Source organism: Wolffia australiana, chromosome 5 (genome assembly GCF_029677425.1).
Source record: "Wolffia australiana isolate 7733 chromosome 5, ASM2967742v1".
Classification (NCBI taxonomy): Eukaryota; Viridiplantae; Streptophyta; class Magnoliopsida; order Alismatales; family Araceae; genus Wolffia; species Wolffia australiana.
This window is the reverse complement of record NC_135839.1, coordinates 22,365,364-22,436,753: the sequence shown is the minus strand read 5'-3', so window position 1 is coordinate 22,436,753 and position 71,390 is coordinate 22,365,364. Positions and strand designations below refer to the sequence as shown.

General features: G+C 41.3%; 5 protein-coding genes, 1 long non-coding RNA gene and 2 pseudogenes across 7 annotated transcripts; 2 read left to right on the top strand and 6 right to left on the bottom strand.

Annotated features, from left to right (window-relative positions):
* Positions 1–11,411: 11,411 nt before the first annotated feature.
* Positions 11,412–13,588, top strand: LOC144703916 (BIIDXI-like protein At5g11420). The gene is made up of 3 exons (XM_078576210.1): positions 11,412–11,578; positions 11,960–12,457; positions 12,721–13,588. The coding sequence occupies exons 1-3, from the start codon at positions 11,506–11,508 to the stop codon at positions 13,257–13,259; spliced, it is 1,110 nt and encodes a 369-aa protein (XP_078432336.1). The 5' UTR covers positions 11,412–11,505; the 3' UTR covers positions 13,260–13,588.
* Positions 13,589–14,879: 1,291 nt separating this feature from the next.
* On the bottom strand, positions 14,880–15,423 carry LOC144703915 (plant/protein). The gene has a single exon (XM_078576209.1). The coding sequence runs from the start codon at positions 15,381–15,383 to the stop codon at positions 15,000–15,002; it is 384 nt and encodes a 127-aa protein (XP_078432335.1). The 5' UTR covers positions 15,384–15,423; the 3' UTR covers positions 14,880–14,999.
* A 12,277-nt stretch (positions 15,424–27,700) lies between these two features.
* Positions 27,701–32,696, bottom strand: LOC144703914 (RING/FYVE/PHD zinc finger superfamily protein). The gene is made up of 7 exons (XM_078576207.1): positions 32,605–32,696; positions 32,111–32,411; positions 31,216–31,301; positions 30,986–31,132; positions 30,639–30,762; positions 30,090–30,376; positions 27,701–29,543 (listed from the first exon to the last, which is right to left on the bottom strand). The coding sequence occupies exons 2-7, from the start codon at positions 32,304–32,306 to the stop codon at positions 29,451–29,453; spliced, it is 933 nt and encodes a 310-aa protein (XP_078432333.1). The 5' UTR covers positions 32,307–32,411; positions 32,605–32,696; the 3' UTR covers positions 27,701–29,450.
* On the top strand, positions 27,824–29,374 carry LOC144703913 (3-ketoacyl-CoA synthase 11 pseudogene; annotated as a pseudogene).
* An 8,299-nt stretch (positions 32,697–40,995) lies between the features above and the next one.
* On the bottom strand, positions 40,996–42,716 carry LOC144703912 (UDP-glycosyltransferase 73C6-like). Its single transcript, XM_078576206.1, has one exon. The coding sequence runs from the start codon at positions 42,572–42,574 to the stop codon at positions 41,108–41,110; it is 1,467 nt and encodes a 488-aa protein (XP_078432332.1). The 5' UTR covers positions 42,575–42,716; the 3' UTR covers positions 40,996–41,107.
* A 9,200-nt stretch (positions 42,717–51,916) lies between these two features.
* LOC144703910 (UDP-glycosyltransferase 73C25 pseudogene) lies at positions 51,917–53,989 on the bottom strand (annotated as a pseudogene).
* A 9,262-nt stretch (positions 53,990–63,251) lies between these two features.
* Positions 63,252–67,468, bottom strand: LOC144703909 (putative methyltransferase PMT17). Of its 2 annotated transcripts, XM_078576205.1 has the most exons (8): positions 67,307–67,468; positions 66,290–66,731; positions 65,572–65,815; positions 65,278–65,488; positions 64,511–64,814; positions 63,942–64,406; positions 63,637–63,876; positions 63,252–63,447 (listed from the first exon to the last, which is right to left on the bottom strand). In XM_078576205.1, the coding sequence occupies exons 2-7, from the start codon at positions 66,706–66,708 to the stop codon at positions 63,648–63,650; spliced, it is 1,872 nt and encodes a 623-aa protein (XP_078432331.1). In that variant the 5' UTR covers positions 66,709–66,731; positions 67,307–67,468; the 3' UTR covers positions 63,252–63,447; positions 63,637–63,647. The 2 variants fall into 2 exon arrangements, with proteins under 2 accessions (XP_078432331.1, XP_078432330.1); XM_078576204.1 differs by lacking the exon at positions 63,252–63,447 and having other exon boundaries at positions 63,459–63,876.
* An 809-nt stretch (positions 67,469–68,277) lies between these two features.
* Positions 68,278–69,551, bottom strand: LOC144702925 (uncharacterized). The gene is made up of 3 exons (XR_013581426.1): positions 69,407–69,551; positions 68,469–68,636; positions 68,278–68,384 (listed from the first exon to the last, which is right to left on the bottom strand). It is a non-coding gene; the product is annotated as an uncharacterized LOC144702925 (long non-coding RNA).
* Between the last annotated feature and the right edge of the window lie 1,839 nt (positions 69,552–71,390).

Sequence of the window (71,390 nt, the reverse complement as noted above, 5' to 3'; positions counted from 1 at the left end):
TCTTGAGTTCTTGCCCTTGTCCTAGCTCATGCCGTAGTCTGGTTTCCACTTTCTCTTAAGGCCTGGACTGTTCTGGGTTGCTAGAACTTCAGCACGTTCTTGGCGCGGCTGGCCCCGCTTACCAAACTTTTCCTCCGGCTTTGTCGCTCTGTTGTGGCGGAGTTCTGTCCCCTCCACCACTTGATAGGCGGAGCTGAGGTCTCTACACGATACTCTTTCTAGCTCTGTCTGGAGCCACTAGGGGAGTTCCTTAGTGAAACAATAGAGCTTGTCGACCTCGAACATGTTGGTAATCCTCCGGATTATGGATACAAACTGTCTCACATTTTCCCTCGGAGTATCTGTCTATCTTCAAATTGTCAAGCTCTCCCCTCGCCATCCATGCCATGTTGTAGGGAATGCAATTGTCCTTTATCTCCCATACACAATCTTCATAAGTGGGTGGCAGCAAATTTCCACATTCTGATTGTTGGTGCCACCATAGTTTGGCATTTGATAAGCCTAAAAGTTATGTGTAATTATGTCCTTGTTTGGGCTTTTAGACTTATGCAATAAAATTTATAATAACCCTTAATCACTAAATAATATATATATTGAGCAAGCAAGGGGTCGAACCACAAGGAGGCACTAAGCAATAATTTTTATCCAATTTCAATCAATTAATTCAATAATATATATAGAATCAGTTTTGCATTTAATAGACCTTCATTATGTTTAATTATGTTTATAATTAATTAAAATTAAGTAGAAACTTAAATTTGATTTTAATATTTTTGGTCAAGACACTTTGGATAGGATAATATTGATTATTTTATCAGATCAATTTTGGATTTCCAATCTTCAAATCAAGGTGATTTATCAAAACACTTTTTATGCATTAAAATTTAGGAATTAATAAGCATGAAAGGGATTTTTCTAATTTGACTTGAAGATGAACGATTTTTTAAGGAAATTTTAGATTTAGGTATTTTAAATGTTTTATTGAATTTATAAACAATCAATTTTGAAATCTAAAGACAGAAAATAGGAGATATAACCTAGAGACAGAAAGTAGAAGAATTTAGGGAAAAGTGAAGTTCGACTCTAATATAAAAATCTAAAATCCAGAATGGGTCCAAATCAATGTAGAACTTAAGCTTAAAAATCAGATCTTGAATCAAAATCAAATGCAATGCCAATTTTATTTCAAAGAAACTTCAAGGGCATGTACATTTTGCCCATGCCATGGCATTTTAGAATCTTTCAAGAAGAAGTTTAAAATACAAATTAGAAACTTACAACTTTCAATGATGAATCAGGATCTGTCAACTTCCAAAGCAACTCCTGTGTCCTTCCTAGCCAAATCCTTGGGGAGAGCTTCAAAAAGTAAATTTAGCTTTCTTCAACCCTCTATTTAAAAATCCAATCGTATGGATTGTATAGGGGGAAAGACAAACATACCCTCAACATTTCAGCTCAATCAGACGACTAGATCTCAAGATATTGTTATTTTACTAAGGATTAATCCTAGTCGTTGGATTAATTTTATCTCTCCTCCAAGTAGGTCAAAAATGGCATTTTCTGATTGGCTGACGCCTTTTTTTCTTGTTTTTGCCGCCCTTGGTTCACATTCTGACATGTCATTGTCTTCCACAGGGCATAATCATTGGAGAATGATGCTTCATTTATGTGGAGAATGCGCTACGTCGCCCTTTTTTTGAAAAAAACATAAAAGATGAAAAAAGATTGCACGTGTAATAAGTACAACACTATTTCTTTTCTTTTTGAATGCACATTGTGTCATGCGGCTAATCAACTGTGTACGAGGTTTCTACTTTAATAAATACATGCGGAGATCAATTATCTACGTGCATTGATTACACGAAAAGAATCAATGAAAAAATATGCTTACTTTTTTTTTCATTGTTGCACGTGCCAGGTAATCCTTCAAATTAATGATTCGCTCTTTATGGCATCGCGCATTGCGATGCCATAATGAGCCAATAATGTGCTTGTTTGACACATCCAATCATTCTCCCGAATATTCAGGCGAATGACGTAAATGCCACAAAAATTCAAAATAAAATTGTTTTAAATGCTAAATAAATTATTTAAAAAATTATTTTAATTCTAAAATTCCTTCCTTGGCTAAATACTGCTCAGAAAATTATAAACAGATATGGAAAATTTCTGAAAAATTAGTAAAACCTTTACCAACTTTAGCCAAGTATTTTAAGCCTGTAAAAAAATCTCTTCAATGCAATGAGTTTTAACACCATGTAAAAAATACTAAAAATTTGCAAACAATAATAAAACCAAAGTGTAAGTCATTTATATCCAGTTTTATATAATAACATGCAAATATGGCCAATAAAACACATAAATGTGATGTAATATTCATCAATTAAACATTATAATTTTTAAGTTATCAAAGTTGTCCACACGGAAGTAGCAGGCTTGGAGGATCTTCTTCTCCTCCGAGAACTCGTTGACTTCAAAATATCTATCACAATCGTACATGAAGTTGGCCACTTTTGCCTCATTGCGGGCTTCGCTAAATCTCAGGGTAGACATCGTTTACCTTCTCCCCTCCACCGTTGTTGGGGCGGCTCTTAGGACTCTCATCCCGTCGCTCAGATAATTGAAGCTTCAGGGACATCACCATCTCTGTAAGTTCATGAACTGTCTCTTCGAGGTAATCTTGTCTCTGGCAGGTCTCTGCCCTTAGATCTTCCACGTTTGCTTTATTTTCATCATGGTTATTGTCGACTTGGGTCTTCCAACCCAAGATGTTCTTCTCTGCGCGGTGAAGCCTCTCCCGCTAGAGCTTATCCTTTTGTAACTTGGACATCTTCATAAGGTCCATCTCTCCTCCTACTTGGTTCATGAACACATGCGGATGCAACCTAACCTGGCTCTGATACCAATTGTCACACGGTTAAATCCCAAACTATGTCAATCACTCAAATTTGGCACGTGCTGGCCTTAGCGCTTGGAGTAGAACACTGGGCAACATTTTTCTTTTGCAATAGAAATCTTTTGCTATGGGGTTAGAGGAGAGTATGGGGACGTAGCCCCATCAAGGAATAGGGTCATTGCATTAATATCATAAGACGTTACATCTTAGTCATGATCATTACAAGGGGGAAGACCAGGGTTGATACTAAAGTAACAAGACGAGGCGCCACACGCCTAGATAGGGGCCCGTGCGCTTGATGGCATTGCCGCTACATGCGAGACCCGGGCCAGGCGCCGCACGCTCAGGGGCCTGGTGATCACACATGCCAGCCCTGCCTCGATGCAATCACGCACATCACATCACCCGTGCTGGTATTTTGCTCAATCTGCTCGGACGCCGCCATGCTCGGCTCCCCAAACTGGGTGCCGCACGCTCAGGCAGGAACGGTGGGGTAGCTCGACTGGTGGCGCTGGTGCAGCGCTGGAGCGAAGAGTTGAACAACAAAGGCAAGGAGAGCCAAGAGCGGCGGCGAGCGATCCAAACGAATGTCTGAGGCTCAACGGTGCTACCGTGCTCAGCGGGGAGGCCGGAGCGGAACAGGGGGACAGGCGTTCGTCGGAGATGTTGACGGTAGAGGGGCAACCCGGTTGTGCTAGGGTGCAGGCACAGCGATAGCGGAGCCACCTGGCGGTACACAAGCAAACACGGCCGTCGGTGTTCGCGGAACCGTCCAGTAGTGCAACAACCAGCCGAAGGTGTTTGTGGACTGTCTGCGAAGACAAGTGATAGCTTCCCCCCTGTCGAGGGGTCAGTCTTGGTCAAGGGCTGTTCTTGCGGGGTGTCCTCGCGGGGTAGGTGCTTGGTGCAGACAACGAGGTTCATTTGCATCGTCGGTGCATATCTTTGGCTTTACCAAACCCACCGACAAGCATTCAAACAGTGGGTAGATTCATGGGCCATCCAGGATCCAATTGGGCATTGCACAATGTGTAGTTCTGGGTACAGTCAACGCGTCGTCACGCGCGTGGTGAGGACCATTGTTCAACGGTGAGGGGGTGCAAATCCCGGGAGGCTGAGCGGTCGGCAGGATCGTCGACCGTGGATCTCACACTTGGAGAAGTCAGCGGAGCCGATGAAAGCTGTGCGGGTACATTCCTAAAGCGACCGAGCTTGGAAGAGTAGCTGCAGATCGTTTATCGTGGAGGTCACACAAGCGATCATGTGGATCTTCAGGTTCGTCGGTCGTGGGATCTCACGCCTGGGTAAGTCAAAAAAATTGGAGTCCATTGCGGGTCTACGTGCGACGGAAGACTCGATGGTACAACTCTTTATGGTGCGTAGTGTTCGGCTTGGTGATGAAGACCACGCGATGCAACAATCCAATACTGACCGTTCTGTTGAAGACTTTCACACGAAAGGGGGCCTTAACGGGCATGATAGCATGGAGGTAGAGCACCGATCTTCCTCACCCTGCCCTTCTTCCACCTTCCTCTCCTTCTCTTCCTCTTCCTCTCTTCTTCTTCTTGGTGAGATCTGGACGTGGAGTTGATGGAAATATATGTGGTCGGCAAGCCAATTACACATTCCACATCTCTTTCCATGTTCATTAATAGAACATATTCATTATAGTACACGTGTGATGCGTATAATGAAGTCCATGAATACATGATCGTCATTAGTGAATTATGATGAAATCGTAATACGGAGATCACTAGTCTTTAAGCATGTGTTCTGAACATTCCTATTCGAAGGATATGCGATAAGGACATCGAAGTATCCGGATACAATTGCACTATCTAGCCTCACTTATATGATGAGTATGGTCGGTCCCACAGCCATTAGTGTGGCGACGCTAAGGATAGATAGTGGGTGCTCTTTAGTGGAAAGAGTTCACTGAATTGATCCGTACGAATCCCTGAATGGTATTGTACCGAACTGTCAATCAGGTTGATTCACGTCACGGTTGTGTAAGTGGTCCGTAGAACTGAGACACCACAGACGTCTTGTGGACGGACGGTTGTACTTTGGCTATGGCCAACGAGTTTCTAATCATGGGATTCTAAATGGTCTTAGTTCGGGTACATCAAGAAGTACACGAAGATGATTGAGTGGTCAAGATGGGATCATCCACCCTTGATATAAGAGGTGATAGCTCAAGGAAGATGATGCGATGAAGTCCTTGGCCAAGGCAATGAAATATCAAAGAAGAGTTCTCCGATGATTTCCGAATGCATCAGTACTAACTCGGATGATCGATTAGAGTTTGACAATTGACCATACCCTAAGTCATCCAAGGAGTGTCAAGTGGATGAGGGATTATACATACACGGTAACCGATGATGAACAGATTTCATGAGTGAGTCGATACACACTCCTTGATATCTTTTGGAACACGAGGTGTAGCTTGGCACCCTATGTGTTGGAGACTCGACGTATCGATTGGGTTAAATCGATCCGATATTAATTAATTTGTAAGGCCAATAAAGGTTATTGGGCTGCTGGAGTCATTAACTAAACTGATACATGGGCCTAGAGGGTCACACGCAAATGGTCTTTTGGACGTCGAAACATATACTTAGATTTTGGGGGTTTTTATGAAAAATACCCACTAAGTATAAATAGGGGAAGGCCCTGAACGAAATTCACCCAAGCCAGAATTGCTCAGGGGCCTTTTCCCTTCTTCTCCCTTCTCCCAACACCCCCTGTCCGTCCCCGATGTGATTGGGACGACGCAATGACGCTGACGGAGAAAGAACGGGGCTCATCAACAAGGAGGAAATCCGACGTACCGAGGACCGTGTGGATACGTCTAGAGGCTACGAACGTGAGCAGTTTGACTCAGCTCGCTCCAGGATCCAAGAAATCACGGATGCGATCTGTGGAAAGGTACTTGTTTCAATGATTTTATTGATATTGTTTGATTCGTTCAAGTTTTTCGCTGCGAATCATTTTGATATTGTTCATCCAAGTCAAGGCCTCTAGAACCCAATAGGAGTAACTTCCAACAAAGAAATCCCAGATCTGACATGAACGTGGTCCCATCATGGCCTTATATAGGACCATGATGGGCCCTTATAAGAAGTCTATAAAGGGGAGTCCAATAAGAACATCCCCCCATTTACAACATAATTAAGAAAATAATAAAATAAAATGACCTGAAAATGAAAAAGATACAAACGGATACGTAAACACGGTGATACAGGCGCGTCACGACTAGGAGCAGTCGTCGTGACGAACACAAAACAGAGATTAAACCAACAAAAACAGAGAGCGCAAAATATGAAGATATAAACGCCGACGTGCTCTACCCGGGGTATTTAAACCCGGGTATCTTCACGGATGCTTTGGCGTGGCTGTCAGGCTAGACACGGACCAGCGGTGATGCTGATGACGACAAAGATGGCTCTGCTGACAATTCGTTGGCGTCATCTGGACGTGCTACATCAGATAGTTTAATATTGTTTTATATAATAACTAACACATGAATAGAATAAGTGGATGCGATGAATGACAATGACAGTTTACATAGATATGAACAAGGTTAATGGAGGTGATGGATAAGATGGATATGGATAGGTAGGCGTGAATGGATTTATGCAAATATGCAATGATGTGAAGAAGAAGATGAAAAATTAAGCACAATACAACTCACCAAAGATCATCTACGAGAATTAAAGTAATTTGTGACAACCGGAAAGCCTCCTCATTTATATTTCACTTTCTAACTTCAATCCATGATGAGCCGCAATAAAATTTGATGGATCTTGAAATCCCTTCACTTGGACGACTAAAATATGATTAATTCCAATATTGTTTTTACATGAATCTAGGAGTATATTCATATACCCCATGTAAAAGTATATAGGAGAGATAGATAAAGCTATGCTCAAAATTTCAGCCCAAAAGTCACTATGGATCACCTTATATCATAGATTTGAAATTGAAACATGATGAGCCATCCAATTTCATATGGTGGCTAGATAACATGACATGAAAAATTTGGAAATGTTAAAAACGTCATATAAACTGTTAATAATTTCAGAAAAAGATATTATAATGCTAAGAAATATTTAAAATATGTTTTTGAAATAAGAAAAAATAATATCTTGCAATATAATGTCAAAATATCTAAACATATATTATGATTTATGAAAGTATTATTTTCTACAACTTGAATCAAAAAATTCAAAAAAATTTCAACTTAATTTTTTCATGAATTTAATATCATTAAATTCTAAAACTATGCATCCTGACTGGGGAATTATTTAATCTATGAATAAGATATACGAAAATTCCAAAATTTACCTGAATGTTATTGATGATAATACTCATGCGTAATAGTTTTAATGTAAATAAATATGGAAGGCTCATGATATTAATATAATATTAACTGCGTTATCAATTTTGTGATCAAAATAGGATCATTTTCCCTCATTATATATCTAAGGAAGATCTAAAGAGTAAATAGATTTCAAGAAGATCTGTAAAAAAAAATTCTAATAAATTCCAAATGTAATAGTCCTAATCAGGATAATCAGTCAGGGTTTGTTTATTAGTTGAGCCCTAAGTTAGTGTTTATGGATATTATTTAGTCATCAAGACAATCACACTTAATATCAAGCTAAAGTTTGCTGAAACAAATAATCACTATTATTATTATTCTAGTGTTGCGTTGGAAATGAAGTGCTTATGCTAATATCAATGACTTAGTTGGATTACGATAAGATCATAACACATTGATACCTAGTCTCAAACAAGTAACTTAATTATTTTTTATTAAAAGGATACTGTGATGGACATCAAATTATCCATAAAAACTAGCACTATCTAATTCAACTTATACGATAAGTATGAGAAATGATGAGCTGAGTTAGAGATACCAAGGACAAATGGTGGGTGCTTTCAGGGAAAGAGTTTGCATAATTGATTCACATAAACGTCACTCCGGTTGGTTCATATCACAAGTGTGTAAGTTTCTCTAAGACAGGAGACAACAAAGAAATATTATGCATGTATGGCTACATTACGACTTTGACTAATAAGTCCCTGATCATATGATTCAAATTAGTTTTAGCTCGGATTTAGCAAGAAGTGTATGCATGTGATTGGGTGGTCAAGATGGTATCGTTTGCACTCAGTATAAGAGGAAATTGACTTAAGGAAGAATAATCATTAATTTCCTGGCCATGGTAGTTTAGATCTTTAAGAATATATTCTAAAAGGATCTAGGATAGGCATTTGTACTAACTGAAATGAAAGATTAGGGTTTGATAGTTGACCATACCCTAATTCATTCAGAAGTCGTATGTGGATTCATGATTATATCTACAGTAATTGACATTGATAAATGTTCCACAAGTGAGTTTATTTACTTTATGTAATTTCTAGAGCAAGGAGGATTGCAGAAGTTCAAGCGGAGATCTATCATCATTTGATCACATGGGTATCTCTAGGCGAAAAGCACAGGTGTGTTGAAGAAATCTTCTTGGGAGAAAAGAGAGACTGGAGCCAATTCCACATGAGGTGACGAGATCATCTTAATTTTTATAGTTTAATCTTATTTTGTTTCAATTATATTTGTTGAGTATATCAATTTTTGGAGATCAATGAAGCTTTTAAAATCTAAAATTTTAATTGTTGTGCATCTGAGGGTATATAAGTATGCATTAAATGATTCAGATAGGTTCCATAGACCATCTTATAAACACTATTAAACCATCTTGAATGCATAGTCTACTGCACATGTTGGTGAAACAAACTTATTGATCTATAGTAAATAAATCAGGTCAACAAACAAACCACGTATCTTATCATAGAGACATAGATTGGTGCATGACCCTAGAGGGTCACAGGTTTATTGAACGTTAGAGGATAGATTTCAATATGAACCATTTTTTTTGAAAAAATATATTAACTATAAAAATGGCTTAAAGTCCATAAGGAGAAACGCCTATGCAAGCCTCTCCTTGGGAACCCCCTCTTATACTTATTCTCCCTTGCTTATTAGATATACTCTCCTCCTTGAGTGTCTAGAATGGTGAGAAGATTCTTCCAGACCTATGACCACAGTAATTGGGAAGAGAAGGAGATATGACCCGTCGTGAACCACATGCATATATCTACGGTTGGACACAAGTTGCCTGAGACCTAAAAAATAAATATTTGACTCAGGAAGAGGCGATCAATTCATTAATGTGTTTCATTTTTTAAAAAAAGGTTTCATTTGTATATCTCATGTTTTGAATATCCTTTTTGGACAATCAACTGTTGAAGAACCCTACATAACTATTTCAAGAAGAGTCCCAATAAAGGATAATCAAACAAGTTCAGGAGGCATTTTGCATTTAAAGTGCTATTCATATTTTTTGTGTTCATCTTCTTGGAACGGGATGACCTTAAGACAGATCTCTCCCAATGTCTAGCTCGATGAATTTGTCTCGAACAGGTTTACTTTTAAGTAGCTTTGATTTTCTCAAAGCCTTGTATTTTTTCTCAAAAATACATGGTTTGGACAACACATTTTGATATAATGAGATAATGTTGAGCAATGTGCATCTACAAAAGGGAAATTTTTTAGAGATCTAATCTCTCTTTAAATGATGATCAAGGGAAGAGAAGGGATATTATATACTAAAAGAGATAGAGATAGGGAGAAGTAAAATGATGATACAAGAAGGTGGTGGTTAATAAGAATAAATATTCAAAATATTTATATGAAAATTATAAAGATAGAAAGTATAGAATTCAGGGAGATATTTTAAGACAAGAACGAGTAGTGTGTGAAACTGGTGAAGGGATGAGATGGAGGATGAGTTGAGTTAGATATGTATGTAATGATAAATTTTATATAAAATTGATTTATACATTAGGGGGAACGTGGATGTATCATAAATGGTGTGATGAAATTGATGATAAGTGGATCAGATGGATAAACTGGATCTGGATGGATGAGATGAATGGTTCTAATTAAATGGAGCCACTAAGAACAAGATGACAATGTAAGTGTCAGGGACACGCCTTAGATCCCGATATAAGCAATTTACTATTCCAGGATGGGCTCCTCCTCTCTTTTGTCTTATAACTTCATTGGAACACCTCAAACTTCATTGAAACGAATTATAAAAATAAACTAGATACATCTCAAACTCATTTCATTTAACAAGGCCAACCAATGTAGGAGCAAATTCAAATAGTTTTACAGAGTCAGGAGCTCCATTATAAAAGGGCAAAGCTACTATCCAAATTTCATCACAATTCCCCTTTTATATCATCAAATATTGAATCTAAAATTTTTCTCAATCTGGCGATTGACTTTCTCTACTTTCTTTCTATCCTCTATCTTCGCCGGCGCCACATCGTTTTAGGTTTTTGTATCCTTTTTTTATAAAAAAAATACTTCCCCTCAATGTATTCCATTTCTTGTTGTCTTCTTTGGTCTGGGTTTCATGCTTTGACACGTCTGGTATTGATCATGATTTTGAGCGTTTATATGTCATTACATTAATTAATGTCATCACATGTCATGTTCTGTGAAATTAATTCCTCTATGAACCTGATATCAGAACATTCTGAAAGTACAAGAATTTTGAAGAAACTTTAAACATCATTGTGAAACAGATGTAATTTTCGAAGCTAGATAACATGGATATATCATCATTTTCATGGAAATAAGTAGGTTAGAACAACAGTGTCCACTTGTTTGCGTCATCACGAATTTTCAAAATCAAATCTTTTTGTCTAGAAAATATTGAAGAGATCGCTCAATCAGTCTAAATATTTCCTCATGACAACGAATGGTTATGTTTTTGTTCTAATACTTGTCGAATCTCTCTCATGCTTATCATTATGATGTCATCAGTTCAGTTGAGAATGTCAATTAACTACACCTGCAGCTGTTTTGACTAAAGCCGAAATGCACGAGGATAAAGAAATAAGAAATCAGATTGTTCACCATCCAGCGTTCAGCTTTGCCGGTGGGAACTAAGACACTATTCGCGATAACCCATTGAACATTCATCTTATGCCTAACATTTCAACTGTGATCTCCAGCTGGTATAAGTCAACATACTAGTAACCTGGCAGTCCATCACAAACACGAAAATGGACAAGTGAATCCGGAGAGGGTAAAACAAGCCATGTGATCAGGCATGGATTGTGGGCATGGCCCATCCCCTCCAGGGGACGTATTCACAGCCAAAAGTATAGCCGCCGGACCTATCGCTGCCTTGATTACGTCCACTTCTCTGCCCACACCTACTGACGACAGAGAGTGACAGGCCCACCTCATGGCGTGTCTCTGATGAACGTCCCACCTCGCGGCGCTCTTCGAATTTTCATGTATTCATGAGCTGGAATCTAAGAGGCGGGCCAAGCACATATGCTGTGTGGTGGATTTCTTCGGCAAATGACGTCATCCGGCACCGACTGTCTCGCATTGAAGAGCATATTATCTCCTACGGTGTTTCCATATAATTTCGCAGCACCGCCAACCTATTCCTTCGTCGTCATTGGTCTGCGTCGTCTCCATCTTCTTCTTTCTCCCTCGTCTGAATTGACGGGTTCTGGACATGAAGTCCGTCGTGATTGTTGCTGCCGTGCTACTCGGCTTTGTCGCCACTGTCTCTCTCGCAGTCTCCGATGGTACGTCTTTCACCATTCTCCAAACTGTTAAAGCTCTCGCGTTGTCTCTCTCTCTCTCTCTCGCACTGTGGTAGAAGCGATAACTCTGTTAGCTTGTCTAGCCTGCCGGAGAAGACGAACGCGTACGCTCTAAAACTCATCTTCGTCGCTCTCGTTATTCGGTTACCTCGTCCTCCGAAAGGGTTTTCGCTGCCGCCAATGCAGCGTCCGTCCATTAAATTGCAGTAAATGCGAGAGACCAAAAAGAATTGGCGGGATCTTGGGTTTGAAGATCGCATTATTGTAATCTTATCGGTGACATGACTGCTAGAACATAACTGTAACAGAGAGTAAATGCGCCGCACAGGGCCATAACTTGGGTCATGTTTGAATTTTTGGCAGGGCTGCTGGACAACGGCAACTTCGAGCGGGGGCCGAACAAGTCGGATCTGAGGGGCACGGAGGTGATCGGACGGCGGGCAGTGCCGGGATGGGAGATCTCGGGCTTCGTGGAGTACATCGAGGCGGGACACATGCAGGGCGATATGCTACTCGTCGTGCCGCAGGGCGCCTTCGCGGTGCGGCTCGGCAACGAGGCATCCATCAAGCAAACTATTAAGGTCACGCCGGGCGAGTTCTATTCGATCACGTTCAGCGCCGGGCGAACCTGCGGGCAACAGGAGAGGCTCAACATCTCCGTCGACGGCGACTCCGGCGTGCTGCCCATCCAGACCACGTACAGCAGCAACGGTTGGGACTCCTACGCCTGGGCATTCAAGGCCGTCGCCGCCGAGTCCTCTCTTCGTATCCACAACCCCGGAGTCGAAGACGACCCAGCTTGCGGGCCTCTCCTCGACGCCGTCGCCATCAAGGCCCTCCACCCTCCCCGAGCCAGCAATCGTAAGATCTACTCCTGAGTCCAGAATCAATAGATATCCTCCAAATATCTCCTCTTTTCCTCGTTTTCCTCGATACCCTTTAACTTTTGGCCTTAATAGTATCGATTATCGATTATCCTTAATAGAATAGGCCCAATTTTTAAACGTACGTATATTCTTTTAACGCGAATGAATGACAGATGTTTATGAGGAAAGCTGGCGTCCTTGCAAATGTAAGTAGGTAACGATAGCTTGAATCTGAACAGTGTGATGTTCTGCGCGCAGAGAACCTGTTGAAGAACGGAGACTTCGAGGAGGGGCCCTACGTCTTCCCGGACACGCCGTGGGGGGTTCTTATCCCGCCGATCACTGAGGACGACCACAGCCCGCTGCCCGGCTGGATCGTGGAGTCGCTCAAGGCCGTCAAGTACGTGGACGCCGCGCACTTCTCGGCGCCGCAGGGCCGCCGCGCCGTGGAGCTGCTGGCCGGCCGGGAGGGCGCGCTGGTACAGATCACGCGCACCGTCCCGGGCAGAAACTACCGGCTGAGCTTCGCCGTGGGCGACGCCAACAACACCTGCCGGGGCTCGATGGTGGTGGAGGCCTTCGCCGACCGATCAACGGCGAAGGTCCCTTACCAGTCCACCGGCAAGGGTGGCTTCAAGCGCGCTGTCCTCGAGTTCACCGCTACTGGCTCTCGCTCTCGTATCATGTTCTTCAGCACCTTCTACCACACAAGGAACGACGATCTGAGCTCTCTTTGCGGCCCCGTCGTCGACGACGTGCGGGTGCTCTCCATCCACCGCTCCCGCCGCCTTCTTTGATCTCCCCCGATCGATCCTCCCCAGTTCTCTCCCACCCATTACTATTACCCCCTCTTTCCACGGTTATTCTTCTATAAAAGGATATTCTCACTCGTAAAACAGAAATCCATACAAAAGGCCTAAACGTTACAGTATATTCTTCCATTGAAATTCTCAATAGGTTTTATCAAAAACCTAAACCTTACATAATTCTTCCATTGGTACTCTCCATAGGTATTATCGAAGACCTTAACCTGACATAGTATATGAATCTAAGGCCTATATCTTTACGTAATGTTCTTCCATTTGTATTTTCAATAGGTTTTATCAAAGTCCCAAACCTCTCATACTATGTGAATCAAAGGACTAACCCTTATATAACCCTTATATATTCTCAATAGGTTTTGATAAATACCTAAACCTTGCACAAAGAAAAAAGTTCATTAATGTTCTTCCATGGATATTTTCAACAGGTTTTATCAAAGACCTAAACCTTACATAATGGTCTTCAATTGGTATTCTCAATGGGTATTATCAAAGACCTTAACCTGACATAATATATAAATCAAAGACCTAATGTTCTTCCATTGGTATTCTCAATAGGTTTTATCAAAGCCCTAAACCTTACATAATATTTAAATTAAAGAACATTAATGAATATAATATTCTTCCATTGATATTCTCAATAGGTTTTACTAGAGACCTAAACCTTACACAAAGAAAAAAGTTCTTCCATATTGTTCTTCCACTTGAATTTTCAACAGGTTTTTATCAAAGACCTACACCTTGCATAATGTTATTTATTGATACTCTCAATAGGTTTTAATAAAGACCTAAACCTAACATAAAGAAAAAAGTTCTTCCATCTATCGTCCCACCATCTAACATAGCATTGCTTCGGTGTCATTTCGCTGCTCCAGCCTTAAAGAATGAGTGTCTTATAAGTTTCTACGACTTTAATTACAGCCCACTATCTACCTTTCTATGAGTTATTATTTTCTCAATAATATATGAATCAGTTGGAACACATCTTTCGAAGGAGCCAAATACATCACGCTTAGAAATTTTAAAATCAAGGAAATTTTGAAGCAATATTCAATGAGAAACTCGGGAATGTACACACGCAACTGTAAAATTTAGCGTGAAGCAATAAAATAAGATCATAAGAATAGATACATGATTTACAGTTTCCGCTCGAGCTTTAAAGTGCAACGGCGGTACAATTTAAGGAACGGATGACTGATATTCTTTAAATACATATGTTCGAAAACTGGCGCTACTTTCGGAGCGGCGATTACCTAAATTTATAACTTGAGTGGCAAGTTTATAACTTGAAAGAGGGTTAAAATGCCCATGACTTTTGAATTTTGATCACCCAAATTCTAACTGCATCGCTAGCAGGAGGCAGAAAAAATTAAAAATAATAATTAATTTCTTGTCCCAGTCAGGTTTGACCGTCGGCCCAGATCTGGCCCAGCCGACTAGGCCCAAATATCGTCCAAGGTCCAAATATCAAACCCTAAATGCGAATATGCGTTCTTCATATTCTTCGATAATCCCTTCTACAGAGGCAGATCCGCCAAGATTCTTTCATTTTCCGCCAGATTAACGCATCGCGACGTGATTCCCGAGATGAACACGTAGAACAAGCGGACGGATAAGCTCCGTTTTTCATACATTCGTAATAGAACTTCACTCGTAACATTGCAAAAATATAGTTACGCGAGCTCCACGAAATCGAGGAGAAAAGCGCGATCCAACCTAGTCTTCGGATAGGGAGGAGAAATCAGAGGCGAGGCGAGAGGCGATGGCGGAGTGGTACATGATGTCGTGGAACGCCGAGTTCTCCGCGGTCATCATCCGCAGTCTTCGCGCCTTATCGTCGGTGAAGGCCACGCGACGCGCTGCGTTCTTCCTCGTCTCCGTCGTGCCGAAGGAAGAAGCCTTCTCCGCCGCGTCTCCGGCGGCGCCGCCGTCAGATCCGTCGATGTAGTCCGCCTCGGAGGACCATCCGAAGAGCGGCGACCACCAGCTTCCGCCGGCGGCGCCGCCGCGGCTCGGTTTTCTTCCAGATCGGGAATCGCCGGGCGCGGCGAAGGTCCGCAGCGTCGCCGGCCTGAAGGAGAGAAGAGGAGCGGAAGCCATAAATCTCTCTCTGTAGAAATCTTTCTCTCTCTAGGGGTAGCGACTTTCCCCATTTTATAGTCACGACTCCCAACGTTATTGTGGAGGATAAGGCTTGGACAGCCGTGTACACGTGGCAACGGTCTAATTCAAGCGCTTTTTCCACCCCCGCGCTTTTTCCCCGTTGTCTATCTTGACCGTCCGATCCAGATCCACGCCTCGAGATCCGGATCCAACGGTCGAAACTCGGAGCCTGCTATTTCTGGGATATTTCCCTCCATCGTCGACGGGTAGAGATGGTCGTGCGGTGCGGTGCGAAAATTCGCACCGAGTGTGCGAATATTCGCACGCACAAAATGCCCTGCGCGGTGTGCAGTGCGCTTTTGTGCGGGAAAGCGCACCGCACATCGCACTAAATTCGCTCATTTATAAGGATTTTAAAAAAAGATTTTAAATGCTATTTGGAAAATAAAATAACTATATTTAATTCTTAATATAAGAGGTATAATTGCTATATTTAATTATTAATATAATTAATAATTAAAAATAATATGACGCCCAGGGCGGCCCACGGCGGCGCCGCCGCGTCGCCCAGACGGCGTCGCCGGAGAAGACGGTGCCGGCGAAGGCGGCGAACGCGGCGGGGGGTGGGGGGCCGCGACGGAGGAGGGTGGAGAGAAGGCTGGGGGCCGGGGGGGTGGGGGAGGAGGGGGTGGTGTGGGGCGGCGGCCAGGGGTGGAGGGCGGAGAGAGAGCGGAGGTCGGCCGGGGGAGGGGCGCGGCGACGAGGGAAGGCGGCGGTTTGGGGGTAGGGGGGTGCCGGCAGAGGAGGGCTGGAGAGGGGGCGGCTAGCGGGGGGGCGGGCGGCGGGAAGGGTCGTAGCCGGAGGGGGCGCGGGCGGGAGAGGCGGCGGCGCGGCGGGGCAGGGGGGGGGAGAGGGCGGCGGCGCGCGGGATGCAGTGGGGAGAGGCGGCGCGGCGGGGAGGAGGAGGAGGTGGCCAACACGGGGGCAGGGGAGGAGGTGGCCAACACGGTGGGGCAGGGGAGGAGGGGCGGCGCGGCGGGGCAGGGGGGTGGAGGGGGGCGGTGACGGCCGGAGGGGGAGGCAGGGGGGCGGCCGGAAGGGGCGCAGGCTAGAGGGGGGCGGGCGGCGGGCCGACCGGCAGACGGGGGGGAGGGGGGTAGGGGGGCAGGGGATGCGAAATTCGCACAATGTGGAATTTTCGCACCGCACAGACCCCTGTGCGGTGGGCGGTGCGGTGTGCGAAATTCCTGTGCGAAAATTCGCACAATAGCTTAGCACATGCGCCCAACCGCACGAGCGAGATCCGCTCGCACGTTTGTCGCACGTCTATCGACGGGTCGGGGTGGCACGTGGTTAATCCACGTGGCAATATTGGGTTGGTCATTACTGGGCCCGGTCGTTGGCCCGATAATACTGCGTGCTGACGGCTCTTCGCTTGCAGCGGACCGTTGGATGCGCGATGAACGGTGGGTGATTGTCGGCGATATTCCACCGCCCAAACCACGAGGCACGAGCCGAAAACTCGGTCTTCGAGTCCGCGTGCTTCCTCGCACCACCCACAGACCGGAAGATGTGGAAACCGGTCGGATGTGAGATTGCCGTGGTCAGAGCAAATCCAAGAGAGACGGAGAGAGGGACGGAGAGAGAGAGAGAGAAAGAGATAAGAGAGAAAGAGAGAGAGACAGAGAGGGAGAGAGAGATAGAGAGCAAGAAAGAGAGAGAGGCTGAGTCGGAGATAGAGAAAAAGAAAGAGAGCGCGGGAGATAGAGATAAAGAGAAACGAAGAGAGAGAGGGAGATAGATAGAAAGAGAGAGGGAGACAGAGTGGAGAGAGAGAGATAGAGGGAGGGAGAGAGAGGGAGATAGAGGTAGAGAGAAGCGAAGAGAGAGAGAGAGAGATAAAGAGAAATGAAGAGGGGAGATGGACAGAAAGAGAGAGGGAGATTGATGGAAGCAATCAAGCAAAGAGAGAGAGAGTGAGAAACAAAGACAGAGGGAGATAGAGAGAAGCAAAGAGAGAGAGAGGAGGAGATAGAGAGAGAAAGGGAGATGGAGAGAAAGGGAAAGAGATAGAGAGAAGCAAAGAGAGAGAGAGAGAGATAGAGAGAAGCAATAAGAGAGAGAGAGTGAGAAAGAGAGAAGGAGATAGAGAGAAAGAGAGCTAAATAAAGAAAACAACAAGATAGAGAAGGGAAGAGAGAGGAGGAAAGCTATACGGGAAAGATTAAGGGAAAGCTTGCCAAGATGTAAGCACCGAGTGGAGAAGGATATAGTAAGCCTCTTCACATTTGGGCAAGTCAATAATTTGGAAGGATATTATTTATAAATTCAAGTCATTAGTAAGTGTACAAAGTCAATTGGTTGCATCAAGGAAATCGATGTTTAGTATCTCAAAAACATCGTAAAGAGGCTGAAAGGGCCTATCGTCAATTCAATATTCTTAGAACTTGCATCCTTGGCTAAACCCATAACTCCGTTGCCCAACTTTAAAGGTCCAGGTGGAGACTTCAACATCTATCCAGAATTGTAAATATAGTGATAATGGGGGAGTCTTCAAAATCCATTAAGTTCTTCAATATCATGATCTAGGGGGATTGATGATGGTTCTGTTTTTGAAGAAGCCTTTAGCATAATTCAACTTTTTGAAGAAATTTGTGCGATGGATTATCCACTGGAGTAGACTTATCCCTGATAAAATATGGATTATTCAGTCAAAAGTATCTTAATTTATGTCAGTTTGAGAGACATATAGTGCCCAATTTGAGACGTATCTTATCTTATATTTTCCAATTTCATCCAAACATTTTATCTAAATGGCATCATTATATCGAGTCAATGTATTTTTATCATGACCACTTTATCAACTAGAATAAATCACAACTACTTGCCATTCATACGTCTACTATTATGTAGAAAAATGAACTGCTTGCTGAAGGCAACAAAGTGAACCAATGTAAAAACCTGAGAGAATGCTTCGGCATTTGGAACCAATTTGAAAACGATTTTTATATGCAACGTAGACCCTAGAGTCACTTAAACTGGAATATTCATGTCATCTTCCATAGATGCTCAATTCACAACAATCCTGGATACATGTGTGTTTATATGACTGCCTCTGTGCTTTTAGGATTTATAGGTTTATTAAATCTGCAGACCAGACCACAGGTCAATACAGCATGTTAGTAGGTTGTTGAATCCGGTCCAGTGGGGTTGAAGTAACAAGCTAGCAGTTTGCAAAATTGGAATTACAAACTGTGGTCGCAAAGCTGGTTGGATGATGGTAAATGTGTAGACAAAAATGGAAACAATCGTATCAAGTGGGATTTTAAGTTATAGTATGGGGCACATGTTCATGGATTATCATCCCACGTCATGTCACAATGTCCATTTCTAAGTATAAATGTACCAATATTTATCAGATGTAATATTTGACTTTCTAGTCTCCTCAGAAGGTCAGATCTAAGAGAAGAAATTTAGGAACAGAAAGAACATAGAAGAGAATTTAGTGCTCACCAAATTATCTTACTCACTGATTTAAGCATCACCTCGGCATTGCCCAGAATTTTCTTTTAATTTTATCCCATTGATCATATGGTCTGAAAATGGCTTCAAAATGCATAAAAATATCTACTCCTACATAATAGAATTCCTAACAAAAAAAATAATCAAATAATTTGGATGTATTCTGAAACCTGCATCAAAGTCTATATAGCCTACAAAAGTAAGTGAATGCAAATTTATTAATGATATTTATTTATTCATAAAAATAACATGCTAACTGATATCGAAAGGATATGTTTTAAATGGCCTGCATTAGTTGTTAGATGACTGTGGAATTGATGATTTACAATGGAATTTATTAAATCTACAGGTAATTCATGAGTAACAATTTTAAAATGTATACATTAACATTATACCATGAACAAATTATACAATCTAGTAAAAATTTAGACATTAATTGAAAAAAAACTTATGTAATTAAAAAAAAATGAACTTAGTACAATATCAACGTTGTTATGGTAAAAGTCAATTTAAAATGTATAGTAATAGTGTTGAAAGTTTGATCTTAGACCCCTAAAATTTTTGGAATCATATCACTCGTAAAATATTTATATCAATCATAATTGATTTGACTTGTCACTAAAAGGATTGACTCATATAATATAGCATATAATATTTCTTGAGTTGAATAATGTTAATTAAAAATGCAATTAATATTTTTTGTTTAAATATAATTTAACTAGTGGTATTCTCATGCTCAGTATCCACTTTTTACAATATTGGTATTTTTTTCATGGTATTGGATGTTTTAGCTTCATATTTGAGATCATTGTAGAAGTCGCTGCAAATGAAGGCATCGTCTCGATACATACTATGTATGAATCAAAATATCGAAGGCTTTAGATTCCAAACAAACTTTAGAGGCCTTTAAAAAATATATCTCCAATGCGATCTAGGAACTGTAAGAGCATCGTACTTCATTAAATCATAAAATAAATATCAGACAAATATGCCATTTATATGCGTCTAACATATTGAGTATCCAAGCTATATCCAACATATATTGCAACGCAACTTGTATGGTGTTGTGATTCAATAGTTTGTTGAGGATATTAACTTAGGTGGCCTAAATAAGTATTCCACAAGATCAAGAATGCACCAAAAGTATAGGGATGAGATTACGCAAAACCCACATTGATTGGAGAAAAATAACCTACTCGAATAGGATGCTCAATGAGCACAATAGAGGTTAATAATGGAAGAAACAAAGAAACAATGAGAGAAGGATCACACGAGGAACAAACCAGAAGAGAAGAACCACACCTGGAGACACATATGCGACAAGCTTCTCTCAGAAGATGCTATGCTGGCCCTCAGCTTCATCTTCTCAAAATCACCATGTTGTGATCTGATGCCTAGTGTTTGACAGTCCTTTTCTGATCCACATTTTTAGGAAGGACTTAAATGTTTCTTAAAGTTTGGTCTGGTTCCAATCCATTTTTGTCCGGTGACAGTCCCCGTATGTTGACCAGTCAAACCCAAAGAAATCTAAAAAATGGACTTTTCCTAAAAGGAAAAATATATTGAAAAGTAATCTATAAATTCCATTTTGGAAGATGAAAAATAGAATAAAATAAAAATAGAAGAAGACTATAACAATAAAAGAAGAAGTAAGCAAACATAAGAATCGAAGATGAAAAATAACAGGAGGGAAAATAAAATATAATGTGAAATAGGAAAATCAAGAGAAGAAGAAGAAAAAGAGAATAGAAAAAAGAAAAAAGAGAAGAATAATAAAATAACATTGAAATATGAATAGCTTTAGAAGAAAAGAAGAACAAAATTATAATAAAAAGAGGAGAAGAAGAATAGAAAGAGAATACAATGGAAGATGAAAAGAAAAATAAAATAAAAGGACAAAAAGAAGGGGAAAATGTATTAAATAATAATATAAAATAGGAGAAGAAGAAAAGTAAAAAGAATAAAATAAGAATAATAAAAAGGAGAAGAAGAAAATAAAATTATGAAGAATAAAAGAAAATGACAAAACTAAGAAGAAGAAAATAATAATGGAAGAAGAAAAAAGGGTCAAAAGAAGAATACAGAGCGTCTGGGGGAGGAGGGGAGTAGGAGTATGCCACCTGGGGTGGGGAGGGAAATTGGGAGGGAGTAGTTGGTTATGGAAATATATGTGGCCCACAAACCAATCACAAATTCCATAACTCGTTCCATGTTTATTAATAAAACATATTCGTTATAGTGCACATGTGATACGTAAAATGAAGTCTATGAATACATGATCAGATTTAGTAAATTATGATGAGATTGTAATACGGAGATAAATAATCTTTAAGCATGTGTTCAAAGTATTTCTATTTGAAGGATATGAGAAGGACATCAAAGTATCCAGATAGAATAGCACAATCTAGCTTCACTCATATGATGAGTATGGACATTCCAGTAACCACTAGTGTGGAGACACAAAGGATAAATAGTGGGTGCTCTTTAGTGAAAAGCGTTCATTGAATTGATCCGTACGAATCCCTGAATGGTACTATATGAAACATTCAATTAGGTTGATTCACATCACGGTAGTGTAGTTGGTCCTTATACATGAGATACCAAAGACGTCTTGTGGACATACAATTTTACTTAGATTATGATATATGGGGTGCATCAAGACAATTGAGTGGTCAAGATGGGATCATCTACCCTCGGTATAAGAGGTGACTGCGCAAGGAAGATTATGCAATGAAGTCCTTGTCTAAGGCAATGAAATATCGGAGATGAGTTCTCCGATGATTTCTATATGCATTAGTGCTAATTCGAATGACTGATTAGAGTTTGACAGTTGACCATGCCCTAAGTCGTCCTAGGAGCATCAAGTGGATGAGGGAATATAAATACACAGTAACCAATGATACACACTTTTAGTATCTTCTAGAGCACGAGGTGTAGCTTGTCACCCCACTTGTTGGAGAATCGACCTATCGATTGGGTTAAATTGATATGAATTAATTAATCTGTATGATGATCCATTAATTAATATGGAAGGCCAATGAAATTTATTGGGCTGTTGGATTCATTGATTATAGGGGTACATGGGCCTAAAGAGTTACATACAATGTGATGGCGCAGCATCACCGGACGTCATCGAGCCAGCACGCGAGGAGCCACCGGACGTCATCGAGCCAGATCGCGAGGAGCCACCATCGTCATCGAGCCCGCCACCGTCACGTGTCCAGCCGACACGACGAGCCGCTGCAGCAACGCGCGACCCCGAGTTCAAATACTCGGCATGACGTACGCGCACATTATCATCAAAGAAACCCACTTTTCCCCTTCGCTTTCGTTTCGTATCTTACCTGTCGTCTCTTTACATCTTTAATTTTTCGTCACCATGTCTTTGTGTCGTCGTGTGGTGAGGGGAAGAGCCCATATGAGGACATCTTCCCCTCACATGGGCCTGACAAGCCCATTATCTTTTCTTTTCTTATTTTCTTATCTTTTTCTTTGTTGTTAACAAGGGGGCCCACTTTCACCCATTATATAAGGGGAAGAGGTGGGCGTCCAAACTTACTCTCTTTGAAAATTTGGAAGTTATTTTTCTTACGTGGGAGTCGAAGAGTCAGATCGTGGGAGGAGGAAGAGGAAAAAAGGAAGAAGAAGAAGGAAGAAGAAGAAGAGGAAGGAGGAGAAAGAAGAGGAAGAAGGAAGAGAAGAAAGAGAAGAGGATCGGTCACCCCGCCATCATCGCTGCTCAGCCTCATCCCTGCCCGTGAGGCCTTCACCGCCGCCGGTCTCGCCGTCGTCCGTGTCCATCCCGCCGCCTCCGCCGAGCGTCGCCACCAGATTCAGCCGCTGTTCGCGCCTCCGGCGCCGTTGCGACCGAACTCGCCGCCTTCCGCCACCGTCACACCGCTGCAGTTGAATACGTCGTCGCCCGCATCGTGCCAGCCACCTCCATCGCTCACGGACGCCGTGACTCGCCCGCCGTCCGCCGCCCACCCATCTTGTCGTCCCTGTCGGTCGCGCCTCGGCCTTGAGGTTCCTTCCGACTGTTGCTCGATCGCAGAATCGCCTACCTGTCGGGAACCGCTCGCCCCTCGCCCCTGGAAGTCGGACCGGCACCGTATCTCTCGCGGACGGCGCGTGCACGGCTTGCGCCAGGTCCGCCCTCTGCCGCGCCTGGAGCAGCGCCCGATGGCGCCACCAGACGCTCCTGCACTCGTGATCTTTGCGCGGGCGCGCGGTCCTGCACCTACCCGTCTACGGGCGCGCCGCTGACCTTGCGCCCGCCCGCAGCGCCCACTCTGCGCATTCGACGCCGGCGCACATCCGCATGTGTGCAGCCCTGCCGACGATTGTGCCCGCTGAGTAGTGTTCATCGCGCACTTTCCCCTCGACGCCCGACGCCCGCACTTCGCCCACAACCGCATCCGCCAACCGCCGCCTGTCAGATCCTTGCCGTGCTGCCACCCGGGGCCTTTCCCGACACCAACCCTCCCGCGACCGTTCCTCCTATCTCGGGATCTCCTACTGACTTGAGAAGATCGTCGCCAGCGCGACGAAGGTACCTCTCTACTCTGCTCCTTTTACGTCTCTTATGTCCTTCAGTGCACTTTCGATTTGCCTCCTCCGCGCTCGGGTTAGATAGGTGAGCGTGAGACAGGTTGAGACAACGACGAGAATTTCACGAGAGTCTTTACCCGTCCGGTACGAGTCGGAGACCCCGACGCGTGTGAGCACTTCAGCGGGGATTCCCCCGTTCGGCGACGTACTCGCCCTCGACCCCCCCCTCAGGCGAGGTTCAGGAGGCCCGTCAGGCTTCACTCAGGCGACCCGTCATTTCTCTGGAACGGCAAACTTTTCTCGTCGGCGCATGCACGTATCCATCGGACGACGTAATTTCATTCATTCATCTCGTCATTTATACCTGCTCACTCGCATCCATCAGACGGCGTCATTCTACGTAGTCCGATTAGTTAGCGATACGACACCGAGCCCGTACCCTCGGTGACGATCGGACGAAGTTGCGACGATGTCCGGCATCACAATGGTCCTTGGACGTCGAAAGATATACTTATATTTTGGGGGTTTTTATGAAAAATGCCCACTTAGTATGAATAGATAAGGTCCTGAACAAAATTGACCCAGGCCAGAATTTTTCAGGGGTCTTCCCCTTCTTCTTCCTTCTACCCACACCTCTTCTCCACTCCCGATGCGATCAGGATGGCATAACGATAATGACAAAGCGTGAATGGAGTTTGTATGCGTGGAGGAGGAGATTCAACGTGCCGAGGATCATGTGGATACATCTAGAGGCTGTACACATGAGCTCCTTGACTCGTCTCACTATGTGATCCAAGAAATCATGAATGTGATCTGTGCACGGGTTCCTTGTTTCATGTTTTATTGATGAAGTTACGATTCCGTTTATGTCTTTGAATGTTGATCATTTTTATTTGTTCATCCATCTCAAGGCATGTAGACCTCAACAGTAGGGAGGGGAAGTGCGATCAGGGGAGAGGAAGAGTGAGACCAGGGGAGGAGCGGAAGTGCGGCTAGGGTAGAGGGTGAGTGTGACTGGGGAGAGGGGGAGTGCGGCTAGGGGAGAGGAATTCAAGGGGGGAAGTGTAGAGGAGTAAAAAACTCGGCACTTATTTATCACCTTTGTGAGCAAGGAGCTCAATGTGGACCAATAGGATTTAACTTCAAGATTAGCCAGTAAGAAGCGAACCTTTACAGTCTTTATGAGATTAGACGACTAGGATTAAATGTAAGATTACACGTAGATATGATCAAATATAGACAGTCAACATTACATTACACAAAGATAGGAACTAATCTAATGGCCGACTTTCATCTTGATATAACCCATTTGTGTGTTATAACGTCTAGGATTAAGACGTAGATAACTAAATACTACGTGGTAATATAAATACAAACACACATGTATTGGTTCATTCATGGGATAATCCAGAAATCTAAACTGTATCTCTTTCTCTTCCCCCTCTCTCTCTCCCTAACTTTTCCTGTTTCCCCCTTATTGTTCTTTGAGTTATTTTTTTCGCTAGATGAGCACAGCACTTTACAAGGTATCCGAACAAAGAAGGAACTCAAATGACTGAGGGAAATTTGGTCTTCGCCGCGTCACCTAGTTTGCTCAGATCTCCAAGTAAGATCTACATGGCGTTGTTTGTGCAAGTACCAGTTATTATACATCTGGGCGTAATGGTATGTGTAAAGCTGACAAATGAAAATTCTCTGTCATAGAGAAGCGCCATCCTACCAATCTTAAATGGGTAATGATTTAATGAGATTTATCAAAGATATTCTTCCTCCAGTTTCAATTTGAGATGGACAAGGAAACATAATTCAGAATCCAGAATTCAAGATCTGGAGGACGAATCAACAAGGTCTTGGGTTTTTTTACTCCACACTATCAAAGGACATGACACCCTACATAAGCAAAGAAAACGTGACAAGAGAAGCACGAGAGTCAGTTGATAGCATGTTTTTTAGCTGAAATTAGGTCTGAGTTGTGGCATTTCAACATCAATTCCACAACATGAAGAAAGGTACCATGTAAACTGGTCAATATGTGAGACACTTAAGATTTGTTGTTGAATTGCTTGAGTCAGTCAAACGAATAGTAAGCAAATCAACAATGGTCTATACTTTCTTGAGAGGAATTGGGGCTGATTATGCCCAATTCGTGATAAGCATTAATGCTTACGTCCATCACCTCAATTTTGATGAAATTGTGGCAAACTGAAAAACCCACGATGCCTTTGTGCCGGTCTCAATCATCACTAAATTTGGTTTGCCTGCCACTCATTCAAGCCAATAAGTCATATGTGACTCTTGCAAAATTTCAAAATCCCATAAACTTTGTTTCTCCATTACTAATCATACTTGAGAGAAATGTTTGTAATTAATTAATTAAACTTTGTTTCTCCATTACTAATCATACTATTATCATGTTTTTTTGTTGATATTTTTGGTAAATACACTTGGCTTTATCCACTCAAAAGGAAAACTGATTTGTTGCAAACCTTTATAGAATTTCAGAATTGCGTTGAAAACCATTGAGTGCCAAAATCCAGTATCTCTAAACTGACTAGAGCGGAGAGTATATAGCTCTCCACACGCATCTTAAAAATAAAGGTATTGTTTATCAAGTATCATGTCCTCACACTCATGATAAGAACTAATCTAACGGTAGGCTTTCATCTTGATATAGTAGATATGTTTGTTATAACAATTTGGATTATGAAGTAGATAACTAAATATTATGTGGTAAGATAAATACAAACACACATGTATTTGTTCATTCGTGGGACAATACAATAATCTTAGTTGCATATCTTTCTCTCTATTCTCTCTCCCTCTCTCCCCTTTTCCTCTTTCCCCCTTATTGTTATTAGAGTTCTATTGTTCTCCCTCGACGAACACAGCTCTTTACAGGGAGGAGGGGAGGGGGAAGTGCAATAGGGGTTGCTCCCCTCCCCCTCTACTGGTCAGGCAACTGAGCTGAGGGGGGTGACTGAAAGGAGGGAGAGCAACCAGGGGGGCAGGGAGGGATGGCGTGGAAGAGAGGTTGGGGAGTGCGCGACCATAGGGAGGTTGGAGTGGGGGGGAGGAAGATGACTGGGGGAAGGGGGGTCGACCAACAAAATAAAACAATTTAGTTATTAATAATTCCCAGTCCCGGGTCCAGTTTGACCATCGAACCAGATCCGGGCTGATCGACTGGCTGGTACACCTTAAAAGGGTGTACTGAAAGCCCTGGTTAGGTGCAGTCTGACTGGTCCCAGGTTTGGAGTGTCAAACCCTACTAATGACCATCAAGTCAAGACAAAAGAGGATGCCAAAATCTAACTGGTGGATGACAAGAGAAATTTATTTGAAGGTCGTTCAGTCGAGGCTGATGACCCACCAGAAACAAATGCACTAAAGAGATAGCCAAAGCGCTGACCAGATGAGCAACGTCAACTAATGCAAGGGGCTGACCGAAGAGACCAAAGTCAAGAGAAAAATTCAACCATATAGTGGGATGGCGTGTAATCTGCTTTTAAGAGGGGGGCGACTCTTCTGTCTTCCCCGTCCACTGTAGCCACGTGGTTGGGTCTTAAATTGTTTTCATCTGAATAATAAAAAAAAAAAGACGACGGCACTTTAGTCTCCGTTTCTCGAGGAAACTACACGAGATCGAACAGAGCCCCGTCAGAACTTTGATTCGTCGTGGCCCACGCTTTCACTCGCCACCACTCAACAAAGAGAGAACAGGGAAAGCAGACACGCAGTTATGACGTGGGATTAGCCTACGCTATCAGCCGTCTGAATTTCATCGGTCAAATGGGGATTCAAATGCGTTCATCCTGGCCGAGACAAGCCACTCCGATTAACGAGAAAAACCAAAGGATTAGCTGGCGTGTGAGTAATCTTTTCTGCGCGCCGTGTCAGGCATTAATTGAGCCCGGGGGGGCCGGATCCTGCGGGGGCCCTTGTCTGGGTTGGCAAGAACGTGACCTCACTTGGCTTGATGGGTTGTCATAACTCATAACTCCTCGACCATGGTCAAACACTAAGAAGATCATCAAACTCGGGATAGCCCACAAGTCAAACCCACATCGGCGAATCAGAAACCTAAACTTCCTCTAATGGGTTTCATCAAAAAGTCATTTTTTTTGGACCCCCCATCTGCGTATCAGAAATCTAAATTTCATCAGAAATCTAAAAAAGTCATTTTTTTTGGACCCCCATGGACAGCTCGGAGGCCGCGTGTCTCATCTGTCTGAGACTCTGAGGAAGAGAAGCCAATAAATAAATAAATAAACCACATCTGTCCGGGAGCAAAATTATTTCTTTCTTCTTCCCCGGGTGGCAGCGGCCTCGTCCTGTGTCAAGGGAGGGAGGGAGGGGGTAGGAAGATGGCGGCGGAGGGGCTGCCGGACTTCAAGCAGTCGGTGAAGCTCAAGTACGTGAAGCTGGGGTACCACTATCTGGTCACGCACGGGATGTTCCTGGTGCTGGTGCCGGTCTGCGGGGCGGTGGCGGCGCAGCTGTCGGCGCTGTCGGGCGCGGACGCGAAGGAGCTGTGGGCGCACCTGCAGTACAACCTCATCTCCGTGGTGCTCTGCTCGGCGCTGCTGGTCTTCCTTTGCACGCTCTACTGGCTGACGCGGCCGCGGGCCGTGTACCTGGTGGACTTCGCGTGCTACAAGCCGGCGGAGTCGCAGAAGTGCACGCGGAAGATGTTCCTGGAGCGGTCGCGGCTGACGGGGGCCTTCACGGAGGACAACCTCGAGTTCCAGAGGAAGATCCTGGAGCGGTCCGGGCTGGGCGAGTCCACCTACTTCCCCGAGGCGGTGCACAACATCCCGCCCAACCCCTGCATGGCGGAGGCCCGCAAGGAGGCCGAGACGGTCATGTTCGGCGCGCTGGACGAGCTCTTCTCCAAGACCGGGGTCCGGCCCAAGGAGGTGGCCATCTTGATCGTCAACTGCAGCCTCTTCAACCCGACTCCGTCGCTGTCGGCCATGATCGTGAACCACTACAAGCTCCGGGGGAATATCCTGAGCTACAACCTGGGCGGGATGGGCTGCAGCGCCGGGCTCATCTCCGTGGACCTGGCCAAGCACCTGCTGCAGGCCCGGCCCGGCTGCCGCGCGCTGGTGGTCAGCATGGAGAACATCACCCTCAACTGGTACTGGGGGAACAACCGCTCAATGCTGGTCTCCAACTGCCTCTTCCGCATGGGCGGCGCCGCCATCCTGCTCTCGAACCGCCGGTCCGACCGCCGCCGCGCCAAGTACCGGCTGGTGCACACCGTCCGGACCCACAAGGGCGCGGACGACAAGTGCTTCGGGTGCGTGACGCAGGAGGAGGACGAGGACGGGACGGTCGGGGTGGCGCTGTCGAAAGACCTGATGAGCGTCGCCGGGGACGCGCTGAAGACGAACATCACCACGCTGGGGCCGCTGGTCTTGCCGGCGTCGGAGCAGCTGCTCTTCTTCGCCACGCTCGTCTGCAAGAGGTTTCTGAAGATGAAGATCAAGCCTTACATACCCGACTTCAAGCTCGCGTTCGAGCACTTTTGCATCCACGCCGGGGGCCGCGCCGTGCTGGACGAGATCGAGAAGAATTTGCAGCTCTCCGACTGGCACTTGGAGCCGTCCCGGATGACGCTTCACCGCTTCGGGAACACGTCCAGCAGCTCGCTCTGGTACGAGATGGCCTACGCCGAGGCCAAGGGCAGGATCCGCAAGGGCGACCGCACCTGGCAGATCGCCTTCGGCTCCGGCTTCAAGTGCAACAGCGCCGTCTGGAAGGCCCTCCGATCCGTGAACCCCGCCGAGGAGCGCAACCCATGGACGGACGAGATTCACGCCTTCCCCGTAGACGTCCCCAAGTTCTCTGCCCTCTGATCCTCCCCCCTTCTTGTCTTTAATCCCATTGCTCTGCTGCTTCCCCTTGATCAACCGCTTCTTCTCGTAAAATTTTTAGTTCGCTAGTAGTAAGTAGTACACCCACAACCCCTGAAAAACTCTGGAGAAATCACAGGAGCGCCAGCGCTCTGAGCCGCTGCTCGTGCTCCGGCTCCAGCTTCGGCGGCGTGTAGCAACCCCCCAGATCTTCCACCACGTATTCCTGAAATCAGCGCGAAATCTTAATCAAAGTGAAGAAAAGAAACGTGGTAGTGTTTAATGACGCCGACGAAATACTCGTCTTGGCCTCTCGTCATCTGGGCAAGGCTAAGAAAATGATAGACATGGTTGTTCTGTTCAGTTCGTTTTAAATGAACAAAAAAATCTCACAAAACAACCGCACAGGGCCTTGTTCTTTGTTCTGTTCTTTTTTTTTTTCTCAAAAACGAACAAAATTCGCACATTCGCATAAATTTGCACAAAACTAGAACAAAATTCGCACAAAGCGAACAAAAGAATCGCACACGGGTCTGTGCGATGTTCTGTTCCAATTTGTTTTTGTTCTGTTCGGAAAACCGAACAGAACAAACAATTCGCACAAAAAGAACAGAACGACCATGTCTAGAAACTGACAAAGGCAAGAGGTGATGATTTTTGTCTTGTCGTCATCAACATCCTACCCAGGACGAATGACGGGGACGATGACGGACTGTCATCAGTCATGGGAAATTGAAGAAATGGATTATGTGGCAGGGAGAAGTATCTTTGCCTTGGTCAGCTCCCTCTTGGTTAGGATGTGGTAGTGCCTTTGCCAGATTCTCTGGATTGCCATGGTGGCGGCGAGGAAGCCGTACGCCACGCCGAGAATTGCAAAGACGACAACGAAGACAACGACGAGCGCGAAACAGGCCTCCATGGATGCGGGAAAGCAGTCCAGAACTCCCCAGCCGTAGCAACAATTGCGACACCCGGCCATGCATGGGTCGTTACTGCTGACTGACGAGCAGTGAAGCACCAGTCCAAAGAATCCCATGAACACGAAGAAGATAAGCACACCTGAAGATTCAATCCATCACGATCCATTGGGATCACAAACTTATGAGATCTAGAATTCAAAAGTAATCAAGCGCTATTATCTTGCTTAAAGTTAAATCGCATGGTAAGTTAATTGACTTTCAGTGACAAAACTGCGTTAAATCACCATGATCTTAAGTGTTTGAAATTCACAGGGCGCCCAGTATAATCACCAACTAAAAATCATCACCATGTCACCATAATTAAGACATTCATATTTTTAAGCAATGAGATCACGACCTACCTATGCAGTAATAAAACGGTATAGGATGCTTCGATAATACACGATCCCAACCGTCGCTGAACGAGTTTCGAAAGTCCCCGTTCCTATCCAGGAGGAAGGCAAAACCACCCATCGCAGCAATCACCTGAATGATATTGTCATCGGCATAAAGATTCAGTAAATGTAAAAACATTAAAAGATTGGATTAAAAATTAAAAAAACTAAAATTATTTCATATATACACTAAAATTTTTCAAGTCAGACCATAGAAAAGTTCTTCACAGATAGCCGGAAAATTCAAAAGGAAAAAGGAAAAAAATAAGCGAGACACATGGAATCAACTAGGCAATTATGGAGCGTTATCTTACAGTCTGCACCGCCAAGAAGACAAGCAGCACATCCCGAGCGACAAATATCCGGAATTTTATCTTACGCCATGTATTATCTTCCAAAAACTCAGCTCGGAGGTGAAACTGTGCCTTACAAGTCGTACAGTGAGAAAAGGCAAATCCCTCCTGAAAGAGAAAAAATTCAAGGGCAAAGTTATATCGGACATATACTCCCCAAAAAAAATCAGAGCACCGAGGGAAGAACTTGCCTTGACAGACCGCCAGTGGTCAAGGCAAGATCGATGAACAAATTGCTGAGTTCCTTTGCACATGCAGGGAGATATTAATTCATCTCCTTCAGGAAAAAAACAGAGAGACTCATTAGCAATGCGTCAAAAAGACCAAACAGAAAACATAGAATGCAAAATAAACCATGGCATGTGATTACAAGGTGGAGTAGCGAATCTCGAATGAAATTTGCTACAGCAAGAGTCAATGGAACCAAGGACTAGAATTAAGATTGATAATATCTACTCGGGAAGCAAAATTAATAATTGTAAGTTTTACATCATATCTTTCCTCTCTTCAAAATAAAAGAATTTTGCATGAGCAAGAATTTAATATTCAACACTACCTTCCGATACCATAACTTCCCTCAAATTCTCAACGGTTGACATGGAACTTATGGCAGAGCATGAAGTCGTGCATTTCATGTTGCGTGAGGAAAATTGACAGCATAGAAGCGTGTCAACATTGATAATTGGGACGATTATGCAGTATTTTGTCTAAGTGAAATGGAATAACCAGAAAATAATAGATCAGTAATAATTAGAGAACACAACTCCGTACCAGACCCCGCTGAATCTTAATCAGATGGCAGTGAAGGTCGCTCGATTCCCAACTTTTAGATAATACTAAATCAAATTCATTTCTTATAACAAGACCAAAAACAAAAAAGTTTTAGACAAGTCCAAATTATAGAATGAAGCGCATTGAACATTCTATAAATCTCTGGTTTATGAAATTTATTTTCTGAGAGGGGAATTGATAAGCAAAAAACCAAGCATCTTTAAAAAGCTAATTTGAATGACATCCCATCAGCAGACACGACCGCAACCGACGGAGACAAGGAAAAGTAAGACAAGATCAGAAAAGAGGTTTCACCCGGATCAGAATCGCATTCCAGACATATGCGGCAACAAGCGGAGGTTTCAGATTCAATATCATCGCTATTCATCTCCTTGGAGCCATCCGGAGGCCGTATCTCAGTCGAAGAGCTAGGGCCTGAACCCTCAGAGCGATTCCCCAGGAGGGGATCGCAGTCCTTTGGGCGGCTCTCGCCGATCTCATCCATCTCCATTCTTACCCTTTCCGACTAGAAAAGGAAAAGATTCTCCGAGACGCCAACGTAGTCGCTAGAACAACGATCAAAGTTCAAGACAAAATCTGAACAAAGTTTGATCTCCTGGAAAAAAACCACAATCGGAGGATTACCCGGATAATAATTGGGGAAGGATGATAGAAATATGCACAGAAGACGACGCAACATATGAAAGCGGGCGGCAGAAAACACGATGAGAAGATGACGATAAGGCCAAGAAATTAAACGAAAATCAAAGGTATGAAGGGTCCGATCATGGCACAGAAGCGAAAGCTACCTGAATTCCGAACAATTGAGGTAGATTGAACGCCCTAAGACCGGATTTTGGAAGGGGTTGAAGACCAGAGTTGCCTCTCCAGTCGCACATATGACACGCGGACAGCTATTCACACAAAGAGTTATTTATCGCTGGCTAATATCACAGTGGACCCCACAGTTCTAAATCAGTCATTAGAGATCGTTTAATAATGGTATCCCCCTAAGTAGAAAGTGTATCCTTTATTATTATATAACTAATTTGGCCGAGTTAGGTAACCAACCAGAGTCGAAAATTAACCTGAATTACTTTGCACGAGTAGCGAATATTTCAGTCACGAAATGCTACAGAAATTTTATTTACTAATTGTTTCCTAAGTGGAAAATTATGTCCTTTATTATTATGGCTAATTTGGCTGAGTGAGGTAACCTGTGTTCGAGAATTTAGTTAAATTAATGCGGACGAGTAACACATGCCTTTTTTAAAATTTAAATTGTACCTAATTTGGTCGACAGCTTTAAGTATTATCGAGGGTGTACTTGTATTAATTTGGACGAGAACGTATCCTTTACAGTTACGAAACGTTATTATAGAGACATTTATCGGTGAAGATCATTGAGAAATAAATGGTATCCTTTAATGGAAATCATATGCTACTAAGTTGTAACTAATTTAGTGACTGCCAGTATATAATATATTATTGCATTAATTTGGTCGATAAACATCCGTTACAGTTGTGAAATGCTACTAAATAGAAACTCCCTGTTCTTAATAAATGAGAGTGAATAAATTTGTGGTAGGATCGGGTGAATCTTCCTCATTTTTAATATGAAAAGAAGCTTCATGGTTGAAGCTCATTCTTAACGTTTTCAGATGATTCTGAAGAATTTGAAACCACGAGAAGGAATTATAAGCAAAATAGGTGAGAGATTCACCGCGAGTAAATTATTCTACACTTTTTAATGTGCTTCTTCCTCTCTCCATTCATTATGGGATAAGTGAGTGACACTAACTTTATAAGCATTGAAGAAACCCAAGATCTGAAGTAGGCTAACCTTATAAACATTTTTCTTCAGAAGCACTAATCACAAAAAAACTAAGAAATCCATCCTACCATTCATCATTTATTCTGTAAAGATGATATTTAAGGTCAAATCATCTGACTTACAATGATCTACCTGGTTGACAAGTGTTCAACTTAAGTCTCTATTGTTTAAAATGAACTCGTCAGCTCACGAAGAAGTTTGTTTAGAACTTGGCCTAGTCATGGTGGAGTGCAATGAAGTGACTGCATTGAATCCTCACACATATGTCAAAAGTTGACTTTCAAAAGTATCTTCAGTATCTTAAAATCTTGAGTTTGGAACAAAAATTTTCATTACAATGAGATTAACGTGTACCATTTCATGGATTCAGTTTAACATAAAAACATTTATTATAATAAGCAAATGTTAAGGTCAAAGATCATATGTATGACTTTGTCTATATTGAGTATGTTTATTGCCAATTTTATGGAGAACATTTTATGGGGATGAAAATATTCCCTGCCGTATTAGTTTCTGGATATCATGTCTTCTTTGTAAAAAAACTTTAAAAGTTTTTTGAATTCATAGGATTTGAGAGAATATGCATAAAGTTTGACGAATAGAAAATTATATGTTTCTGTCACTTATCACCAGACTAATCCTGTGTTACAACGACAAGGAAAATGTTACTGTATTTAAAGCTAGAAATGTGAAAAATGTGGATCGGAATCATGAATATTATTGATTGGACGGAAAATGATTTATGATAATAGGTTGTCAAAGATTGTATTGCATCCTACTTCTCTCTGAGTATGACACTATAATCTATGTGATTGTCTCTCATTTATTTTATCCACATCAATCACTCACGAGTGGTGACTACTTGTTTAGATTTCCCACTAACTTTCTGCCCACCTGAAAAGTAAAACATGGTCATTCTTCTCTTCTCAATCAAGCACAAAATATCAACGGTGTTTCAAGGAAACATGTGTGATGAGGCTCCTATCTAACTACATGTAAAGAAAGATGAGAATGATGGATGGCTCAAAATAATGGAATAAAGGTATGTAGGGAATAAAGGATGGACATACAATACTCAGATAGCTTACTCCACGTGAGTTACAAAAGCAGAATACACCAGAAGAATACAATAAATGCAATGAAGATGAAAATTATAATTTTGAAGCACTGGTTTATAACATGACATGCATCACCTCTGCATGGATGATAAATAGATTGATCAACAATGCATTAAAGATCAACATTAAATGCTTCCAAGAAACCTCATAATATATATATACTCTTTTTGTTGTTTTTTCTGTTTTTTTCTTTCTTCCCTTTTTTTCAAAAGGGGCAAACAGAGATGAAAATAAATAATTGTTGATCAAATATACACATATCATAATATTCATCCCACGTTAGTACAAAAAAGATGAGAAGATATAGGTGAAAATAAAGAAGGGGATAACTAGAAAAGTTATCATGAAAATATGATATCTCAAAGGGGAAGAAGAGAATAAAAGATGGAAGTAAGTGTATCATAATCATAAAGGGAAACATGGAATGGATGGGTACCTATAGGATTGAGTGACAACAGGTGAAATGATTAAAGGTAGGCTAAGAAAATAGATGAAGAGGGTTCACACATAGTTTTCAAAGATGGCTCTAGGTGGATCATTTGAAGGTGATAATGTGTTTAAGATTTGAAGAAATGACTTTTTTTACCCCAAGAAAAATGACTATTAGTGGAGTCCAAAACACTAGATAAGATTGACACGTTGAAGGATGGACGTAGGTGGTTGACTCAGCCTAATATAATAGTTCTTCAACCCTTTAACATTCATGTATGTTCCTCACCCTACCAGATATCCAAGCCATTTGGGAGGAAAAAAACACATGAATCTAGACCATGGCTCAAACCATCAAGAGATGTACTTGATCTGATACATGAGCCTACTTCAATACTCATGTTGCTAGGCTATGGGGTCATCGATTCTCCAAGATGATCATGATTAAATTTATACAAGTGAGTGCTACCCCCAACTTAAAATGATGCATTGGAATACAAAAATTGGAATCCACATTTTTATCCCCACTAACTTAAATATGCATTGTTCCTTATGCAATAAAAAATGGGGAAAATAAAATGAATTGCAAACCATGGTTCCTTCGTTAGTTTAATTTGGAATGAGTTGGTGTTTTGTTATTGTGAGTCCTAGCTCAAGATCACCTAGTTCTCACTATTTTTAAGTCCTATCAATTTAAGACTTCCTAAAGAGAGAAATATGAGGAGTGTTGGGATCTATGCCTTGGTTTATTATCCATGGAAAACATGATTCCATGGATGCGGAAGCATGTTAATAGATTCATAATCGATCTTTAAAATATACATCAAATGTACCTTCTGGGGAACTTGTTCCTTGCTTGACTTTTCCGCTCGGAGATTTTTTTGAAGCCGTTAGTACGTCCGGCCTATAGAAGTATCCACGCGCTCATTTGGCGCTTGGATCTCCACCTCGTTTTCTTCTACTCTTCTTGAAAATCTCAAAGATCTTCTCACCAAAAAGACACTCTCCTTGTTTGAGTGGAGAAGGGGGGGGGGGGCTCTAAAATCTGGATGGCCTGGGTGCTTGAAAATGAGTGCCCCTTTCCTTTATATTTTACTTTAGTTTTTCTCAAAAATCCTACAAAGTAAAATATTATCCACCAATGCCCTTATGACCTTATGCACATGACCCTCTAGGCCCATCTATCCTTCTAGTTAATAACTTTAGTGGCCCAATAACAATTATTGGTAAACCTTATTAATTAACTATATTAACACATAAATTAATTAACTAAGAATCGATTTAACCCAATCGATAGGTTAAATTTCTAGCCCATGGGGTGCTCATAACATGCATTTTTAGTACCTTATTTGATCATATTTACATGTTTATTTGCATTAAATTACTTATACCTGAAAATGATTAAATCTATTTTTAGAAAATGCTCTGAAGTTTTTGCATTTTTATGCATTTTTGGAGAATTTTCTCACAATAGATTCTAAAAATATATAATTTTTGAAACAGAATAAGATTTTTTGGAATTTTCGACTTTAAATTTGGAAATATATGATTTTTCTAAGTAAAAGAATATATATTTATACATATTTTATGGGGCTTTATTTTATTTAACATGAAATTTTAAAGTATTTTTAGCCCAATTATTTGCGTCGCCACGTGTTGCTGTTCGATTTGTCGAACGACGACAAATCATCGCCCCCAATGACGATTGGCGCCAGCCAATCATTAGCTAAGTAAATGATTGGCGTCACCCAATCATTAACCAGCAATCATCGTTTCATGATTTGCAAAGCGATGATTGCACAATGACTAATACGTTTTTTTTTGTTGTTTTTGGCACAGGGTGATGTGGCACGCTGATGGCCACTCATTTGAAACAAAAAGAAAGAAGAAGAAGAAAGGCAACATGGCACGTTGATGTGTTGCCACGTCAGCCTCGAGAAAGAAGGTTCTTCTCATTTTTATTACATCACCCCTTTTTTGTCCTTTTTTCATGTACACTTGGCCGAGAAGATGAGAAGTCAAGAGCAGAAGATGAGGAGATGCAGAAAACTTTAAGCGACGCGACAATATAACCATAAATGGAAGATGAGGAAACGGATGATGGGGAGAGAGAAAAAATCAAAGGCTAGGATTGACTCAACTTCAGATGGCCATAACTTTTGATCTACAACTTCGATTGACTTGAAATTTTTAGCATTGCTTCGTCTTCCCCGGCTTATTTCCATTCAAGTCATCTGATCTATAAATATATGCCCGGATCATTGTGAATTTCATCTTGAACTTGCTTCCTACTTGTGTGGCTGATTAAACAATAGAGAGTTTTGAGATCCATCAAGTGTGTTCTTGGTGTCTTGGGTGTGTGGGAAGAAGCATTAGAGAAGACGGGGAGCATACCGGCACTCGTAAATCACCGTGACCCTGGAGAAACGTAAGGACCTAAGGTAAGTGTCCTTGCCTTCCGTTGTTTCTCTCCCGACATCATCATTAATCGTAATTATAATTTGTTATTATCATTTCATTTATCATTTCACTTACTTACGTCCCCATTATCTCGTCTCTATCTTCACCATCATACTTTTCACGCATTCAATGACTATCATATCTGTCACGCCCACTACCTTATTCTCATAACATTTCGCGTAATTCTACTTATATTTCCTCGATACTACTATCTCGCCTATTCTATTCTCGTATTTATCTCTTCTCATACTGATAATCGGTATAGTGAAAAAATTAAATCCTTAATCATCGTTCCTTGTGGAGACAATCCGTACTCATCACTAAAAAAATATTCTTAATTAAGTATGGTTAAATATATTTTTATTGAATAATCTCAATTACCAACGACAAATTAAGACCCGTAAAATTGATATTATCAATTGGCGCCGTTGCCAAGAAACAGTGGCCATTAAGGTTTTATATTCTTTCTAGTGATTTTTTCCCGTATACTAATATCTTCTAAGGGTAACTAAGTATGCCAATGACGCGGAAATCATCATTCTCAGGTATTAAATTTTTTCTTCCTAATGCTGAATATAACTCTTAGATGTCTTTTTAGAGTTTGTGTTAGATAGCATATTATGATTTCAAATCTTCCTAAATGAACTTATGAATTTCATGAAAGGAGATATGAGAGAAATTTTGATCCACATTTATGTGGACCTTTTCATGTTGATTTTCAATCCTCTCGACAAAAGTTTATTGACGTCCCTAGTTATTTTAAAAATCATGAAACTTCTTATAGTCATCATCTTCAATCTTGTCATAAAGCCAAATGCATGAATATTCTGAAAGTAGGGATAATGATTATGCATCGATTCAAAATAAAAGTTCACAACCTGATGATTCTTATGAAAATGATCAATATTTAATAGAGTATTTTAAGAAGTACAACGATGAATTTAAATATAAATGTATTTTCAGAATGAGAGTACTTCATAATATGGTTAGAAATATATTTCCGAAATTGACATTTACGAGTAAGGAGAGTATTATAAAAAATTATGAACTTTTTACAAGATGTCGATTATTTATTGCTGAGATTTTTAAAAGAATGTAGTGAAATTGAAAATTTTTATTTCATAAGAAAAATGAACAAGAGAAAAATGGAGATTTGTTTTGCTAAACCATATTCATATAATTATGAAGAATCAGATGAGGACTACTTTGAAGAAGATTCGGTTGAATGTATTACAAGAAAATGTGTTGAGATTTGTAATCATGTGGTTGATAATGAAATTTCTATTCCAATTGATATAATCTCAAATGAAGAAAAATAAGTTTTTGAACATAAAGATGAAACTATATGTTCAACAAAACTTATGAAAATGATATATGTTCAAGAAAATAATATTTTGATGAAGATATTTTGGTGATACTTGTAATATTCAGATGTTGTTTTTAAATGTTCAAAGTAATGATTCTAGGGGTGAATATCCAGATCCACATACAACTATAATGGAAAGTAACAAAGTTTCTAATAAGTTTCTTGATGGAGTTCAGGATCATGATGTTCAAACTTTGACTATACAAAGAGAACTAATTTCCTATAATACACATCAATAATATCCATCAAGGAGGTCATCAAGGCTTTGTGCATAGTAGCCATTTATCGATCATAAGAAACAAAAGCAATAATAAAGAAAAAAACAACAAAGGTACATGCCAAATTTCAAATAATTATAAAATCAAATATAGCGAACAGTATATCTTCATGTCCAGAATACCATTTGTTTGTGATCCTCTAGGTAGATGTATCAATCCAGATGATGACACTTGCAGCCCAATTACCTTTACTAGACTTTTAAGTGAATTACATATATTAAGGTATGGATTAATTAATCATGGATTGATTTAACTCAATTGATTGGTTGACATTTCAGACCATGGGGTGTCAAGCTAAACATCATGATCTAAAGGGCTGTATTAACCCACTCATGGAACCTTTATGTCATCAATTACTGTGTATGTATAGTCCTTAATTGGCTTGATGCTCAAAGGATGACTTAGGGTACATTCAACTTTCAAAAAATAATGGGTCATCTGAGGTATCTTCCTTGAGTACTGAGGGTGGTTGGTCCCATCTCAGCCCTCGATCATTTTCGTGAACTTCTTGCAGCATTCATGCCAAGATGATTTGGAATTCCATGAATAGGAACTCATAAGTCGTATTCAAAGTTCAAGCATTTGTTTACAAGACATCTTTTGTATCTCAGGTCAAACGACCACGAACACAACCATGAACCGACTCAACTTGATTTATAGTTTCCTATAATACCATTCAGGAATTCATACAGATCAATTAAGTGAATTCTTTCAGTTAAAGAGCATCCACTCTCTATCCTTATTGTCTCTACACTAGTGGTGACGTGATTGGTAACACTCTTCACATGAGGGAGGCTACATATTGTTATTCTACCCAGACACTTGGATTTCCTTCTTGAGTATCCTTTGAATAGGAATATTAGAAAAGATGTTGAAGGACTGTAGATTTAAGATCATAATTGACTAAGTCAGATCATGTATTCATAGACCTCATCATATGCATCATTGGTGCATTATACGGATGACATTGTATTAATGTACATGGAACAAGATATGTAATATGTGATTAGCTTGCCAGTTATGTATATTAAGTTACTTCTCCTTGAGGTTTGCCATTAGAAGAAATCCCCTTGTTGCTATATCTTTCACCAACCATTATGCATGATGAAATTCAAGAAATTTGAAACATAGAATTTTGTACATTATTTTTGGTACATCGAGGTGTTAGATCCGCAGGAGGCTTGCATCGATTCTAAAGGATGATGAAGATCGTACATGAATGTAAATGAATGTAAAACATACCTCGATCCATCACGTCTTCTCTAGTTGAATCGAACAAGCTTGAGGGGAGGCCTTTTGGATCAATACTGGATGACTTCCTGAAGTCTCTTTGAGCAATGGGATGCTTAGGAGAAAATTCAATTGCCTTATGACCCAAGGACCTGGCCCCTATTTATAGGAAGAGGAGATACTTAAGCCTCTTAAGCCTATCTTTATTAATCCCATCATTATAATTAAGACAGGCTTAGCCTCTACACAATTAATAACCACACTTATTGCTATAAATGTCTTAATCCGATCATTAAGTGAATCATGTATAAATTGGGATTAATAACTCATAGCTTAACAATATGCAATTATATACACACATATATATAATTGTCCATAGATTAAGAAATTAATCTAACACATGAGCCTATGTATAGTGACATGAGAAGCTATTTTTTTCAGTTGAATTTCCTGTTAAACCTCTCGTGGAACTCAAGAAGAAGAAGAAGAATAAATGCATGATACGTCTATCCATAATATTCCGTACTGAGCGTTTTGGACAAGGTAGGCCTCTGATATTCTTCACATTGAGATATGAGTTCCAGGTGGAGGAAAGTGTTAGCCGGAGCGGTTTGCCATCTCTTCTATGAGGTTGTTAAGGTTGGCGTAAGAAGAACCCCCTGCCTCTAGAGCTATCTTTGCCTTCTCTCCGAGTTCTCTTACCCTGCGCCTTCTGGCTGCTCCTTCTTCGCCGCGGTCCATTAAGTTTTCAACTGCTCTCCGCACCTCCTCTTTAGTCACAGATACTCCTGGGGTCTCGTCCTGCCAGACAGAGGCAGACTTCACCCCAACGCCAACGCCGACCTGAGCCACCTCGAGAACCAACTTCTCATTGAAGAAATGGTCCGCGAACAGAGGCCAAGTGACCATCGGAATTCCAGCACTAATTCCTTCCAGAGAAGAGTTCCACCCACAGTGAGTCAGAAAACCTCCGGTTGACGGGTGCGATAGTATGAAAACCTGTGGCGCCCAGCCTCTGATAATCAAACTCCTATCTTTCGTTCTTTCCTCAAATCCTCCTCCAAGCCATTCCTCCGTCTGGGTCGCCTTGTACCTCTCACTCACCACCCAGATGAACGGGTGATTCGCGGATTCTAAACCGAGCCCTATCTCAACCAGCTGCTCGAAAGAGAACCGCGCCAGGCTGCCGAAAGAAACGTAAATCACAGAGCACGGCTCTTTACCGTCAAGCCAGCTCGAACACTTCTCCTCGTCGACTGAAGCCTTCCTACCCCTCGAGACATTGCGAGGAATCCTTGGGCCACCGTAGAAGGCCGGCCCAACAGTCCACACCTTCTTTCCCATGGTTTTCTGATAAAGCTCCGCGTATCCTCTCTCCAAGACATCGAAGCTGTTGACGATAATCCCTTGCGCTGCAGCCTCGGACTCGAGTATCTCATCGCGGAGGCCTTTCATGGAAGATTTCATGGCGAAATTGGACGGTAATTGGGCCCTCGTCACTTCAATCCGATGCGGTATTCCGGGCACGGCAAACGGCTCGTCGTCTGAGTTGACGCTGTCGTAGACCTCAGACCTGCGGACCAAGACATTGCACAAGAGAGAGAAACAGCACGAAACGTGGAAGATCAACCTAGGAATACCCAGCTTCTTCGCGGTGTTGCTCGTCCAGGGAAGACCCATATCGGAGACTATGCAAGTCGCCGGAAACTCCAAGTTCGACAGGTATTCTTCCACCTCCGATTGAATTAAAGAGATCGCCCTGAAGAAATTGATAATCAGTTCTTTTGACGGCAAGGTATCGAGATTCTCGCAGCCATCTGGAAGTCCGGCCTCTCGGCATGGGAAAGGTAGCTGAACCAGACGGAGGGGAAGGCCAGACGCTTGCGCTTCTTCGACTGTGATCTTGAAGCGAGCGGCGTTGAGAGGCGTGGTGATGACGCTCGTGACAACCCCTCGAGCTGCTAGAAGGAGACCTGTGTCAACCATGGGGATCATATGCCCTTGCGCCATCAGCGGGATGAGAACGAAGTGGGCAGATGTGTTCTCTTTTCCCTGCATGTCCATTGATCTTTGTTCTTGAGCGCCTGCAACAGCGAGAGGAAGACGAAGATGAAGAAGATGAGCCTTTCCCCAATTCCCACGATGACTCTGATTTTGTAGAGGTGTTTCTCTGTATTAAAATATCGCAAAATTTTGCATCCCCTGGATATCTTTGGCCAAGGAGGTAGTGCGACTAGATTTCATACAGTGACTTGGCCAAGTCCGATAACAAGAAATTTTATTCATTCGTCGGAAAAACGGATTCGGTCACCATCTTTCCAGTTCTTTGACGGCTTCCTGCCACTCCCGTGCACGCCAACTCCTTATGGGTCGGCAAATTAGCCAGTTTCAAACGTTTCCAAGTCTTCAATCCAAAAGATTTTTGAAGTAGTCAAAACTGGCCTTTAAATGATTTCAAAACAGCATACTAAAATATGAACAAAAAATCTTTAGCCATCGGTCTAAATATTAAAAACATATAAATATAAAAAGCTTCACTTCATATTTTAATAGATCTATAGCACACATATTTTGTCCATTTCGATTATTGAGGCTATTTTGAAAATGAGAATTTTCTTGAGTTTAATAAAATTAGAAGATAATTTGAAATATTTTGATTGTGAAGAAATTTAAGAAAATGATATGTTTTGTTGACCTATATATCTATAGGTTTCAGGTATAATGAAGGAGACATTGAGTTACAACTGAAAGGAAACATTTAGGAGACTTAGTGTTTGGATATAAATAGAAAATTTTGAGTTTATAGCACCAATATCACAATAAGTTTTTAGTTTCATTTATTTGAGAAATTTAACTTTTAATATGCTTATATTTATTGTAATAACTTATTGATGTTAAATTGATTTTCTCTCACTTGATTATTGAAGCAATTTGAAATTTTAAATAAAAAAAATAATTTTCTGAGTTGAATTGACTTTGAAGTGATTTAATTTTCGTTGGATTTGTAATTCCGAGTGATTTTCATGTGATTTAATTAAACATCTTTTTGGCTTACTTAAGAATGAACTAATAAATTGATATTTCCCATTTTTGATATCCTGTACTGCATCCTTCCTGAATTCGAGGTCTGTTAGGGGCTCAGGATTGTCACAAACTATCCACTGCTTCTGCCAGTTTTTTTTTACTTTAAGTATGGCATGAGAAAGTACATAAGGGGAACATGAAATCTTTTATTCGTGGAAGATCTCAAAGCTGTAATTAATAAATATATAGAGGATGAAAAGTGGGAAAGAAGGAGAGAAGGGGGAGAAAACGGGGAAGATAAGAAAAAGGAAACAATAAATGTATAGGACGAATTAGGGGAGAAAGTAAAGTAAGACTGAAATAGAAAAATAGATCAAACAAGAGTAAGACTAAGAGAGGAGCATGATAAGAGGAGAAGAAAATGAGAAGACGCAAGGAGAGAAAAAATTAAGGAATGAAAAAGGACTAAAATGTCGAAGAAAACTGAAGAAAGGAAGAAAATAAAAATGCAGAATCGCTGACTAATATAGGGAGAGAAAGAAAAAATAGGAAGAGAAGAACGGAAGAGGAAAAAGGAAGAGGGAGAGAAGGGGGAAGAGAAGATATGAAGAATTGAAAAGCAAATAAGAAAAGAGACATACAGAACTGTTGGGTCTTGAGAACAAACTTCACTACTCTCTTGGATATGTAACACAACACATATCACAGAAAATGAAATGTAAAACTTATTTTTTATTATCAAACTAGGTACATATATAGGAACGTATGTTCCAACCCACAAAGTAACCGACATAAAAGTATGTAGAAAAGTCAACAATATTAACAAGAACTGCAGATGAATGTAGGAAGAGAAGAAAAAGAGAAAAGCAATGGAGGGTGAAATGGGGGAAGAGAAGAAATGAAAACAAAGAAGAAAAAGTTGAACAAAGGATGTAGTACCAGACATTGAAAATGGAAATATCTGATATCCATGTTTGCCCATATCCGGATATTGGATGATGATATCGTTTGTCCTGCACCATTATCCATCCTGATATCGGTATCCCTCTTGTTTTCTAGGGTTTTTGTTAGTATATAGGATATTGGTTCTTTCGATATCCGATGAAATATTGAAATAGAATTTAAATAGTTGATCATTTTATAATGAAAGATTTTATTACATCATTAATCTATGGAATGTATTTTTTCTCTCTGCAAGTAATAATAATTATTGATGATGAATTTAATCGATATTCAATTTAGATAGACTGCAATCGCAGAAACTGTTTTATATTCACTTTATCGAACTCCAAGCCAAATTGGACTTGGTCAACAGATGGTTGATAGAGTGCAATTTATTTCACAATACTTTTCCTTTTGAAAATGTTTATACGGTTTTCTAGTTTTTTTTAACATAAGGGAGAATGGGTCCGTCGAATTGAAATTAATCTTAGAAGCAGATTTCACTGTCCGGATGTCGGTTTCTACATCAGGATATCGATATCCATTTTGTATCCTGCTGAACACAAACGATGGCGAGTTGTTTGAATTCGTTGAGGGACTTCACAATCCCGCTCTTGAGCCGATCGGATAGTGATCGCCAATCAGCAGGGGGAAAAAGACGGAGGGGCACGGGCGGCGGCTGATCGATCTGATCGATGGGGTGATGAGATCGGTCATAACCAATCATGATCATCCCCTTAGCAGATGGCGGACCGAAGGAGAGACCGAAGACGGGTGATCAAATCAGGATCAGCGATCGGTCAAGAATCTCAATCATGGTGTATGCGATCAAGGATTCCCCCGATCTGAAAATTTCAGGATATTTCAGTTATGATTGACGAAAGCAGTGTTAGATTAATTTCTTAATCTGTTGACACTTATATGTGTATGTATAGGGAAAATACTACGAAAGAGCATCAACTATGGATTTTGTCTAAAAAATAGCATGAACTTTCATGCTTGTCTAAAAAATAGCAAGAACAAATAAGAAGACGCCAAGTGGCATTTTCTTTTTTTTCCCAGCGGTGGTCAAATGCTGACGTGGTAGCCACCGTGGCAGCCAGGTGGACTCCACGGTGGCATCCACGTATCCGGCCGCCGCCGACGCCGCCCAGCTCCGTCCGCCCATGCCGCTGCCCGTCTCCGCCCCCGCCGTCGCCCGTCTCCATCTGCCGACGCCGCCTGTCTCCGACCGCCGCCGCCGCGCGTCTCTGGTCGCTGCCGTCGTGCGTCTGTTGTAACTCGTTGAAGAGAAACAACGACCCAAGACGCTACGGTGAAATGCGGAATCAACTCGGACGTGATAACAGTGTCAGCGTATAGAGAAAGGAAACAAGAACCTCTTTACGTCATCGGCGTGACGTCAACGTGCAAGGCTCTTGGTGCAGGGCAATGACTTCTCGTATGGTGCTGCGGAGCAACTCCTCAAACTCCCAAGACAAGGGAGCGGCCACCAAGGAGTGATGAAGACAAACCAAAGGAGAGAGAGAGAGGAGAAGAGAGGAAGAGACAAGAAGAATGAACAGAAAACTCATATGCCTATATCATTTCAGAATAGATTTGCCCTCTATATATAGAGGGCCAATTACATTTTCAAGGAATTTGAAAGGTCTGGAACATGAAAAGCCAAGAGCCTTTTCATATTCTCCAAAGAAGCCTCTTCATATTCCCACAAAGAGACAAGAGGAGGGGGGTTAAAACTCGCCCTTCTTTTATTGGGGTTTGACTAGTCAAGCCCTCCCCCTTCACATTCCCATAATGGGGGAGCTGACGCACCCCAACAGCGTCTCCGGCCGCCGCCGACGCCGCCCGGCTCCGTCCGCCCACGCCGCCGCCCGTCTCCGTCCGCCGACGCCGCCCGTCTCCGTCCGCCGACGCCGCCCGTCTCCGTCCGCCGACGCCGCCCGTCTCCGTCCGCCGATGCCGCCCGTCTCCGTCCGCCGATGCCGCCCGTCTCCGGCCGCCGCCGACACCGCCCGTCTCCGGCTGCCGACGCCGCCCCTCTCCGGCCGCCGCCGACGCCGCCCCTCTCTGTCCGCCGTCGACGGTCAGCGGTCTTCTTCCTCTTCCTCTTCCTCGTCCAGCATGTCGATGAACTCTTCTCCATGCTCTTCGTACTGCCGGAGACGGTCAGTGCGGTGAGACAAGGGAGGAACGACAAAGAAGAAAGAAAAAGAAACGAGATAGAAGAAGAAGACCGCTGACCGTCGACGACGGACGGAGAGGGGCGAGAGGGGGCGAGAGACAGAGAGCGCGAGAGAGGGATGAGAGAGGGAGAGAACTCGCGGGAGCGAGGGTTAGACGGAGAGGAGAGAGAGCGAGGGAGAGAGAAGGAGCAGGAGAGGGGGAGACAGGTCGAGAGAGAGAGAGAGAAGGGCGGAAAGAGAGAGGACGAGAAAGAGAGAGGTGATGAGAGTCGGAGAGAACGAGAAAGAGAGAGGACGGAGAGAACGAGAAAGAGAGAGGGCGGCGGCGGCGGGCAGCGACGGGCGGCGGCGGCCATAGACGGGCGCCCGCGGTGGCCGCCCGCGACGGGCAGCGACGGCAACGGCTAGCGATGTTCAAACAGCTGACGTGGAGTCCACCTGGCGTGGATGCCATCGTGGAGTCTACCTGGCTACCAGGTGGAGTCCACGTCAGCTGTTCGACCATCGCTGGCAAAAAAAAAAGAAGACGCCAAATGAAAAGCTGGTAGGCTAGCGCGGGCTATTTTTTGAACAAAATGAAAAGTTCGGGCTACTTTTTGAACGAAACATGGAGTTGGTGCCGTTTCGTAGTATTTGCCCAAAAATAAATTGTACCGGCGATGCCGTGACAAGTGTTGAGACCTTGTTAGTAGAGGGCTAGAGGCGCGAAGAGGCAAAGAAAGTCTCCGCTCTCTTGAATAAATAATCATGACAAGAAACTGAGCAATAGACTTGGAACACCACGTTGGTATCTTGCGGGGACCTCTGCTTGATGGTTTACGGATGTTATCGCAATTATCGCAACAGAAAATTGGGGGCAACGGCGGCGGTGGTTGGGCGATCGACATAAGTTAGCCAGGAACCGGACGCCGGGGAAACTTCCAAGTTTATCCAACTATCCAGCTCATAAAAAGATAAGGTGCATGCATAACCACTCAGGATCTTAAACTTGAGCGTCACGGAACTCCACGTCGAACCCTCCACTTGTCTATGTAAAGGAGACAAAGGGAAATCAAGAATTAGGAAACTGTTGAAACAGGAAACGGCAATGAAAGGGTCAGTTGCTATAACTGAATCCAAACAATATGCTATAAAAACCTTCTAATGCTCTTGTTTCAATGAGGCTTTTCTTTCTATTGTGTCTCCCAGGGCGGCGGCTCTGCCCGTCGCCCTGTCCATCCTCTAATCCCAATCTACCTTCTGTTCGGTGATTCAGCCTGAATGGCTCGATGATGAAGATCGTGAGATGCCCCTTCTCTCTTCTTCTTCTCTTTTCTTCTCTACTTCTATCTTCGTGGTTACGGGGCATCTCACGTTTCTTAACAGTCTATTCCTCTTCCTTCACCGCACACCGTGCTCCTTCTTCGATCCTTTCGTGTTCATTTCAGTGTGCTTCTCCAAGAATAATCGATGACAATTTTGTGGCTGCCAAATATGGACAGCTAGGAGTGCCCCATGAAGATAACCCTTTCTCTAGCTTGTGCGAGGAACTGTTCGACTGATACTCCAATGAACGTCAGAAATCGTTCATACGCATATTCACACACCGTCTGCGGAACATAACTTTTATGAACTTTGTATGTTATTTTCAGCTTAGTATTGATCCCCACGTTATCCCTACATGAGAAACGATTTCGGAGAGTGTCTGGATATTACTTTAGTATGCCAAAAATTTAGAGTCAAACAGTCCTACTGAATGTAGGAGTTCTCGTATTTGAACAATTAAGGCGAACGAGATGATGTGGGCACAGCCACAAACTATGTATGTGCTGGTGCTGCTCAGTGCCTGGATAGCTTTGTTGAAAAGTATGAATTTTGATGATTTATATATTGAGTTCAAAACGTCGAGTAGATAAAGATAGGAAAATATTGAGAATGCTCTGTCTGTTGAGATTATCTAGTAAATAGCCGCTAGATTAATTGCCCACAAGGACGCTCTTAATATGAGGTATAAGTACCTCCCTAACGTGAACACAATGATCAAACGCACTGTATCGCTTTCTCATTTCATTGCGATCAGTCTTGCGATACGCTTGGCCGTGGAGAAATTCGAGGTCTGCGATAGTCGTTGACCTTGCTGACAAAAGAACCATACTGGTTTGAGTGTTCCTCTGCATGATTCCGGTTATACATTATTGTTTCTTCCAATTTTACCGCAAGTTTCTGATCTTAGGATTTGGTCCGGATCTCACAGCAAGTTTCTCGTTTGATCTCTCTGTTCTGCTCTTCGAATTTTATCCCTTGATTTTGATGTTTTATAAACTGTCCCTGATTTCCATTCTTAATTTCAGCAAATATTTCAAAACCTGGTTTCCCGATCTTCTCTAATTTCGTTTCCATTCCCGACCTGTTTTTGAATATCGAATTCTCTTTCTCTCTCTGATATCTGATTTCGTCATTAAACTATATCTCTGAGTTTGTTTCGTTTCACCTTATCTGATCTTGTTTATTATGTTCTGCAATGCTACAATCTTTGATACAAAATCTCTGATATATTCTTTTCTGCTGTCGTTAACCTTAGTACTTGAACTCTGGATTTCGATATTATTTAATACTGATTTCGCAGGATTGATCGTCTGCTCGACTCGGACCATATTTGAATTTCAATTTGCCTACGACATAAGTATAATTCTCTGGTTCAATCAATTACTCAACCTACCATATATTCTGAGGTTATAAAAGACTTGTATTTGTTATTTGACATCTTGACGATTTAGACAAAGCAAATAGAAACGAGATGGTGAATACTGTATAGAATTTTGCAAGATATTTTATAGAAGTCCGATAACAGAGGGCAAGATATTTTATTCCTTTAGGGGAAAGACGGATTCGGTCACCGTCTTTCGAGTTATTTGACGGCTTCCTGCCTGTCCCGTGCACGCCAACTCCTTATGGGTTGGGCAAATTAGCCTGTTTCGAACGTTTCCAAGTCTTCAATCCGCACGATTTTTGAAGTAGTCAAAACTGGCTTTAAAATGATTTCAAACAGCATCTTCAAATATGAACAAAAAATCTTGAGCAATCGGTCTAAATATTAAAAACAGATACACAAAAAATGCTTCGCTTCATATTTTAATAGATATATAGCACACATTTTTTGCCATTTTCGATTATTGAATCTATTTTTAAGTTGAAATTTTTCTTGAGTTTAATAAAATTGAAAGATAATTTGAAAGATTTTGATTGTTAAGAAATTTAAGAAAATGATATTTTTTGTTGACCTATATATCTACGGGTTTGAGATATAATTAAGGAGATATTGAGTTAAAATTGAAAGGAAATATTTAGGAGACTTAGTGTTTGGATATAAATAGAAAAATTTCACTTTAGAGCACCAATATAACATTAAGTTGTTTAATTTCGTTTCTTTGAGAAATTTAACTTTTAATATGCTTATTTTTATTGTAATAACTTATTGATGTTAAATTGATTTCCTCTCACAGTGATTCATTGAGGCTATTTGAAATCTCAAATAAAATTAATAATTTTCTGACTTGAATTGAGTTCGAGGTGATTTAATTTCCGTTGGATTTGTACTCCCGAGTGATTTTCATGTCATTTAATTTAATATATTTTTGGTTTACTTTAGAATGAATTGATAAACTGATATTTCCCATTTTTGATATCCGGTACCGCATCCTTCGTGAATTCGAGGTCTGTTAGGGGCTCAGGATGGTCAAACACTATCCACTGCTTCTGCCAATTTTTTTTTCACTTTAAATATGGCATGGCAAAGTATATAAAGGGAACATGAAATCCTTTATTCATGGAAGATCTCAAAGCTGTAAGTAATAAATATATAGTGGATGAAAAATAGGAAAGAAGGAGAGAAGGGGGAGAAAACGGGGATTATAAGAAAAAGGAAAACAATAAATGTATAGGACGAATTAGGGGGAGAAAGTATAGTAAGACTAAAATAGAAAAATAGATTACACGAGAGTAAGACTAAGAGAGGAGCATGATGAGAGGAGAAGAAAATAAGAAGCGAGGAGTGAAGAAATTAAGGAATGAAAAAAGACTAAAATGTAGAAGAAAACTGAAGAAAGGAAGAAAATAAAACTGCAAAATTGCTGACTAATATAGGAAGAGAAGGAAAAAATAGGAAGAGAAGAACAGAAGAGGAAAAAGGAAGAGGGAGAGAAGGGGGAAGAGAAGATATGAAGAATTAAAAAGCAAAGGAGAAAAGAGTCATACAGAACTGCAGATGAATATAGGAAGAGAAGAATAAGAGAAAATCAATAGAGGAGGGTAAAATGGGGGATCAGAAGAGATGAAAACAAAGAAGAAAAAGTTGAACAAAGGATGAAATACCGGACATTGAAAATGGAAATATCTGATACCCATGTTTGCCCATATCCGGATATTGGATGATGATATCGAATATCCTGCACCATTATCCATCCTGATATTGGAATCCCTCTTGTTTTCTAGGGTTTCGGTTACTATATTGGACACTGGTTTTGGATATCGGTTCTTGCGATATCTGATTAAATGTTGAGACATAATTTAAATAGTTTATCATTTTATAATGAAAGATTTTATTACATAATTACGCTATGGAGTGTATTTCTTCTCTGTGCAAATAATATTAATTATTGATGACGAGTTTAATCAATATTCAATTGAGATAGACTGCACTGGCAGGAGCTTTTCTATATCCACTTCAACGAACTCCAAGCCAGATTGGACTTGGTCAACAGATGGTTAATAGAGTGCAATTTATTTCACAATACTTTTCCTTTTGAAAATATTTATAATGTTTTCTAGTTTTTTTAACATATGGGAGAATGGGTCCGTCGAATTTAAATAAATCTTAGAAGCAGATTTCACTGTACGAATTTCGGTTTCTATATCAGGATATCGATATCCGTTTGATATCCTGGCGAGCATAAACGATGGCGAGTTCTTTGAATTCGTTGAGGGACTTCACAATTCCGATCTTGAGCCGATCGGATCGTGATCGCCGATAAGCAGGGGGCAAAAGCGGGCGGCGGCTGATCGATCTGATCGACGGGGTGATGAGATCGGTGATAACCGATCATGATCATCCCTTTATCAGATGGCAGACCTCGATCACTCCGCGATCAGACCGATGGGGAGACCGACGACGAAGTGATAAAAAAAGCAGGATCAGCGATCGGTCAAAAATCTCGATCAGGGCGTATGCAACCAAGGATTCCCCCGATCTGAAAATTTCGGGATATTGCAGTTATGCTTGGCCAAAGCAGACCTTAGACAGGTCTCATGAACAGAATTAGAATACAGCATTCATAATCTCGAAATAATGGAATCAATCACTTGGAAAGCTGATCACCCATCTTGTCAAAAACGAGACACCTCAACTCGTTTATCAGCTGGATGATAGCTTTCTCTGAAGACCCACCAGCCTCCATAGCACATCTGGCCATCCTTCCAAGTTGCCCTACCCTGCGTCTCATCTCCTCGGCCTCTCTGCCTGTGCCCATCAACTTCTCTACGGCTGTCTTCACGTCCTCCCCCTTAAGTTGCACTTCTCCTCCGACAACCGTCTCGTGCCAGAATGGCTTATTTATTCCGCTGGGAGCTCCCACCCTCAGCACATCCACTATGAATCGTTCGTTGAGGAACTGGTCTACGAATCCAGGCCAAGTTAACAAGGGCACCCCAACGGCGATTCCCTCCAAGCAGGAGTTCCACCCGCAGTGGGTGAGAAAGCCTCCGACGGAAGGATGCGACAGAATCATCAGCTGAGGCGCCCATCCCTTAATGATGATAATACGATCTCTTGTTCGCTCCTCGAACCCTCCAGCGAGCCATTCTTCAAAATCCTGCTGCTGATCGTCTGGCCTTGTCACCCAGATCGCAGGGCACCCCGAGTCCTCCAAGCCTAGACCGAGTTCAATCAACTGAGCTCCGGAAATTCTAACCAGGGTCCCAAAGCTTACATAGAGAACGGATTGCTGCTTCTGGGAGTCGAGCCAGGCCCGCAACGTCTGCTCCTCGATCGACGACTTGTTGCCCCTGGAGGCCATCGAGTCCAGCTGGTTGCACTGAGACACAGGTCCCACGGGCCAAACCTTCTTCCCCTTAGCCTCCTCGTATAACTTGATGTACTCCGGCTCAAGCTCCGCAAACGTGTTTATTATAACTCCTTGCGAGCAGTGCAACGAGTCCTTAACATCGTCGTCCATCCACTTCCACAGTGGCCCCGGAAACAACCCCGGCGCCTGCGCCTGGGTTACCTCTATCTTGATTGGCAGGTCCGGAACAACCACAGAAACGTCGAAGCTATCCACTCCATCGTACGTCTTGCGTTGCGTCAGATTGTGCTCGCAGAGAAGAGAGAAGCAAGGGACGCTGTAGAAGTCGAAGCGGGGGATTCCGAGCTCGCGAGCGACGTGGCGGGTCCAGGGGGTGCAGAAGTCGGATACGATGCAACTAGGGGGGGGGGAGCTCTGTTGAAGGTGATGTTGCAGCGGCTCGCGCATCAGGCTAGAGGCCTTAAAAAGCTTTTGCGGAAGATCATCCTCTAAGCGGATGAGGTCAGTGTTCTCGGATCCCGGCGGCAAGCCCACCTCTTCGGTGGGTATCCGCAGAGAAAGAAACTCGATCGGGAGGGCTGAATCTTGTACGCGTCGGACGAAGGCTTGGATCCGCGAGAGGTTCACCGGCGTGGAAACGAAGGTTACTTGCACGCCGTGCTCTGAGAGGAGGCCGGCCAAGTCCATCATTGGAATCATGTGGCCCTGCGCCAGGAAGGGAATCAGCACGATGTGAAGACTCTCGCTCGCCATTCTTGAGTTCTCTGAATGTAAGAGAACGCGGCGGTAATGGAAGAGCAGCTGAGAGAAGAGGAGGGACGGGTGAAGGATTTGACTAATGGAGTGAAGAAGCGCGAAGAGTGAGTCCCTTTCGAGCGATGGTAGGGCTCCTCTACTGTTCCTCTTCTAGCCAGAATAAAAAAATGTTTGTGTTTTTTGTTCGTCGTCGAAAAATCAATTGTACCAGGGTTACCGTGACAAGTATCGATGCTTTGTTAGCAGACGCGCGAAGAGGTAAAGAAAGTCTCTGCTCTCTTGAAAAAATCAATCACGACAAGAAACTGAGCAGTAGACTTGGAAGTTGGAACTCCAGGCTGGTATGTTGCCGAGCTCTGCTTGATGGTTTGCCGATGTTATCGCGATTATCGCACCAGAAAATTGGTGCGATCATAGACATGGAAGAATCGTCGGTTCAATTGTACAAGATTGATTATTCTTTGGATCTGGGTCCCATCTCCCCTGCAAAAAAGACACATTTTTCTTTCGTGAATTCAAAATAAGTTCAAGGAATTTGGATCTAGTCGAAGCCGAATCAAAGAAAAATTACAAACACAAAATTGTCTCCGAATCAAAGAAAAATCAAAGAACATGGGGGTAACGGGGGCGGTGGTTGGGCGGTCGACATAAGTTAGCTCGGAACCGGACGCCGGGGAAACTTCCAAGTCTATCCAACTATCCAGCGCATAAAAAGATAAGGTGTACGCATAACCACTCAGGATCTTAAACTTGAGCGTCAAGGAACTCCACGTCCAACCCTCCACTTGTCTATTACTCTGCCTTCACCGCACACTGTGCACCTTGTTCGATCCTGAACTTGAGCATTTCAGTGTGCTTCTCCGTGAATAATCGATGACAATTTTGTGGCTGCCAAATATGGACGGCTAGGAGTGCCCCATGAAGATAACCTTTTCTCTAGCTCGTGAGAGAAACTGTTCGATTGATACTCCGATGAACGTCAGAAATTGTTCATACGAAAATATGTATGGAACTTAAATTTCTTCACAATCAAAATCTTCCAAATTATTTCCCAATTTTATTGAACTCAATAAAAAGCTCCATATATATTTGCTATTGCTGAAATCGTTCATACGCTTTCTTGGATCTCAATTGGCCGTGGAGAAATTCGAGGTCTGCGAGAGGTGTTAACCTTGATTGACAAAAGAACCATTACTGGTTGGAGTGTCCCTCTGCATGATTCCGGTCATACTTTTATCGTTTCTTCCAATTTTGCCGCAAGTTTCTGATCTTAGAATGTGGTCCAGATCTAACCGGAAGTTTCTAGTTTGATCTCTCTGTTCTGCTCTTCGACTTTTATTCCTTGATTCGATATGTTTTAAACTGTCCCTAATTTCCAATCTTAATTTTAGCAAATATTTCAAAACCTGGTTTCCCGATGTTCTCTGCCTTTCTTTCTTCTCCTGACCAGTATTTGCTTGCTATTTGATTATCGAATTCTCTTTCTCTCTCTGATATCCGATTGCGTCATCAAACTATATCTCTGAGTTCGTTTCGTTTCACCTCATCCGATATTGTTGACAAAAGTCCTAAAAATCTACGTTTGTAATCTTTGACGCAATCTCTGAACCTATTTTTTCTAATGTCGTTAACCTTGGCATTTGACCTCTGAATTTAGATATTATTTAATACTGATTTCTCTGGATTAATCGTCTGCTCGACTCGGAACATATTTGAATTTCAAATCGCCTACCATATTAGTATAATTCTAAGGTTAAATCAACTGCTCAACTAACCATATATTCTGATGTTATTAACTATTTATATTTGTTATTTGACATCTTGACGATTTACTGAACGCAAAGTGATTTGAGGAGGTTAATACTCTATTGAATTTGGCAAGTTGTCAACTGAGATTTACGAAAGTTTCTTGTAAGTCTTGAAATAAATGTTCGTGAGTAGATTGAGCGACGCTATAATCTATTCGGAAGTAAGTGTAAAGGATCTTGGAACTAGGATGAATCAAGAACAAGAAACGAGATAGAAGAAAAAGAGGACAGGAAACAAGAAGAAGAGAGGGGCAAGAGACAAAGATAGGTGGTAGTTTAGGATTGAACTCAAAATTGTATTCTTATTTATACTTTTGTATGAAAGTATAGTATATAATGTTTTCTGTTTTAATCATAGGCGTTATAACTGGTCATAACGGATATATTAAGACAAATCTTAACCGTTGGATGCAACTGATATGTTTCCCATCTATGGTTTAATCCTAGCCCTCTATATTGAATCCTATCTATGTTGAATCCCAGATCTAATCCTGGCCACTAATCTCTTAACGATTATAGGCTACATGTCAGTTCCTTACTAGCTAATCTTTTTAAGTTCCTATCGATCTCGCTGCTGCTGATTGTGCTGACAGCTCGGCTTGGTTGGCTGACTCAGCTGGCGAGTTGGCTGACTCTTCAATAGTAAATACACAATGGCAAAGTTGACTTTTGAATTTTAATTCAGCATTTAATATTTGTAGAAGTCAAAACTATTGACCAAAAGGCCATGAAGGAGAGAATACATTACTTTATTTTGGGGGAAGGAGCACCATGTTTGACAAAGCATACACAAGTGAAGGAGCACAATGTTTGTCAACAACGCAAGAGCTTTGAAGATGATGGCCAAACTGAAAGCAAAGTTCAGAGCACAGTGAAAGGCTCATGAAGTGAACTAAAGATTTTGGGGGAGATGTCAAACTCCGTGGTGAAGATTGAAGGCGTGCAGCTGTAAGACTATTTAGCCTATACGTTGTACAGTAAATATGCTAATTTAACGGTTGTGTTGCACTTTGGTAAAGTTTTTTTTTGGTGTCAAGTTTACTCCTCGAAGCTGGATTATGTGACATTAATAATCCAAAAAAGGTAAAAAACTGGCTGTCCCAAAGAGAGAGGTGAGGTGAGAGAATTTTTTAAGGAATCTAAAATTAATTAAAAGAGGAAAAGAAGGCACACAAATTCTCCCCCTCAGTGTTCAACACCAATGAAGGGCACGTGTAATTTTAGCATCCAGAATTAATTCGATTTCATTTATGTTGGCTTTCATGTCATTCAAATGTCTGGTCAGATTTTGGAGGCATGAAGATATTGACAGATAATAAAGAAAATTAATTCAAAACTACACTCAAATTTCTCCTCAATCTAGTGTACATGCACATAACCCAGAAAAATATAGGGAAGAAAATAAACACTACAAAACTGTATGTTTGAGCTATCTTCTCTCAATGATTCTAACATTCAGTCGCCGAGATTTGAATTAAAAAGTTTATTTAAACTACGATTGAGAGAAATAATTTTAACAGGATAGTAAAAAAAAATACAGAATGATATTCTTAACCTCAAACTTTTTTGTGACAGTCAATTGAAAAGAGAAGGAAGAGGTAAAGGATGCTTACAAAGTGAACACTACAAGAAAAATGAAAAGATAGGGAAGAAATAATGGATACTTACAAAGTGAGCACTACAAGAAAAATGTGAAATTTCTATGGCTGAAATAGGCTCATCGGTTCACTCTCTGATAGAGGTATATATCATATTAGTGTCTACTCTAATGTAGTCCACTATCTGTGATGAAATCTCGATGAGTAAATTTGCTTTTGCATTGGCATGAAGCATGGTAAGCTTGCATTGGGAAATATGGAATGGGTTCCAATGAAAATGGAGCCTGGAAATTGAAAGAACTAAGGAAGGTCAGATCATTTGACAGAAATATAACTTTTAGCATCCTTGAAGTGGTTACTAAGAGCTCAAAAGCGGGTTCGGCTTTAGGCAAAATCCATGAACTTTTGAGGAAGGGTAGCTAAAATTAGTAGCCACAGTTTTACTTTAAGAAGCAATGTACTCAAAAGGAAAAATATTTTCCAGGGTTTATTATGTATTCACATTTATGTGAAAAATAAGATAAATTTCATCTTTTGAATCATCATCTGCTTTATCTGTGTCACCTCTCCTAAAGTCATGCCTTCATCTTCATTGACTTTGTAACATCAATATTCATATTCAGTAAGTTTTTAACTTGAAGTTTTAACCTTATTTTCTTAAGTAATTTGAAACTATTAATTTTGCTCCTAACGTTCATAAACTCATGCATAACTGCTTTCACGTCCTCAAACCATGAAAACTTGTTACTTTCTTGTCCTCCCACCTAACAGAGTTTCAAGCAAGCTTTTTATATTATGATTGAAATCAGAGCTCCCCTCAACCCATAATTATTACTAATAAAATGTCATAATTGATGAATATTATGTGACCGTCAAGACAATCACACTATCATGTTTATTTAAGTTCATTGACTAAAATATTTGTGTTCATTATTATTCCGTGTTATGTTTATAATGAAGTCTATGAATAGGTGCATGACCTAGTGAATTATGATGAGATCATAATACATTGATTGCTAGTCTTTAAGCATGTATTCTAAATATTCATATCCGATGGATAATCAAGACGGACATCAAATTATCCAAGTGGAATAGAACTAGCTGATCCTACTTATATGATAAGTATAGTGATCTTGTGGCTATTAGTATGGTGACACTATGGACAGATAGTGGGTGCTCTTTGGAGAAAGAGTTCACTAAATTGCTCCGTACGAACCCTTGAATGATATTATAACTAAACTTCAATCAGGTTGATTCAAGTTACGGTTGTATAAGTGATCCACTAACCTGAGACACCAAGGACATCTCGTGTGTGGACGATTACATTTTGACTATGACTTACGGGCCTCTAATCATGGTATTCACATAATATATAGATTGGATGTAATAAGAAGCTTGTGTAGATGATTGAGTGGTCAAAGACGGGATCATCCGCCCTAGGTATAAGAGGAGATTAACTCAAGGAAGACGATGCAGAAAAATCCCTGGCCAGGGTTGTAAGGATATTAGAGAAGGCGTTCTCCAATGATCCCTGTTATGCATCAGTACTAATCAAATGACGGATTAGGGTTTGACGATAAACCATATCCTAAGTCGTTCGAGAGTCTTGCACAGATGATGGATTATACATATATGGTAATAGATGACGATAAAGGTTCCATGAGAGAGTTCAAGACTACACAGTATCTTCTAAAGCATGAGGTGTAGCTTGCCCCCCCCCCCCAGTCAAAACTTAACCTATAGATTGGGTTAAATGGATCCTTATTTAATTAATCTTTATGTTGATGTAGTTAATTAATAAGGTTGCTCAATAAATATTATTGGGCCATTAAAGTTATTAACCAGAACGATACATGGGCCTAGAGGATCACACACACAAGGTCATAAGGGCATTGGTGGATATATTTTACTTTGTAGGGTTTTGAAGAAAAACCTCAAGTGAAATATAAAGAGGGAAAGGAGCCTCATTTCAAGCACCCGTGCAAGCCTGATTTGAGAGCCCTTCCCTTCATTTTCTACGTCAACCAAGGAGAGAGTCTCCAAGAAGAGTTGAAGAGGAAGAGATGGAGATCCAAGCGCCAAGTGATCGCGTGGATACTTCTAGAGGTCGGACGCGTGAACGGCTTCGGAACGATCTCAAAGTGAGCATGTCTAGGGTGGAATAAGTTACCCAATAGGTACACTCAATATTTTGTTTTAAAGATTGATTATGAATCGATCGACACACTTTCGCATTCATAGAACGTGTTTTCCATGGACGAACAAAGGCAAAGAACCCAACAATAATGTCCTTTCATTTCTAATAAATATCATGGATTAGCATGTCCTTGGGATAAGGTAACTCAAGATGGAAAGTCATGAGTAACAGTCAAATCCATAGGGCGACATTATTGAATAACCAAATTTGATCTTTAATTTCTATTTTCATAGCCTTTTATATTTGTTTAGAATTAAATTTAATTTAAAGAAAGAAAAGTAGGGAAGAATAATCCAAAATAATTATTGGAAGGTCAAATAATGTTATTCCTATTTAAACCAATCTATTCAGGTTTTATATATTAATTTTGAAATACTAATTTCAAAGCACCTTGGCAAGTGATGGTAGATGGATATTGATGCGAGTGGAGTGGAGCAAATGAAAGAGATACCATGTTAATTGTGAGGGAGATGATGGCAGATACAAGCCTACGGGTGGAGGAGTGGTTACAAGTGATGATGATTTTACGATTTCTGGAACGACAGATGGAAAGAGACAGAGTTGGATATGCAATTATGAGCGACAGAGTTGAAAGTGCGGTGCATGATAGTGTAAACATCGGGTGCTACTGATGATAATCTTTGAAAAAAGACAAAAATGGTAGTTGGAAAGAGACAAAGATCACACGAACCTCGTCATCATGTTCCCAAATAGCCAAGAGAGGTTTTTTCTTCACGTGTCTTGACCTCAATGTCAAGCCGTCACTCTTGGAAATGTGGAACTACCCTAAAAAATTGTGCCTGAAACTCCTCTATCATTAGATATCATTGTTTCAGTTTGGAGAAATTTGAGACATCCAATTTCTGCTCTCCTCCAACTTCTCTCTTCTTCGAACTGTATGGCAAATTATGGAGTGGCATGAACATGTAAGAGTAGGAATAGTTGACTAAGTCATTAAAAATATTTAAGTAAATCCATAATTATATTTTCTGACTTATAAAATGATTTTATTTATGAATTTAACTTCAAAAATTTTCATGAAAATAGTACAAGATCCAAAAACCAGAATATCATTTTAAAAGTATAATAAGTCCTTTAAAATATTTAACTAAATATAAATAAATATTTTCAACTTGTAAAATTATTTTATTCATGAAATTAATGTCAGGAATTATTTTATCCATAAAATCAGGAAAAAATGGAAATTTATTCCAATAGTGCAATGAATGATTTCAACCATTAAAGGCATGGATTTATGATCATTTTAAGGAATACAAGCACATGAAATTATTACTAAAAATAACATCCAATTTATGATTATCAAATCTCCCCCCACCCAACTTATCATTGGTAGTCCCTTAGCAATGCTCATTATGTTCTCTGTAGATTGTACGTTTACCTTGAAACAAACGAACACACTTGCATGAAGTGTTAAACATATCAATCACAAATTTATCATGAATACACTATATGAGAAGACATTTTAGGATATTCATAGATGCCTTTCCGAATGGGCCATAAAATTCATTATACTATTGTAATATTTTTAGTCAAATCATTATCTAATAAACCTCAAGATTTAGTGAAGATGAAGAAATCATTACCTCCACTTTTTCTTGATCTCTAATTTCCTGAAAAAACATTAAAATTATCTGAAGTAGAGAATCTTCTCTTATTTAAAATCTAAATGATTGGTTTGAGACATAGAAACTATTATTTAGGTTACTACCTGAAAGGTCACACTACAAATAAGATACTAGAACTTCAAACTGAACTGAACGCGGGGAAATTTTGTGATTTTAAAGGAAAAAGTGAAGTATTGGGATTTTTACAATCTTTGAGATAAACGTATATATTTATTAAAATATTTCCCACTGTCTATTCAACATTCTCATTTCTACTTAAATGCTATAACTAACATGATTTTAAAATTTTGAAGACTTCATATATTCTTGAAGTAACATTTTGGTGTTCAATATATATTTATTAAAGCATTAGAAATATATTTATAAACATAGCACAATAAATTGATATACTTAAATAACTTGAATACCACATAAAATTTCACCAATAAATTTCAGTATTTTCCTCTGTAAGTATACATCATTTACTGTCAAGAAAAAGTTCACATACAAACATTAATTGTCCAGAAAATATTTTAATGATTTGAAAATATGAGATAATATAATTTAACATTGCCCATGTCATTTAGGTTTTGAATTTAAGTAGCATTCATCTATACTTTTGAAAAATGTTTGAGGACATACTAATATCCATCTCATGAACATATCTTATCCAGAAGCCAATGTTTTAGCCATTAATTAAAAGGAAGCTTTTAAAAAATATTAACATTATTAGATACCATATTAAGGCATTTCATCCATCTAATACATTTCTTTCCATTTTGAAAATTTTCCCATGGTTGACATGTGTTGGCCTAGATGAAACTATGTACTTGATTATGTATTGATTATTCCATTTAAGATTTTAAGCATTAAAGTCAAAAATTCATAAAAATAATACTTTGGAATTTTAGGCCAAATACTTGGCCTTAAATATTAACTATTTATAATCTAAACCCTCTTATTAATGAGCTCTAAAAATCTTTTTTTTTCAAAATATGATGTAAACTATCTCAAATGGAATTTTCTTTGTAATAATGAGGGCCTCTGATTTTATCCAGAAGAAATAAGGAAATATTGATGAATTTAATGAATGAAATTTCAAGCATTAAAATATATGATTTATGATAATTTGAATAATATAATAAAACCTGAATTTTGAATCCATTTTATTTTTTATTTTACAATGAGAAGAAAAATAAATTAAAAAATCATGATTTTATTATGTATATTCAGTATATTTTCAACAGTTCACAATAAAGTAAACCTAAATCTATAATGTATTAAAGAAACCAAGTTAAATAATTGATATTACCTAGTCCTTTGGTCTATGTATCAACTTGAAAAGCTCAACCTAATAGACAATAACCGCCCTTGGCTAAATCAAATTAATTTATTCAACAAGGTATTGGTGACTTTATCTTTTTTATTTAACAAGGTATTTGCTACATCTAACACACATAGGACGTTCTAATGGTGAATCCAACCAAACTAAAAAAATGAATAACGTTTATAAACATTTGGTGATAGATGAGTTTGTAACTTTTGATGGCAAGCATACTGAACATGATCACACGTCACTAGGTCCCTGTCATGTGATTTTCTTTTGGTCATTTAATGGGTTAATGATATTGTGTATTAATTTTTGATAAGTCAATAAGCTCCTTTTAATGTGTAACATACATATGATTTATTTTTCATGGTATCACCTTTTATATTTATCATTAAATTATTCACTTTGACTTTTCTTTCAAGATTTATTAGAGAAATTTGTTGTCCTAGATATTTTGAAAAACTCTTCTACTTTGTGTTTTTTTAAATAACTGTGTACATGGATTATGGATATATTCAATTATTTTCAGTTAATAGCAATAATGGATATTTTTATAACATTACTATTTTGATAATTCTATATCAAGATTGAGCTACTATTAGATATTGTAGAGATTTAGGAGTTACACTTTGAGTATAAAATTATTTTAATTATCTTGGATTTCATATTTATCCTATTTTCTTTCATACATGATATAAAATTGAGGTTAAGGCACAGATCCATCTTGTGTTTGATGTTGAGTCTCAATTTTTTGTTGAATTATTCTATATCAATTTTTGGTTTTAGAAATAAAAGGTTCAGGTTGTTTATCACATTTTTCAGTTAACATAGAATTTCGCATAATATGATGATTATAAATCAAAACCATTAAGCTCCAATTTTAAATTTTATATTGACTTTAGGAAATCATCTTTTTGGACAATAACCAAACCATTGAAAGCTCATTCTTCACTGACAACCGTTTAGGCCTAGTTTACAGTTTCCAGAACCTTGAACAACATACAACTTTAGGATTTATCTCCCTCCTACCAACCTACATTAGTTGTTCGTATAGCCTTAATCTCTTGCTGAACTAAATTCATTACCTTTTGAGTCATTGTTTTTGTACTTCCAAGCAATAATATAATATTAATGAAACTGTTGCCCTCGTAAATCTTTTGTGAGGCAATGTATTTTATCTCTGTTGAAATGATACGCGTTAATCATTCCATTCTTGTGTAATTTCTTTTTGAGTTTTACAGGTCCAACATTTATGAACTCAATTTAACATATCTAAGATGGTTATTGTTTTATTTGGCCGCAGCCACGCCAGGCAACATCTCTACTGCACTATGCGATGTACGAGCTCTCAGTCATCAAACTAAACATGGGGCATCTTTCTCTTCTACCTTGCGAGGCTCTTGCTGCATTAACTGAGCATGAGTAAAAAAAATTAATGGTAGAATCAGGAATCGAATCAATAGTGGGGCAGATGCAGCCATTTTCTACTCGTGGACCCCGTCGTCATTAGAGCTACTTCAGAAAAAGACTGCACAGGGAGCTGAGAGAGAGAGACAGACAGACGAGACTGACAGAGAAAGAGAGAGGGAAGAGGGGCTGACCTTGGGTTATTCTAACTCTGGACGGGAGCGCTGTCGGCGGTCCAGTAAGTTTTAACGGCGACGAGGATCTTCTGAGGGTTAAACGGTCCTGTCTCGTGATCAACGATTCGGCTCTTCCATCTCATAGTCTCTGCCGTCGCTTGCACCTTCACCAGCACGTCCACGTCGTCCCGCAACACCACCAACCCTTCCGGCCTCAGTATCCGATCCATCTCCAATAGTATTTCCTTCATCTCGCACCTGCACAACCCCACTCTTCGTTAACTCTCACCCCCCACAAAAATCTAACCCTACGGTTTTCTCACCTGCCGTCGTAAAGAGAGAAGATGCCGTCGCCATGGAGAAGGTCGTAGGTCCTGGGGTACGTGGAGAAAGCCTCGCACCAGTCCTGATACGTGCCGATGAAACCCCGCTCGTAGATTACGCCGAGCGTGTCAACGCCGATAACGGGGACGACGTTCATCACCCACACGGGGGAGCTCTTCAGAGCCGCCGCAAGGCCGCCGAGGCCCGCGTTCATGTCCATGATATTGCGGTATCGTCCTTTGGCAAAGGCCGGAGCGATCTGCTCGTAGTGGGATAATCTGCGCTGCCATTGTTCATTGTCTTCGAGGAACTTAGCCGGCGTGGCGTCAGCGACGGAGCCGCTCTGTATGCGAGGCGGCACGGCGACGGCCCGCGCCGGCCAGTTCTCTAGCTTACCGCCGGCGACTTCTCCGTCGCCGCCCACCGCCGGCAGTGGGCTTATACAGGGATCCATCTTCCTGTACCTACAAGCGCGCAAAAGAAAACTGGTTTTAACCCATGAAACTCTAACATTCTCTACTCAATTTCGACGGAGGACTAAGACTGGATGGGGAAGAGATGAGCTTACCAGGCGGCGTCAACGTCGGCGTGGCTGGAGTTGGAGGAGCAGAAGTTGGGGGAGGTACGGCGGTTTCGGAGGCAGTTTAGGTGATCGATGGGCTTCTGCCAGATGGCGAGATCGTCCTTCTCAATGACCTTGCGCCAACAGAGGCGGCGGGCGAGGTCTTCAATCTTTTCCTGTTCTTGACGGAGATCTTCCGGCGTCCTCTCCCATCCCTTGTGATACTTCCTCCATCTTATCGGCGGCCCGGACAGAACCCAGTAGCCCCCCGGCCTCAGAACCCGATCCACCTCCATTAAGTACAACCCCTCTGAATCCACAACCGCGAAGACGACGATGATGATTATGATGATGAGGATGACGAAAATTATGATTATGATGATGATGATGCGGATTGCAAAGACGATAATCACTAAAACCCAGCCCACCTCCATCATGTACAGCCAATCTGAATCCACAACCAAGAAGACGATGATGATGATGACGAGGAGTATTATTATTATGATGACAATGGCGATGATGATGCCGATTATGAAGACGTTCGCTCATCAAAACTTGGTCCACCTCAATCATGTACAGCCAGTCAGAATCAAGGACTACGTAGATTATGATGATGATCATGATTATGATGCCGATGACGATGACGATGTAGAAGAAAATCACCCCCCAAAACCCGGTCCACCTCCATCACTTACAGCCCCTTAGAATCCACGATGATGATGATGACGATTTTGATAATGATGATGATAAAGAATGTAAAGAAGATCACCCACCAAAGTCGAACCAGGGGATGAGGCAGCGGGAGCAGTGAGCCATGTCGAAAGCTCTAGCGGGGTAAGGTAATCTCTGAGATGCCATCACTCCGATCATGGCAGGAACCCCGCGCTCGAGAGCGAACTGCACCTGTGCCTCGTGCGTATCCCTCGGGGCAAAGGACATCGTCAGCACCTTCCTCTCCAACAGATACGCTCCCCAGCTAGCTACCTGCAAAGTAAGCCATGGTTGAAGCGAGCGGAAGACCTTGAAGGCGAGCTTGAAGAAGGAGAGGGAAGAGAACGAGAGAGTACGCCGCAGCCAGTGTCGAGAGCGGTGCGGATGGCGCCGTTGGCAAGGGGAATGAGAGCGGCGATGTCGTCGATGTAAGCGGCAGCGCCGCGGGGGAACATGGTGCCTCCGCCGGGAAAGCGGAAGCGATCGTTGTCGACCTGGACCCAGTTTTGCACCGCCTTCTCTATGCTGAGCTCGCGGTGGGGGATGTTGTCGAACCAAGCCTCGTCCCTGCTTGCTGGCCACTGAAACGGGATCTTGTACCTGCCCATTTTTGGAACCATGATGATCAATCTAATGACCGCAATGACGACGACGATGATGGCCATAACGACCGCGATGAAGATGTTTGTTGAAGATGATGATGATAATTCTATTGAGCCCGTCAGCCCGATGATTATTGATGATGTCGACGATGACTCTACTGACCACCATGATGATGATTTTGACGATATTTATGGCCCGTTGATGACTACTCTGACCGCAATGATAATGATGATTCAAATGACGGTGCTAACGAATAACGAATACAACTCTAATAACCATGATGATAATGGTGAGATGCTGGGGACAATGACGATGTCTCTGATGACGCCAATGATATGATGCCGATGACGACAAGGAGGCGGGTTAAAACGGAAACGATAATGATGACGATCAGGACAACGACGACGAACAATCGAAGATGACAATGATGCTGATGACGTGACGAGGAAGATGATGATGTTAAGAGGAAACCTTGGAGGCGGCGGAATGAGGCAATGGAGCTTCTCGTCCGGCTCCGGGCAGTGGCGCTCTCTGTAGATGAGCATTCGCCTCTCGAATCTTCGAGAGCGCTTCTGATCGTAGCATGGAGTGTACTCGCTGAAGCTCACGTCGCAAGATGGGACGAGTGTGTTGCCTGAGTCGGGGAAGCTATCGTTGGTTGCCGGCGGTAAGTGCCTGGCGGCAAAGTCGAGGTCCACCGTCGGTGAGGATGCCGCGGTGGCGCAGCGGGGTTTGCTGACAGCGTTAGAGATAGAGGACGACGGCGGCTGCAAGGCGCCAAGGACGTAGAAAAAGAGGCAAAGAGCGCTAACTCCGACCACCCAGGTAAGGTTGCGCTTCTTCATATTCAGCCTGTGAAGCTTCGGCGAGACTGAATGATCCTTCGTCATCGCTCCTGCGGCCACTGGTCGGGCTGACAGAGACCCCGTGAGAAGAAAGAGAGACTTAAGTGCGGGGAAAAGAGCATCGGGATTGAGAGCTCTAATGGCGGAGAGAGAGTAAAAAAGAGCACGCAGATGGAATGTTAAGAGAGAAAGTAGACATTCAATGTTCCGCAGACACCGTTGTAGCAAAGGACACACAGACAGAGAGAGAGAGAGAGAGAGAGAGAGAGAGAGAGAGAGAGAGAGAGAGAGAGAGAGAGAGAGAGAGAGAGAGAGAGAGAGACGGAAAGGAAGAAAGAGAGATCGCGAGGAAAAAGAAACCGAACCTGGACCCAAATAGCGACACCGAAAGGAGAAGGGGAAAGCGGTTGAGTGAAGAAATGAAGTATAGATAAAGGAAAGGAGACAGATTAAGAGTGGAAGTGTGTGTGTGAGAGAGAGAGAGAGAACTCTAGAGATCGAGACAGATAGAGATACTATAACGAGGTCATCGACAAGCGGATCTAATAGAGAAGTGGACATCCTCGACATCGGAAATAATAACAAATCGGAACAAAATCAGGTCGAGGAAGCTACCGCAAAGGCTGAAAGTACTGATCCATACCTTAGGACAAGATGCTACCTCTCCAACTCAGGAGTTTTCTCATTCTCTCGATTCGTTCCTCTACCGCCGAGCATTCAATCGCTGCCTGCGCATCTCTCTCGTTTCCTTCATTTTTTTTACCTCCCCGAGGACAGCGAGGTTCTGTGACCGACACGAACATAAAGACAGAGAGAGAGAGAGAGAGAGAGAGAGAGAATTCGTGGATCTGGGTCAATACATTCAGGAGGTGGCCAGCGTCCCTGTCATTTCGCTGGGCTGTCCCAGTCCGCCATCCCTATACTACGTGCATGCCTTTGCCGTCTTCGCTGGAGACGACCATTTTAAATAACCGAGATTTTTTTAATTCCTCATTTTGTCAGTGGACACCGTCGTTTTGCATTTGTCACCGTCCGATCAGATCCGAAAATCACCATCTCCGTGAAGGCCAGCCGCCTCCTCTACTCGTGTCCCCGTTGTGACTGTCCAGTAACATTAGAAGGGCGATAGTTGTCAATGAATAATAAGTGTTGTCTCTTAAATGTGGGATAGGGTTCTGCGCAGATCAAATCGGAAGGCCTGGAGCGAGCTATGTTCGATCTGAACCCAGCAATGTTCCGATTATGATTTTCCATGCCCTTCTGTCGATTTATTGACCTCCCTAAGCCTACAACTAGGGAATATTGGTTTCGGCCTTGGCGTAGGTTTTTGGCAAAAACCTAAACATACGAGGTTTTAGTTCTGTAAAACTTGTAAGTTTTGGTCACAGGGTACCGCACAAATCTAATTCTAAGTTTAAAAATGAAAATCAAAATGTTAATTAAAAGAAATAAGCAATCAATTTTTAGTAAATACACCATTTTCGTCATGGATTCACTACACAACCAAAAAAGTTTAGCATTGCTCATCTATAATAAAGCTTCATGAGGAAAAAAATAGGTTCTAGGGTCCTTAAATATATTACGTTTTCATTCCAAGTACACCACTGCACGTGGCCCGTTATCTCTGCTTCTCTTGCCTTCCTTAAGCTCCATTCAGCTATTACATTTCCTCCAACTAGGAACCCCTAAGTTGTTTTGAAGTAGTCTTCAATCTTCTCAACCTGTAATGAGTGTACAAAATGCAACATAATTCATGATTAAATGGCATCAGATTGAAAAAATAAATTCATAAAAGAGGAGAATACCATCTGAAACAAAATTAGGACTTGATTGAGTTTCTCTACATTATCATTTACTTCAGCTTCCTCTACTGCATAATCCGTATGGTCCACACGAGTCCAACATTCAAATCATTAGAATCGAGATTGTTACTGCAGATATCCTTTCTCTTTTAAATGTCATAATTCCTCTCCCTGTAGAAAAAAGATGATTCAACGAAGCACTTGAACCACAAACCGATAATAACTATTTTCGAGCATAGCGAGATGTAAATATTTTTTAGACCAAATATGCTGACACCATTCAAGTGGGTTGTCATCAATACCAATGCGACGTTCACTTAGATAACCATCTATTTTGCATCTGAAGATATTGATACCATTGTTTTGTTTATTTGCTCTGCTCCAATCCATACACTCGTTATCTTATATATTTCTCGGCACTTGCAATAAGTCTATCTTTCAATAACTGAATAAGGGTTTGAATTCAACAAAGTAATTGTGCTTTCTCGCAGCTTATAATCTCAATTTAAAAGTTTAATTCGTTGTTAGTAATTGAGATTATTAAAAAAAATTATATTTCACCGTACTTAAGAATACTTAGTTAGTGATGAGTACGGATCGTCTCCACAAGGAACGATGATTAAGGAATTAATTTCTTATGCTAGTGATGATCAACAAGAGGATAGATGAAGACAAGATTCGAGGATATGAGCTAGTGATATTGATTAAAAAAATACGTAAGTTATATGTTAATTTAACTTAAAGAAAAGAGTAAGTGTATGTGAAGAACACGATGATGAACAATGGTTTGAACGAGGATAGTGGTTGGATGTGGAGTGGTATGATGGCGAGAATAGAGAGACGAGAGAAGAGAGAAAAATGTGAATGAAGATGCGATGATAAACCCTAATTACGTTAACTATGGTGTCGGGAAAGAGACAACATAAGGCAAAGATACTGACCTTAGATCTTTGCGTTCTGCCAGGATCACGAAAATTTATGAGTGCCGATAAGCTCCCCCTCTTCTCCAATGCTTCTCCCCACACACCCAAGACATCAAGAACACACTTGTTGGATCTCAAAACTCACTATCTTTCAATCAGCCTACGCAAGTAGGAAGCAGCTTCAAGATGAATTTCACAATGATCCAGACCTCTATTTATAGATCAAAGTATATGGATGGAAAGAGGAGGAGAAGACGAAGCAGTGCTGAAAATTTCAGCTCAATCAGAGTTGTAGATCAAAAGTTATGGACTTTTGAAGCTGAAGAAATCCTAGCCGTCGAAATTTTCTCTCTCCTTGTCATCATCATCATTTTCCATGCCCGTTGAGAAGTCAAAGTGCTCCACATTCTGCGCTTTTCATAATCCGCATGACGCTCCTTGTATTTCATGCCATGTGCACATAGGGAGAAGAAAAAGCAAAAGAAAAGAAAGAAGAAAAGAAGATTCCTCGCGGCTGACGTGGCGGCGCCTCACTGTGCGCCACATCAGCATGGGCCCTTTTTTTTAGTAGCAACTATGTGCACACCACGTCGCCTTGTGTGGGCCACGTATACATGTGGCCTCGCATGGCGTAGCCATGTCGCTCCCGATCTACCAAAAAGAATAAAAAACAAAGTGAAAAAGCATTTTTTGTCTTTTTCTCCCTCGGCCATGTGCTCATTTATTGCAAAAAATGCCTTCTTTTTTTCATTCGTCCACGTCGCCCCTTGCGTCAAAAATTCAAAAGATCCTTCGTTAGCAATAATTGTAATCACTAATTCGCGAATCGCAAACCGATGATTGCGTGATGAGACAATTGGCTAACGCCAATCATTAACTTGGTTAATGATTGGATATCGCCAATCATTAGAATCATTTCTCATTCATCGCCGTTTGATGAATCGAACGGTGACGCGGGGCGGCGTTAAATAAAAGGCTTAAAATATTTTAAAATCCATATTAGTTATAATAAAACCCAAAAAATACATATAAATATATATTTTGACTCAGAAAAATCATATCTTTGCAAATTTAATGTCAACAATATTCCATAAAAATCATATTCTGTCTCAAAAATTATATTTTTTTTAGAATATATTTTTAGAAAAATCCCAAAAAATGCATAAAAATGTAGAAAATTCAAAAATTCATTCTTGAAATAGATTTAATCGTTTTAAGCTAAGCATGTAAATATGAGTAAATAAGGTACTAAAAATGCATGTTATCAGCAGCCAAATTACAGGTCGAATGACAAAATTCTTCTCACTCAAGAGAATAAATACAAACTTCATTTTTGCGTCAAATATTGTAGCAATATAGAGCATATATTTCATTTTTGAGAGAACTTCATACTCTAAAAATTTCTCTTTCATGACGATTTATGCACTTTTAAGTGATTTTGATTTTTCAAAGCTCATGGGCACCCTCACTACACTTTGACAAGGGCTGTCTAGACCTTTAATTGATGCTTGAAATTGTTTTGATAGATGTCCATAAGCCCCAAAATCTTTGATGATGTAACAGATTTAGACTTTGGTATCGCTTCTTTTATGTCATAAAAATCTTGAATCTCACCTGAAAATATTTACAAAACATCCCACTCTTCATGAGTGATGTAAAATCACACTTTTTATTGATGTTGATGTATTCACTTGCCATATTCTCTATACTCTTCCTTTCTCTCATGTTGCATCATTGTCATGTGTTGAGTTCCTCTTTGTGGGGACATCTTCTACGAGTTAACTATAGTTCTTCATCCCAAATTCTAACATAAATTTTTATAATGGTGAAGCCTTTGTGGTTAAGCTTTGACTGCAATGACTAGCTTTTTAATTATGTGAACAATATCTTTGGATAATATTGGAATGCTATCTTGAACTACACTTTTAATATAATTGCTACCCTCTTCATTTGGATTCTTTGCCCCTAAATGCAATAAAAAAATTGAATGTAATCAATAATG

Bases quoted from the DNA above. Each gene is read 5' to 3' on its own strand.
- LOC144703916 (XM_078576210.1), top strand. From the start codon at position 11,506: ATGAAGTCCGTCGTGATTGTTGCTGCCGTGCTACTCGGCTTTGTCGCC. The intron at 11,579-11,959 runs GTACGTCTTTCA...AATTTTTGGCAG, and splicing joins CTCTCTCGCAGTCTCCGATG to GGCTGCTGGACAACGGCAAC. The intron at 12,458-12,720 runs GTAAGATCTACT...TTCTGCGCGCAG, and splicing joins CCCTCCCCGAGCCAGCAATC to AGAACCTGTTGAAGAACGGA.
- LOC144703915 (XM_078576209.1), bottom strand. From the start codon at position 15,383: ATGGCTTCCGCTCCTCTTCTCTCCTTCAGGCCGGCGACGCTGCGGACC.
- LOC144703914 (XM_078576207.1), bottom strand. From the start codon at position 32,306: ATGGAGATGGATGAGATCGGCGAGAGCCGCCCAAAGGACTGCGATCCC. The intron at 31,133-31,215 runs GCAAGTTCTTCC...TTTCTCTTTCAG, and splicing joins ACCACTGGCGGTCTGTCAAG to GAGGGATTTGCCTTTTCTCA. The intron at 29,544-30,089 runs GCAAAGATACTT...CGCTGATTTCAG, and splicing joins CCAAGAGGGAGCTGACCAAG to GAATACGTGGTGGAAGATCT.
- LOC144703912 (XM_078576206.1), bottom strand. From the start codon at position 42,574: ATGGACATGCAGGGAAAAGAGAACACATCTGCCCACTTCGTTCTCATC.
- LOC144703909 (XM_078576205.1), bottom strand. From the start codon at position 66,708: ATGACGAAGGATCATTCAGTCTCGCCGAAGCTTCACAGGCTGAATATG. The intron at 65,816-66,289 runs GTTTCCTCTTAA...AAAAATGGGCAG, and splicing joins CTCATTCCGCCGCCTCCAAG to GTACAAGATCCCGTTTCAGT. The intron at 65,489-65,571 runs GTACTCTCTCGT...CTTACTTTGCAG, and splicing joins CTCTCGACACTGGCTGCGGC to GTAGCTAGCTGGGGAGCGTA.